This window comes from Diadema antillarum, unplaced genomic scaffold, assembly GCF_040938485.1.
Source record: "Diadema antillarum isolate AM-2024a unplaced genomic scaffold, OU_Dant_1.0 seq00000708_RagTag, whole genome shotgun sequence".
In the NCBI taxonomy this organism is placed as follows: Eukaryota; Metazoa; Echinodermata; class Echinoidea; order Diadematoida; family Diadematidae; genus Diadema; species Diadema antillarum.
The window spans coordinates 1,109,491-1,181,579 of record NW_027271612.1 but is presented as its reverse complement, the minus strand read 5'-3'; the positions used below and the strand labels follow the sequence as shown (position 1 = coordinate 1,181,579).

The following is a 72,089-nucleotide window of genomic DNA, read 5'->3' as shown; positions in this document are numbered from 1 at the left end:
TATATTAATTTTGAATTCATCTATATATGTACCACTGTACATTCAGTCATTTATATTATGATGCTGATAATATAAACATCATGTAAACATTTAACTTACCATGATTTTAGAATGCATACATGTGAAATACATAAGTACATCAGAACATAGCAATGATATGGCACAGAAACAATATGATTTACAAACAGCAAGATTATCAATGGCGATACATTTGGATGACTGGTCTACACCTGAGCCGATTACGACAACTTATACATGTATGGGCACGGCGAGGTAGGAATGGAATAAAAAATGTAAATATGGATGTGGACATATTAAAACAATCTGAAATATGATCATTCCTTAAATGTTACTCCCATATTGTTAAGGGATAGATTTAAATTGGAAGAAAGGTAGACTGAAAAAAAAATCGTAGAATGTAATCATATTAATAGCATTTTACTGATTAAATGAAACTTTGAAATGAAAATGAAATCATAATAATCCGATATATCGCAGTGAAAGAAAGGACCAACAGAAACGGGTAGACACTTGGTTGTTTGTTTGTTTGCTTTTTTTTCCCTTTGATTGAATTTGAACGTTTGAATTTCGAAGTAGTGTTCCTATAAATGAAATTGAATGGAACTTGAGATGGAACTTAACGTCCATCCAGCTTGCGCGAAATTGACTGATGCCAACTTTAAGTAGTTAAACTGAAAGAATTTCTCTTTAAATAATTGAATGAAATAGACGATACAAGGAATGACATAAAACGAAATTAAATGCTCAAAGAATCAAAATGAACCATGGGAGTATAGGTCAGTGACCACAATCACTTGAATTTGAACGCCTTTGCATTGATGAGATTGAAAATCTGATGGAATTGGACGGGAACCCTATATTATCCATTTAGCATGACAATCATTGATCACTTGAAAGAAAACTTTTACCGCAATGCTGACATAGTACTGTTTTAGATTGCGCTGATTGAAGACCCCCCCCCCCCCCTTTTCCCCCCCCCCCCCCCGCTTTTTTTTTTTTTTTTTTTTTTTGGTCTTATTTTGCTCGTCAGTCGATGAAACAAGGAAGTGGTAGGAGAAACGACAAAAATGCACAGGAGCCCCCCCCCCCCCCTTTTTTTTTTTGTACCGGAATTATTTTTTGCGCCCATCTCGCGTTTACGGAATTCCTGGAAATGGAAATGGAAATGGGGCAAAAAAACAAAAAACAACAACAACAAAGAAAAAACAAACAAACAAACAAACAAACAAAAAAAAAATGTTCAAATTTATGGTGTTAAGGGTCTTTTGGCATAAGACCGACGTTTTGCTTGGGGGGGGGGGGGGGGGGGGGGTCTAAAACTCTTTTGCTCCAATATTGTCCAATACAAAGGTGTGACAATATTAAAGGCATTAGGAAAAGATTTCACATTCGTGATTATCCGACCTTTTTATATCCACCATCATTAATAGGGAAATTTAAATAACCTTTTGGATGATTACATGTCTTGTTACATTATAGCAAGAATTATTTTGAGAACTTTTGTTGCATTTACTTTAGCATATCTGCGCATGTCGGTTGTCTCGTCACAATAACAGCGATTCATTTGTACTGTCTTGTGAGCTGCTTCGGGTTTGCAAGAAAATGTCTGTATAGAACCTGTATTCCTGAATAGTTATGCATGCAATGAATGGTACGAACTGTAATCGTGAACTCTTCTCATTGTGCGATGTGTGCGATCTCATACAATGTGAATGAATCGTCGCCGTTAGCATTACCTATCAGCCTATGACATAATATATTACCCATGCATTACTGACACCAACTCACTTTATTACAGGTAGAATATAAATGCTAATTAATATATGTTGGTATGACATGCGCCTTTGAATGTTTCTACAACAGATATAATCTATGGCGCCATATACAAATGCTGTGATCATCATCATCATCATCATGACATTATGAAAACCATAATCGATGTAAATAGCATGTAATTTAAGTTTTGGTTGCGGGGATGGAGAAGATAGATAAGCACCCTTCCCCCGCCTTGACATTTTTGGCGATTATTGTAAAATGCAGTTTTATTTTTCTTTTCTTTTTAAAGTTGAATTCATTAATGACTTTTTCCTTTACATCATGTTGCGCGCACTTTTAGATCCTTGTATATTCGAGAAAATCAGGGGTGTAGACTTGCCAAAATAATATAGCACAATTCCGTAACCAATGTCACCGAAAATGGTAGTTTCCATTGACTTTTGTATGTACAAATGTAGGTTTTACAAGAAATATCATCACACGACTTCCCCTATTTTCTTCTCAAATAATAAGCTAAGGAATCCTAACGAGTACCCTATCCCCCATTCCCGCGCATTATTCCATGCATACGATTCCAAAATTCTCCATTGTACATGGGGTTACAATGATTATTTTGTCTGTGTTCTTCACCTCTACAGAGCAAAATATCGCCTATTTTCACATAATGCAAATATGTAGAGTCTGTGTGGAGTGCAGAAAGCTATCTCACCACTCTCAAACTCTTGTAGATAATGTCCGAATCCAACTTCTGGCTTTTCTATCGGTACTTTGAAGTCAGTAATGAGATTTTGCATGTGCTCCAAATCACTAGTGTATCGATCGATACTGACGAGTCCCTTGGTGTAACTCACCCAGGCTATGATGACCGAATCATCTCTACAAATGGCCGGACGGGAATTACGGGAATTAACAAAGTCAATCTCTAAGACGTTCTCCTTTTTCCCCCTGCTATCAATGCACAATACAGCACGTACATCTTTCACCATCAATTTCTCCGTTTTGTGAAAGGAGAATATCTCCTGAGGTCTATATCGGTCACACATTATTTCCCTGACTGGCTTACCACCCTGTTGGGTATATACATGGATGATCTTGGGTCTCCTATAACCCACGTAGATATTATCATCTCTATCAACATTGAGACCTCCAAGTCCTTTTGGAAGGAGTTGCATCATCTCGAATGTGACGTCAAGCTTTTCCCATTGCGGACTGCATACTGACAAGTTATTTTTGACATCGCGCACAACACTTCGACTATCAGTCAGGAATCCAATTCTGACTATAGCGTCATCCTTCAGCACAGTCTGCTGTAACTCGCCATCGGGGGAGTAGAGAAGAATTCCGCCCTGTTTTGATGATGCCACCGCCATCTTACCATCTGGTGCAGGAATCATACAGGACACCTTTGCTGCACCTTTCCACGGGAACTCCACTTCTGCTCTGACGTCACACGAGTAACATTCCAGCTCGCCAAGGCGGAGTTCACTGACCTTCACGTACTTACGGATGAATTGAATCTGAGCCCTCTCTGCCATAACGCTCGGACACCGTGACTGGTCGTTCATCTGACGGATTGTTCGCCGATTCTTTTCACCCACGTCATATGATTCCTTCTCGAATTTTTCAGACCGCCGTACTTGACGTTTCAGCGCTATTTTTCTGTCTTACAGTAGTTGGATGACTTTATCGTATGTCTTGTCGATTTCACTATTGGTGTCTCTCAACATGTTTGTTCTCTCAAATTGTGTTGAATCTCTATGGACTCAAATTGGTTTTCAACTGCTGTTTTCATCGATTTTACTATCGCTTGTAAAGTGCTGATGTCTTTCCGATGACCCTCATGGGTATCTGTATTTGTTAGTGGTTAGAGAGAATAATACATTTGATATCAGTTGAAACGGCTATCATATTCTATGAATCCATCATTCAAAGTAGTTTCGATTATTGTGATGTTATATATTAATCAGAGCTCTATTCTGCGTCTTCAAATTCTTCAGAATCATTCTTTAAAAGCATTGTTGCAGATAAATTTGAGATGCCTCACAAATTAATGTTGATACACTTGAGATGAGAAGAAATAAATATATATTGTGAACAATGTATAAAGTTATTTACAATTCAACCTCTAAATATATAAGTAAAATGTTTGAGTTGAAAATCTTTGATTATGACTTAAGGAATACAACCGTGATATTCAAGTTATCATATATCAAAACGTGCTTTAGGCAAAGGAGTTTCAGTTATCAAGGCCCAACATTATGAAATACATTGCCAACATGCGAAAAACAGCAAACAATTTTTAGCGGTTATGGACGGAGTTTAAATTTGTATCTTACACCACAAAGATATTGTACCCCTTCCCCATTTTTTTTTTTTTTTTGGTCAATTAAACCGAGCACGTATTATTTTCTTTTCTGTAAATATTTCTTTGTCTTTCTTTCTTTTCTTTTTTTTTGTTACTTTTGCTTTAATTTGTTTAATCTAATTGTGTTTTATATAATATATGTCATGTACATTGTGAATATGTTTCGAAGAAAAAAAAGTATGTAATATTTACCTTGTGACACAGGAAGAACAGCCGTCTGGCTGAATCATGTGCCGTGCTGAAATAAATAAATGAAATAAAATGAAATGAAATGAAAACACGTACTCCTGACATCCGGTACAATAACAGTCCGTACACTTTCGTTGCCTCGCAAGTTAGCCGAACTTTTCCCGAGAGCACCTCGGTCATGGGGACAACTTTGTGGTTGGACAGCAAACTCCTGTGTCGACTGGCATGTCACACATGACTTAAACATAATAATCACTATTTCCCACAGTTCTGAAAGTGGAACGTAGCTTCCAACTGTTCGTCCATCAGGCAAACTTTACATGTTAGAATATTAGTTTTTCCTTCCGCCACGAGAGAACTCAGTGGCACGTTTGTTTGCAATTTACCTATACTTCCTCTGGGTAAGGATGTTCCTTTCCTGCACACCGAAACAGGGCATGTTAGAATTTATTGGTCTGTTGATTTTTGAAGATACGTTGCAAACAATCTTCGCAGAAGGAGTGTGAACATGCCAAGGAGTTAGGGTGGTTTAAAAAGACGGACCAACCGAAAACTTTACAGATTCTAGCTGATGACGTCATGAAACGTTGCCATGGTGTTTACCTGTCCAACAATTAAAGAAAGAGAGCCACAAGACTTCATTGGCATCTACTGAATTTTATCTATATCGATTGCGTAATGTGAAGTTGGAAATCAACGATTTCAATGATTGCTACGCATGTATACGGCCGGCCGTTTGCTTTGTTACCACATTGCACAACACTCTCAGGCCAGGTTCATCGGTTTGATAGCCACGTGACTCTCTCAATGTTATGTAAACACAAAGCAAATTTGTAGTACATAGATTGGTTTTACACATGTACACACACGCCATTTCGCCAAATCAACAATTAAAAGAGGACATTATTTTGGGTGCTACAACACAGCTAATATTGGACGTTTTCCGAAGGTTCTTGAAACATTCCGAGTTCGTAATTGGACGTTTTGTCAAAATGTTTTCATAACACCTTTTTTGTGGAAGTTTTTTAAAGTATTTGAAACGTTTCAAACAGACGTCAAAAGGTGTTTTTTTTTTTTGTAACATCAAAAACAATAAAGAACTTTCAAAATATTGTGGGACCTGCTTAAAACCTTTTTGGCCGTTTTAGACATCAGAAAAATTTTAAAAACCGTCTAGAACGTTCGACAAAAAATGTTTTAAGAATGTCTCAAAACATGTCTTATAACCCTTTCCAGAATGCTTAGAGAACCGCTAGTATCGATATGGAACGTCCAGAAATCTCTTTCAGAACGTCTAATGTGTATTCCTTATTGGGCATCAAAAAATTACAGTAATGAGATTATACCGACACAGTCTGGGATTGATGTACCCTAATCCTACTTTTATAATAATCCTATATATCCTAACCTGTTCTACCTATATAAGGCTACGTACTATATCCTTCTGCTATTCCTAGCTGATGTGTCTGTATCAAATTATTTTACCAGCCAAAATGTTATAATACGTCCAGACAATCCCCATGGTAACTAAAACTGAATCAAATATGCCTTAATTAGGGCAAATATATTAAAATACGTCTTCACTCCATAATTTGAAATTTTGAATAATGTAAGTGCAATTTTTAACACAGTTATAAAGTTTGGACCCAGCGTAAATACTTTAGATTTCAATGTCTATGTGGTTTTCAAACTTTAGATTTTCTGTCTTAAATATTCATAATATGCGTAAATATTCATTCGTTACAAACGTTTTGCAAAGGACGTGATTCATTTTGTAACGCCCATGGACGTTTTAAAATGTTTTACAGAAACCTTGGCATTGCGATAAATGCGAAGTCAAAATGCTGATCGTATATACACGTTAAAAAAAATGTCCGTTTTAGACGAAGACGTACCTAACTTCTACACACAAACAAAAAAGGAAAAAAGTTGAGGAAACGTTCTGTGTTTGCTGGGAAGGGCCTTTTGGATGAAGCAAGGTCTGTGCAAATTCCATGAAGCTGACGGTGCAAGACTGAACTTTATTAGATATTGCTCTTATGTAGGGCAATCCTTCTTTAGTACAGGTAATACAGTCATGCATGATGATGAACCTCAAATAGGTACAGACATTGAACGATTTCACTAAGACAAGTGGCTACTGAAGCTCAAATTTTTAGTTGATCAAAATGTTCTTTCTTAATTTATCCGGAAATGTTTCTATAGTAACAGATTTTATAGAGCAATAAGTTGAATTGATCGATTGAAGAATTTAATTTCCATTGTGTTGTCAGTGGTGATGGTTTTCAAACATAATAAAATAACTTAGTCTTGAATGGAAACAGAGAACTGTGTGAAATGAACACCCCTAATAGCCAGGAATTAGCTCACGATGGATTTAAGCCGTTTGCAAACAACACATTAATTTGGCCTATGAGTACTCATGGCGTAACCTGCGGTGACTAAATTCAAGACAGGTTGTAGGGTTTTACTGTCCCGGAACTAGGAAAATAACTATAATTATTAGTATAAGACTAATTTAATGTATTATATATTATACAGAAAAAAAAATGAATTACATTCTACGCATGTTTTATACAGTGATTCGTTGCACTGCCCATATAGTGTGAAACCGCTTGTATGAATTAACATGCATGTGAAAATGACGAGCAATATGCTTACCAAGACGGTATGCTTTACTTCCGGGTTCAAATTAGTGGATTTTTGTTGCAGATGTCTGGCTCCGAAGCGCGTCATGAATGAGATCGCAAGTTGAATGCCCTGTTTGTAGGAAAGTGCGCCCACGAGTTACATTGAATGTCGTCTTTCGAGAAAGATCAAAGCAGAAAACTGATGGCAGGTTAAAACATGGCAGCACTCACAAAATGACGAGCCATGTCCTCGATTGGACATAATTACCTCAATGACGTTATTAGGCTATAATACTGTACATACACGAATATAGGTACTACAATGTATAATGATTACTCGCTATTAAAGCCTTGTTCATTGATGCACGCACTGTGAGTGCGCGGAGGGAGATTTTATGAAACCTCTTTGCGCTGATCATCCCCTATCGCTCATGACAGACGACACTGCTCGATCCTTGCTAACCACCATGAACCACTGAACTTTGCAAACACTAACAGCGGCTGCCAGGGAGCAGCCAAAATCTCTTTGTAGCAGACAAATCAAGCAATGTAGACTCGTACTTAATAATCTCAAAGTTTAATCGTGAATCTATAATCTCAGAGTGCACATAGAGCACACGCGTCGTAAGGTTACCAAAGGGATCTATAGACATATTATGTTTACCTTTATACTTTATTGGTTATATAAGCTATTTTGCCATTACTAGGTCGGGCAATATATCGTGCTAGTGTAGTGATCACAGATGTATTCCGGGATGATCCCTCCATATTCATTGAATGCTAAACCTCCTTGACTTTAAATAATGATTATCGTAACCTTTTCAACGCGAAAGCTTTATTTGTCGATTTATACGTACAAACAAAATAATCTAGTTAGAGACACATACTTTATGTTTTAAATGCGTTAATTAATAATGTCTCGTAGTGTTAAAGGGATGGTTTAGATTTGGTTGAGATGAGATTCAGATTTTTACCGTTGAGAGAAGAGCATTAGATATTACTTGTATAAAAAAGAAGAGAAATTCAATTTTTATTTGATGAAACTCGGTTTTGGAAATGGCTGGGATATCCAAAAAGAAATAGAGAAAAAACCCAACATTTCATAACAGATTTTAGCTGAATTGCGATATTGTGTATACATAGTAAAATGACATAAAAATAACATAATTTCATCAATTAAAACACAACATATAAAACATAGATTACTAGTATACTTTTCAATTACTTTGTTTTAGATATTAAATCTAATGAATTCATACACTTATTGCAAGCCCTAAACCTGTAATTTTAAATGATATGAGTGCGTCACGAAATTAAAACTGAATTAACTCAGCAATAAAAAATGCTATTTGATAATGCAACATTAAGCAACATAAAATATTCCTCATACAGTGTATCCAATCACCTATCTAAAATGTTCAAAATATAATCTGCAGAGAAATGCTGAAATAATTTTTGCGTTGAAAAAAAAAAACGAACGTGCAGAGAGACCAAAGTACCTAACCGCCACAAATTTTGCTTTAAAATATCTTCACAATTTTACGGAGCAGACCTTTAATCGCGAATATCTCCATTTGGCAAATATGGACTTATCGGTTTTTGCGAACAAACTCTTCATATATTTGTTGCATATCATTTTTATTATTGTTTCTGGTATTCTGACAAAAAAAGGGAAAAGTATGCTTTTTTTTAATTCATCTGCATTCAAGTTTAACTGCAACTTTCTGAAGTAAATAAAATTGGCCACTTAGCGCATGTACATTAAAGTACGGACACACACACACACACACATACAGGCACAGGCACATAAACACTCAACACGTCGCCCACTGATACTGACAGACACACATTTGTAATGATTTTTTTTCTTCCAATTTCGTTCAATATCACCATTGTTTTCATGATGAAAAAAAAATAATTCGAGCAATCAATGATTTCTTGTAGATTCATACACACATGCAAAAAGACAAACACAAATCTACAAATATGAGTTATAAAACACTGTAATAATATAAAATTAGATATAAATCATACATTAAGCAAAAACATTTTGATCAACGAGGTCAAACAACAACGACAAAAAGAATCTACTTAATCGTACAAAATGACTAATGAAAGGACAGCATTTCATTTCATTTATTTATTTATTTCCATATCCAAAATAATACAAAATGATTGCAAAACAGCAGCATAATCGATTTGTACAAACACGTGACTAAATGAAATGTCATGAATAACTGATACAAATCCAAAGAATATATAAAAAAAGGATGGTACATTTACAGATGCACCAAAAACACATTATATAGACAGATATATATATTTATTTACATAAGGGCTTTTTACACTTTTACATTTAAATTTTTGCTTAAGGGGGGGGGGGGGGAGGCTTAGCCCCACCGTTGGTACGGGACTGTCCTTAGCCCACTTTCTGTTTACACTCGTTTTTGCCAAAGTGGGCTAGTGGGATAGTCCGGTACTATCTGGCCCTGCAAAATAGCAGGGTTAGCACCGCAATTGCGGTGCCAAGCAAGTGAGTGTAAACAGAACGAAAAAAATAATCCTGGGCTAAGCGACGGAGACGAAGTCCGACCCTCACTGACCAATCAGAAACGAGGTAATCAATTGCTGGCCGTGCGTGTACGTGTACAGTACACAGGTAATCATGAATATTCATGTGGTTTGGAAAGTACCGGACTAAGAAATACGAGTGTAAAAAGGTCAGTTTTCTCCTTAGCCCCGGACAAGAGATAGTACGGGACTAATTGGCCAGTGATAAAAGCTGAAAAGAAAAATTGGTACGGGACTAACGATAGTCCTGGGTCATAGAAAGTCCGGGGTTAAGAAACACAAGTGTAAAAAGGGCTATAGTTGGTCATCATGAATTCACTTTGATTTCCTCGCTAGTAAGGAATATGGGGGATATATGGAGGAAAATTGCAATACCAAGTCACCTGAGCAAAAAGTGAAACAAAAATGATAAGTCTTTGCATACGTGTGTATTATGATTTACATAACGATTCAGAAAGGATAAGAGAAACCGGTAGAAGTAAGGCAATGGGATAATGTCAGAAACATACATTCAAAAAAAGAAAGAAAACACACTCAAACAGAAAATCCATGCAAACCCCAGCAAAAAAAGAAACGAAAAACAAAGCCAAAAAGCTTGACATGAAAGCCAGCAGTAAAACATAGAATCTCATGAAACATAATTCAATTGATCGAACGAATTCCGCAGTTAGTTTTTTTTTAACGTCTTGCCAAAGGTCACAATTCTTTACCCATTCATACCAATTTCATTTGCAAAAACACACAAAAAATAGTAACCTTACACTGTAACTGGATTTCGCAAACAAACTACAGTTGTATTCATGTCCCTAATTTCACCCTTACCACCATTCCCCCACTCCCATCCCTCCCCTAAGCAATTCGCCCAGATGACCGAAACAAACGGAACTCGAGCACCATACCAATCATACCAGAATAAGGAATGTATTAAAAAAATGATAAAATACACTTGAATAGAGAGAAAATTCACGAATTGAATTGCGTCAGATCTATATTTCCAATTTTCGTAAATGCATGTATCTTACCTACTTTTGATGTGAGATTTTTTTTTCTTTCTCTCTTCTCTATTTGTGCAAAAAAAAAAAAAAAAATCTTTTTAACAACTTTGACATACCAAGCTGGTATAAATCACTATTTAAAAAATCCCTCTCATACTTATTCTTCTGATTGTATGATGTTATGATTTATTGCTTCTCTGTCTACAATTTTTCTACACTAATTTTCTATATCCTGTCAAGCCTGCAATTTCCATATAAACTGATGGAGCCTTCACTGTCAAAATTACATCAAAGAAAAATCTCCTTCTGACTGATCCAAAGCAATAATTGAAATACAATTTCTATGCAACATTCCTTTCTCCGTACAATAAACGATTTCCCAACATTATACATTGCGCCTTTATAACTAAAAGCCTAAATGCTGTCCCCTGAATTCATAATCCTTATACTTTATTTTTCTCTTTATTTAGTCTTTTCCGTACCATTAACATTCCAAGATTATTTAATTTGTTCTGCTTCAAAAAATTAACCCTGTGTAACTAATATATGATATGAAACTTATTTAAACATCAACATAATATTTCTAACTTGTTCACGTTATTCTTGTGATTGGAAGTATTCTTGACCCAGAGAGCACTGCTAAACATGGGCCAGGATTATCCTGGTTGTAAAGATTCTCACAATTATTATTATCGCTGCCAATTACATTATCATAAATCCACAATAACTATAAGGATAGTTAAAAATGATCGCATTACTTATATCTGTTACCGTTATCATTACATACATTCATAAATTCCATCGGTAATTTGCTTGAAAAAAAAATGTATATGGATACAATATCGGGGCTTGTATAAGATACAAGCTCCAGTATCATATTGAAAGACATACGTTTCTATAATTAAAAAACTAAGTGTACACATTGTCATTCAGCTGTACTAAAAACGAAAAAAAAAAAGAAGAAAGAAAGAGAGAGAGAAAATCTTCAGGCTCATCATGGGTAGACATAATCACTATTCGGTGTGCCACTACTTTTTCTGCGTCGATTTCATGAGATTTCAGCCAGCTGCTTAAAGGCATTATTTACCATTAACTTTGTGGAAGAAAAAACATAGCGCTTCCAAATAGTTCTAAAATGTGAGTTAGGGATAGAAACAACCAATGTTAAAATTTTAATCGGTATAATCAGTGTTAGGTAAAAAAAAAAAGATTCTAGATTTAACCGTCTACAGTTATGGTTTATTGAGAAAAATAGTGGTATCTCGTTATATTTCAGGCTTAAAGGAAACCAAAACCCCAAAACAAAATATGGATTGAGTGAAAGAAGTAACGTTAGTAGAACACATCAGTTTAAGTTTGAGGAAAATCGGACAATCGATACAAAAGTTATAAATCTTTAAAGTTTTGGTGTTGAAACCACTGGTTGAGGAGACTAAAGTAATTAAAGAGGTTATGACGTCGTGTGTGGACAACAATATAAAGAAAATGTAAGAGAAATTCCACAAAAAAGTCACCAAAATGAAAGAGCACTTGACTAACCGCTTTCAGAAAGCAGGGTGCTACCCTTAACATATGTCAGTATCACGTTTATGGAGTGTGTGATTTTCAAGAATTTTTTTTTTTGAATTCCATTTATATTTTTATGTTGTTGTCCACACATAAAGAGAAACCAGACGAACTTCAATAAAAACAAGCAAGAATTGACAAATAACTGTGAACTCACAAATAGTGCACTCTGTAAAAAGGTTTAGTGAATAGTTTCGATATGAGCTTCGACATTTTCTTTTTAAAGAAGATAAACCTTTTTCCATTAAGAATTGACAAATAACATTCATCCATAGCAGAATATTTTTTAAATAAATCTATACAGAATGATATATTTTCTACATTATTAAGTACATCCGCATACATAGACCCTACATACATACATAAACATGCACTCGCCCATGCCTATACGCAAATATACTTCCATCTACTTCAACCATACAGTTGTTTACATAATTATCTCAGTTCCTATTGGCTCAATGAAACATACCTAAATGACTATTTGAATGTGTTACAGTAGGCGGTGGTTGGTAAGAGGATGGGTAATGTGGTTCTATGTTCATTACGTTTTGGTTGAGGTTTTCTAGTTTTGCCTATCCAGAAATATTCTCTCCTTAGTGTTCAAAGATTGTGTTATGTACTTTTTATTGTCGATTGTTTCAATGGCTTTCGTATATATAGTGTGACTTAGGAGTCAATCAATTCCAGTGGGGTTAATCACATCATGCATTAGCTTGATTCAACTTTTATCTATATATCTATTCATTCATTCATTCATTTACTTAGCTATTCGTAATATTCATTTTGCCCTTTTATACTCATGTTATATTATCTGGCTTCGTTGCTGATGGGCTTGATGGAAGATTGAAGTGTTTAGTGTGTTGGAGTGTCTTATGATGTGGGGTATTTTTTTTTTTTTTTTGGCGCATATTTTTGATCTTGTGTTAATTCTTGTGTACAGTGTTGTTTCTGTTTTCCCGACATACTGTTTGTGACACTGTGAGCATGCCCGGAGATGACGGATGGGGATTTGCACTTGATTTGTGAGGAGATCGTGTATTGCCAACCCGTGGTTGTGCTTTCGAATGTTGTACGTCGTAGTTCATAGTTCATAGTAGGTCATAGTCCAAAACTTCATGCCAAAAAAATCTTGTATTTCTGGCTAGTAAAGTACAACAATTTCTGGTGCTATTGCTACAGAAAAGTGGTAATTAACTTTCAAGCACATGAAACATTAATTTCATCAATGTTAATTTCATTTTTTTTCTCCAATTTTCCCTTCAAAACAAAAGCATGGATTACATCTGCTAAGCTCAACGGCTGCATTTTCCTTTCATAGTTTTGTGGCATGGTGCTCTGAAATGAAACATAACTTTACAAAAATGGTTACCTCAATAAATGCCAACAGCGTTAAACCATGGCTCACTTCTCCTCTAACTGTATGGCTCAACTCTTATCAAGGCGACCATTTTTTAATTTTCCTTCACATATCAAAATCAGCAAATTAGACATTATCAATATTACCAAAATGAAAGACTATAACAGGAACTAGATTACACATACATCAATGACTAACCAATTGTTGTCATGACGTCAGTAATAGAAGGGATAATACTCTATGGCACTCAGAAGTTGACTTCTGTTGTCTCTTGATGTTTTATGTAACCTGTGCCTTTGTCGTGCTTTACCACCTTTGCTGCAGCTGCTTGCTTGTGATAGAGTTCATTCATTCATTCATTCATTCATTCATTCATTCATTCATTCATTCATTCAAGCGTCTGGAACAGTATGCCTGTTTGATACCCTATGCTGACTCTAACCCGATACTCTTAGATGTGAAGATTGATTTTCAGACTTTTACATATGAACAACTCTAAATTGGTTATACCGAGTGCCGATTCAGAATTTATTTGCAGTGATTTGGATGAAGAATTGGAGCGTTCAAAATTTATAACGAATCACAATGAACAAGAATTATGACATGGCAGCCTCAATACAAGAACGCATGCTCACGGAAGCAGAACAAAAGATAGGCATGCATGAATTCTACACAGGTGGTATTGTAATTGTAAAGCTACGTTTCTGAAATATGTGAGGATCCTATGTCATCATATTTGTTCAGTGTAATTTGTTTAAGGTTTTTCAGAGAATCGATTTCTCTGTTCAAGGACCACAATTAATTCTAGAAATCTATACACGGAGCTGTTGACTTATGTACTACAGGACGTTAAACTACGAAAATTGTTTGGAATGTCCCTTTAAGGCTCACGCCACAAGGCCCAGCCTGTGGTAAAAGTGACAGTGGTGTCAAACACTACCAACAGAGGGCACTAGTGCTTGCACCTGTGAACTCTAAATACACATTTGAGAGGTTGACTGAACTCTCCATATGGCTCAACTCTCCTACGTCTCCCCTACTCTTTGATGCATAGTCTTGAATAATTATTCAGTGACCAAACGTAAGTTAATCTGCTATGCCTGAGGAACCAAACATACTATCAATCCAAGTTATCTCTATGGGGGAACAAGTGGGTTACAATATCTGTTTACTGTCATGTACTTCGCCAGCTTGTCCCAGAAGCAGGCCTGTCCTTCAGGGTCTTGTGGCCACATAAGGTAAGCGCGGTTATCACTGAGGAATAGACGGATGAGAAATGGCAGGTTGGCGTCTGGTATGTCTTCCAGAAACACAAGCACGATCTTTTCCATCTGGACCTCGTTGACGTGATCCAGGGCGAGTCGGAATTTGAGAAGGAACATGTGGTTCTTTAGAGCATCTGCGCTGATGAGAAAGATCACCTTGAAACTCGTTTCCACAAGACGACTGACTGAATCCAAGTAGTACATCTCAAGTCGTAGGGCCTCGTCTCCAATGGCAACTCGGCCATATTCAGGCAGATTCTCCTCTAGACCACGTCGAAAGACGTCATTCGCCCACTCTTCGTCCTCATCGTAGATAATAACGCACATGTCATACTGATAATCTTCCCGTTGCTGTTGGGGGATGATTTCCCTGTAACCAATGAAGTGGATTTTGCAAAGAAAGAGCCCGTACCTGATTTTCCAGCGATTGTAGTAGATGAGGATCAGAGCAAGTGTAGCACATACAAGACTGGCAGCCACTGAAAGGTAGAGTACATACTGCGGACCACACTCTTTAACTGGATCAAAGTCAATCAAAGGCTCTCCTGCAGCGGTCTTGAATGAGCCTTCGTATGAACACTGGGTTTCGCCACTGTTTTCAAGTGTGATAGACCTCTTAGCGATCCATTTGGGTAACCATTGAAGGGAACAATTGCAAGCCCACTGATTTTGTCTCAAACCAAGTACTGAGAGAGTTTGTAATATAGGCTTAAATGTTGTGAATTGTAGTATGACCAGCCTATTGGATGAAAGATCTAATCGGGTAAGGTTCACAACATTTAGAAATAGATTCTCATGCAAGAAAGTTAGATCATTGTAAGCAAATGATAGTTCTCGAAGTTGAATCGTATCACTTAGGAAATTTGTGGGAATGCGGCGTATCTTGTTCTTTTCTAGATTGAGGTTTTGTAGATTGTTAAGCCCTTTAGTTAGCGGAGGAATTGTACTCCATGACTCTGCAAAATTGTTTTCAGATAAATCTAAAACCTCCAAACCATTCAGGCCGTAAAATTCAGTTTCCCCCATTAGCGAAAATGCATTCCTGCTGAGTATGAGTGTGGTTAGATGTATATTCCACACATCGCTCTCAAAATTCATAATAAGTATCTCGTTATGTCTTAAAGACAACACTCGCAGATGGGACATACCCGAGAAGTGTCTAGGACCAATCATATGCAGCTCATTGTGGTTAAGTCGCAGTTCAGTGACGTCTGTCAAATTTTCGAATCCTCCTGGAATTAGATATTGAATTCTATTGCCGGAAAGATCTAGCACACGGAGTTGTTTCCCATGCAATGCATCGAATTGTCCAGGGCATAAAGGAGAAAGGCCGTCATCTCGAATGTACAGGGATGTTATTGTTGACGAAGACCTTACGCCCTCCATGAGGTGCTGTAGATCTTTGTCTGTGAACAGGTTACTGTCCATATAAAGGTTTCGGACCATGAGGGATGAAATAGTGGCTGGGTTAACGGGTTCTATTAAATTGTTATTTAGATAGAGAGTGTCTACGTTGCATTTCATCACAAAGGACTCTTCTGAAAGCTCCTCGATTTTGTTGTACGCAAGTGATATGGAGAGAAATACTACGTCGTAGCAATTCGTCCAATTCACGTTCTGCAAATAATTACCATATGCATTAAATGTTGAGGGTGAAGTCATGGCCATGAAAAGATCATCAGTAATATATGTGAGACCACTGTAATTGACATCAATATTCGTTAGATTTCTGCTGGCAAACATGGGGCCTCGGAGTGTTGGGAGATATTTGTTGAATGACAGATCCAAACTCTGTAAAAATGGCAAGCCCAAGAACGTTCCGCCATCTATGAATGAAATATTGTTAGACTCAATGACAAGAATTTGCAATCGTCTGTACACATTGAATGATGTATTGACCAAGGCGGTGATTTCATTGCTACTCAAATCGAGAATCTCAGTGTTGCCAGGTAGATTCCTAGGTACTGAATGCAATCCCAGCTGGGTGCAGTCCGCGGCACGTTTGGCCTGGTTGAACGAACAGGGTGAGTCGGCTGCGGACACTGTCTTAATTGTAGCAAGAGATGTGAGGCCGTGCATTAGGATCAACAGGACGAAAGGGGCGCTGCCCTTACGATGCATGGCTACTTCTGTTTTAGCTGAATTCTGTAAGAAAAAAAGAAATGAAATGATCTCTAATGATCTCAACAAAAATGAGTTTGTGAGTGTTTTTAGTTCCAACTATTGTTATACTAATTATTCAAACTTCCAGCTTTAATTACAGGAGGTGTTTGTGACCCGCTACAACAAGGGTCCTAAAGTTGATGGAGGTCCATTTTCTGAAAATGATATGGCAATATTCCCTTATTCTTTTGCTTCAGTTTCATAATAGCCCTACTATTAATGTAGTTATTAATAGTTTAAAAGATATTGATTGATTTTTTGTATACAACAATACCGATCTTGATTTGTGTTATTATTATTTTATGAAAATTATAACTTCTAAAATTGATGAACATATTCCGTTTTGTACAATGAAAAGTTCTTACAAAAGAACTCCAAGACTCCCGTCGATAACCCAATCACTTCTAAGATCGATTAATAGAAAAAAAATAATTTGTTTTATAAATACAGGAGTAACCCTACGGATAAAAATAGACAAAAATATGTAACTTATAAAAACACGCTTATCAATTTATTGCGTTTACAAAAGAGAAAATTTTATGTTAACCAGATAATGAAATATAAAAATGATATTAAGAATATTTGGAAAACAATAAAAGATGTTATGAATACATCTAATGATGTATCTAGTATATCAGAAGTACGATGGGGTAATACCTCAAGAAATGTACCTGCTGGCATGGCCGAAATTTTTAATGATTTTTTTGCATCGATTGGGAAAAAATTATCACAAAGTATCCCTTCATCTAATAAAGTGTTTTATGAGTTTTTAGATATACCTAATCCTAAAACTATATTTTTGGACCCTACGTATAATTAATAAGTTATTGATATTATTTATAATCTGAAAGAAGGGAAAAGCCCAGGTTGTGATGGAATCGATAATTATTTGTTGAAAAATATAATTCTTCAAATAATAGATCCTTTGAGTATATATTATTAATTTATCACTTATTACTGGGCTTGTACCAAGTCAGATGAAGACTGCTAAAGTTATACCTATATAAATTATAAGAAAGGGGAGAAGAATGATGTCAATAATTACAGACCAATATCGTTATTAACTTCAATTTCTAAAATTTTGGAAAGAATAGTATATATCCGAACTGTAAATTTTTTTAATATGAGTAATATATTTACGAATTTTCAATTTGGATTCAGAGAAAATCATAACACCACCCACGCTTTACTTACCTTTGTGGAAAAGAATACACATGCACTTGATACATTTTCGCATACAATAGGCATCTTCCTGGACTTTTCCAAGGGTTTTGATACGATTAATCACGGTATACTTCTTTCTAAGTTATTCCATTATGGTATTCGCGGAAAAGCCTTGCAATGGTTTACGAGTTATTTATCTGACAGATTGCAATATGTACATGTGAACAGTTTTGATTCTTCTATGAAGAAAATAGAATGTGATGTTCCGCAAGGAAGTTTGTTAGGCCCACTGTTATTTAAAGTTTACATTAATGATTTTTATAGATCTTCAGATAAACTCTCTTTCATATTATTATTATTTTATGTTATAAGTGCTGTCTGGGGCAAATTATTTGTATAGGGCCCCATTTCTCTCTCTCTCTCTTCTTTCGTTCTTTAAAACAACAACAGCAAAGAGTCAAGGCTCGATTCCTGGCCCTTGTAATTAGGTGCGGTCAGACTGACAATCGATTGAAAAGTTTAAGATATAGCGATCTTTAAGATCTAGAAGTTTTGCCAGTGCGACCGCAAACTTCCCGCAAAACTTCCCTTTCAAACTGGAAATATATCTCCTCCACCCCCACCAAACTTTTCGATCTTTTTGCCAGTGTGACCGCTAGAAACTGAATTTTTTGCGTCGCGATCTTTGTCACTTGGTCAGTCCACCGCCTGTTTTTGAGCTATGCGTCAGAAGCGCACGCTTGTTGTAATGTACAGGTGTCCGTCAGAGGGCACGCTCTTTCTTCTTCCTTGCGCACTCCCAGTAAATAACTGATGAAAACTTCTTCTTTTTTTAAGCAGTTTGCCTGCTAGTGGAGTGTAGGGCAATTACCCCTGGGCAATAAGCCAGTGCACATTGGTACAAATGACCTTTCTTTTTCTCGCAGTTGGTTAGGTACTTCACTCGTTTTCAAAGCGGCAAAATACATAAGCTTGCCCGACGTTTATGGAATTCTTGTTCAAACAAAGAATGAACTTGCGTCAAGATCAGGTGATCAGAATATACTCCATCATCAGTTGACAATTTAGCAGGCATCAATTTCATTGTTTTGTTTTGAATGCAATAACAGCCTATTTCCTTTTATATTGCGAAATACCATTCTTGCTGTCAGGTGGATGTGCTGGCAAGCACCATTTAGATAAGGATCCTAGAAAATCACTCTAGAAGATCCTAGAAGAGCGTAGACCTCCGCCAAACAGTTACATTCCACCGATGAACTTGCTCATTTCCACCCACTGTAAATCGCCCGATTTCCCAATATAGAAGCCTTTGTTACGTCATAAACCCTCAGATGAGCGGCGCGCCTCGCCCCAGCATAAGCAGAAATTATGTACCTCATACACTGTAAAAACATCGGTGTTAGATTTCACACCACGGGTGTTAAATAAAGGACCACACCCACAGGTGTTAAAAATGCACTGTGATGGTGTTGAAAAGTGTTCACCTGACACTTCGTGGTGTTAATTTGACACTGTACCTGGTGTTATTTTGACACTGTACTGGTGTTAATCAAAAAATGACACCACATGATGTTGATTTGATGTTTATTGGTGTTGATATCAATGGTTTAACACCCGTCCAGCTTCAATAAGAGACCACACCAGCTGGTGTTACTTTGGTGTAAATTTATTTTCACATTTTTTCAAAAATCTAGTATTTTAATGTAAAATTCTTGATCGTCTTGTTTAAATTAAAAATCAACAAGAAGTGCAGTTACTAAGAAACTCTTCAAAAAAAGTTTAAAATTTGGAAATGACATCCGGAGGTGTTGATTTAACACCATAAATGAGCACCGAAAATTTAACACCAGCTCGGTGTTCACTATTTAACACCGGACTTTCTGCAGTGTATATAGATTCCTCTCATCTGATTGGTTAAAAGTAGAGTCATGAAATTAGCTGTGCCCCATTTTTTATCAAAATGACATCATGATTTACTGTGCCCGGGGCATAGAATCAACTGTGCCCTGTAAATAGGTTTGGAGACAGTCGCAACCCCGTACACATAGATCGCTCATTATGCACGCACCAATGATTCGACCGCCGCGCTGTCGATCAGTGTTGATTACGAGTGCTGTAAAAGAGACTAGAATCTTTATTCTCGGTATCTATATTTAGGAATCTATGTTTTCGGTATATAAAACAAATAATGACAGCTTGATATTCGGGGCACGGTTAAAATTATGTAGGCCCCCGGTGATGTGAAAACCATAACTATGCCCTCAGCTTCGCGTCGGGCATAGTTATGGTTTTCACATCACCGAGGGCCCATAATTCTAACTGTGCCCCTCATAGCAGTCATGAGAGCACGCACTTTAGTGCGCTCATGAAAACTTCAAAAATGCGCAGCTTGAACTAACAACTTCATTGACAATCGAAAATCCTTCATAATCCCTGGAAAAATTCCCGGATCACTACCAAAATTTAATCATTTGTTTCTTCTGTCATTTTCAACATTTACTGCAAGTTTCATCTAAATCCGTGGAAAACATTTTGAGTTATTTTGCACACGGACAAACAAACAAACTACACTTAAACAAACAAACTAACGGTAATGAAAACATAATCTCCTCCCTTGGCAGAGGTAATCATCGCATCACAGATGCTTATTCATTAGTGAATTTACAAACTAAAATGCCTGTTAGTCCAAATGACCTTTTTTTCTGCTCATGCGCAAAGTGGAATTACGAACTGATCTATTACCCCGGGCCCTTCCCATTCCCCGTCCCCTAACCCTAATCTTTATCATAACCCTAGCCCAAACTCTATACCCTAAACCTAACCCTAACTCTAATCTTTACTATAACTTTATCACTAATCAGTATTCAGCCGGGGGTAATTGCCCTGATCACGCTGCCATTGTGACCGGACAACAAAAGATCTTAAATCACGCGATCTTAAACTTCTAGCTCAATCTTTTGCCAGTCTGACAGCGCCTAAGGAAGACAAAATCAAGTGCATAGCTCGACGTACCAACACAGATCCCCATATGCCATATCCAAGGTACGAGAGCGACGACTTGGTGATTATTTGAGCGATGGCCACCATGATGGACCCAATGCCGCAGCACAGCTGAATCCATCCCGTGGACGATCCCGCCGACCCGTTAAAGCTCGAGCACAGCTGCCTCAGCTGCTGCGGCTGTTGCTGGACGGTGACATACTGAACGCCCCGCTGCTGCTGCTGCTCCTGCTGCTGCTGTTGATGTTGTAATACAACCGTCTGAATCGGGTAGTGGGTTGTCGTGTGCATTGTCGCCATATTGTCGATGTAAACTAAGTGTAGAAAACCACGTGTCTCAATAAAGCATTGTGTAAGCGTGGAAATTTGCGCGCATTTCGTGCAACCATAAACTACTCAAAAATAAAAGCAGCGAATATTTCTGTTTGCCATAATGTATGTTCCAGTAGGCCTATGATGTGTTGATTCCGCGGCATTTAAAAACACACGAAACTCTTCTTACCTGGCCGAGAGGGAAAATTAGTCGCGCGAAAATATCCACTTTTACAGTATTGTGCTCAAAATAACTGTACATCATACAACTTGGATCATTGGAGAACATTTTTGTATCCTTCCCCGATTTCTCATTCCAAGAAAGAATAAAGGAAGAAATAAAAATGTCACAAACTAGAAATTGGCTAATACTGACTTTTCCCATTCTAGTCAACGATTCAACACATCATGGCCACTATACTTTCACAGTTATGCTTACCATTTCAGTTTTGTGCGCGCGTGTGTTTGTGCGTGCCTTATGCCTTATACATCTATTGAAAAAAAAAAGATGGTTAAAACCAAGAAATCAAATTAAATCAAATGAAACAATACTGATTAAATCATCCAAGTTGTCTCCAATTATCAATTTTTTTTTTTTACGTTGATTGACAATTTGCAAACATTCCACTCTGAAGTGTAGATCAGATCGTTGCATTTTAGTTCTAAGAATTCAAACGATTCCTCGTGTGGATAGGGAAAAATAGCTCACCCCCCCCCCCCCCTCCCCCCCCCCCCAAAAAAAAAGTGGTGCGCTCCCTCGTTTGCGTATTATATTGAATGCACTCTGGGCACTTAGGAGAATATCAGTATTTAAGGCCGTGGAAAGGTACCCAGCTATTTCTCATTAATTTCTTGAGGTCATCCAGCCTAGCAATACATAAATCCACTGTGCATCATTCTTCTCAAAGAAAGAATGAAGTTAATGAGCCAACAATGATCTCGGTTAGGTATCATTCTGCTGACACCTGCATCCAAGCGTTAAAATGACAACACAATCGTTTGCATTATACTTTAACCGATAACGTACACTGACATATTAACCACGTGTAGGCCCAAGTATATTGCCGCTATGTTATAGTGTAGCAGCATTCTATTTTCATTAATTTTTTAGACATTATTTCGTTTCCCAACAAAATGATGAATTGAAATGGATCGTGTTTATACATTGAATTTCGTTGACAAACTGGAAATCAAGGTAACAAATATTGTCTCCATGTAAACCATAGTAATCATCCTATACTACCATCAAACGCTCCCACAAATGCCCACGGCATCACAGTCTCATCAGTCGTGCGTGTATTTGAAGATTTTAACACTTTCGTGAATGTACACCTATCGTCTGTGTGTATGGTATCTTTGCTATCCGCCTGATGGGATACCAATCAGAGACCAGCTCGGAAAGCTCACCCGTGTATGGCAACACTGTAGGCTTTATCTCTTCAGTTGTCAGTACAGTCCGTGAAGTACCTAAGCTATCAGGGTTATAACAATTGTCATGAAATGGAATGAATACTTGAAATAATCAGTCGAAATAATACATAGCATATTCCAATTCATTGATACAATAATGCGTCATTTGTGTGGCAGTTTATTATATTATTCGATTTATTTGTTTATTTATTTATTCATTTATTTATTCACGTTTTCTTAAAAAATACAGGGTAAGTCTCGTTCAAGCCAGATGCCTCATTTTCAATAGAGCCCTGTAATTGTAAAGATACATTTTGCATATTATGATAAAATTATACAATTGCTGTGAGTTTCTTCTTTCATTCAGACAGAAATGCTTACGAAAAAAAAACCTGTATGTCCTGCATGCGTTCGTTGCTGAGAACTAACCAAGGAAGCTCCTTAGAAGTGCGGAGTAATACAGGGAGGAACACGGAAATAATGTACAAAACTAGCACCACAATGTAATTAGTACCAGACCACAATACATCGAAAGTCGAATAAACAGGACAGTGGCTGTGCCTATAGAAGGGATAAATACGATATGAAAGTAATAAAAAACACTTTTAAGCCTGACGGTACTTATCAGTCTTTTGTCATGCCTGTTTTTCTTCTCTTCTTTTTATAAATGAGAAGACAGTCGTGAGAATATTTTGGGAAAGGACAGTCAAAGCAAACGCTAACTTCTGTTGTCGATCAGATTGTCGACTTTATTTGTTGACCGCATGTGGCCCTTTATCGAAACAAGGAAGACATTTCTGAATAGGCGATACATGAGGCTAGAGTAAATGTGACATGTAGAAAAGGGGAAAAAAAAAGAGGTAACGAAATGGACGGGTTTTGGAATGCATTCTTGTTTGATTGGAAGAAGAAACTCACAACATATCGAAGAATATAATAATCTGCCCCACAAACGACGCATTATTGTATCAATGAGTTTATGCTATATATAATTTCAACTGATTATTTCAAGCATTCATTCCAATACATGGCAATTGTTTAACCTGGTAATAGCTTAGGTAATTCACCCACTGTACTGGCAAGTGAAGAGATGAAGCCTACAATGTTGCCGTATACGAGTAAGCTTCCCTAGACTGCAGGCTTGGCTCTGGCCTCTGATTGGTATCCCATCAGGCGGATATCAAAGGTACCCTTGTATGCAACACACAGACGTCAGGTGTACATTCGCGAAAGTGTTCAAATTTTCAAACGCATGCTCGACAGATTAGACTGTGATGCCGTGGGAGCCTTTGATGGTAGTATAGGATGATTATAATATGGTTTCCATGGAGATAATATTTGCCACCTTGTGAAATACATTGTCTTCATTGGTTGAACGCATTGAGCAGTCAATTTATTATCTTATTATGTTTGCCAATTGTTTGCTCATCTCTGAAAAACCATATAATGGTCAAACCTGCCTTGGCAGCCACCTGTCGTATAAACGGCCTCGGAAAAAAATTCTCCACCCCCCCCCCCCCCACGAAAGAAAAGCTATGTTTAAACAAAGACCCTCTCTATAGCGCCCACCTGTCAATAACGGCCACTTTTTAGTCTCCCTTGGGTGGTCCCTATAGATGGATTTGACTATATTTCTCTTTTTATTCTTTCATTTTTTTCCCATATCCAACAAATATACGGGATATAATAAATGATATAACATTCCATACGACATAATATCACGTAAACACTACGTCCTGATTCATACAATACTGAAAATTAAAATGGAGGCGCTGCCAGAAAAAAGAAGAAGATAAGAACGAAGATGGCTATGCACAGAAGACCGTTATAGAGATTGTTGTCTGCATTTAGATCATTTTTTTAATGATCCTGTTATCTCAGCTCATTACATCTATAGTTAATCATAGGAGGATAAAAACTATTACATCCTTGGTTTCATGTTGAAACCAAATTAGATTCAAAACACTGAATGGTGTTAAGTGTTGTACAAACAAAACGTTGAATGAACAACTAGAATCGACTGAATAAGCATGTCATGTGATATTGTGCATAATGTCAGTGTATTATGTAAAACCACTCGCAAGTCCCAAGTAGCATGTGTGTGAATAACATTTAGTATACTTACCAAGTTTGCTGTTCTTCCTCGTTGCTTTTTTATCGCTTAATGTCTGCCTCCGAAGGACATTGATGCACGGATTTAAAAGATATTCATGCTAAGCCAGTGGAAAGGTGCGAAATTAAATCAGTTATTGAAGGTCGTCATACTTTCAAGACCAAAACAGAGTATTGAGAGTAGGCCAAATGAAACACGAGATGCATTTCGAAGCACTCATCAATGGTCGAGTGATCCACTCCCTCGAGCAGGGGTGAACAGGAATCGTGACTACTTTTCTAAACCGCCTAACCTTTTCAAAGAGACTAGTTTTATTACAGAAGCGGTTTAGAGAGAAACCTTTAACTTCGTTGGTATGTAGAGGGCGTCGACTGCATACGCCGCGCGTGCCGTAGCCTATCCGGGAGGCGTTTTTTTTAAGACGGCACAGATTGAGGCATGGCGCGTGTTAAACCTATGGGAAAAACGTTGGGTAGGGTTTTTGGTTATGGTTATGGTTAGGGTTAGGGTTAGGGTTGGGGTTAGGGTTAGGGTTAGGGTTTGATGGTTAGGGTTAGGATTAGGATTAGGGTTAGGTTTAGGGATAGGGTCCCCGATAGATTTTTAGTTTCCCCAATCTGTGCCGTCTAAAAAAAACACGCATCCGGGAGTCCGTCTCCATATATAACGATCAGTCTAGTATCGATACAGCCCGACGCCTATCGGATAGTGAAGCCCTCGCATGTCCGTCTCCATATAGCGATCAGTCTAATATCGATACAGCCCGACGCCTATCGGATAGGCTACGCGACACAGTGCCGATGTATGGTTATGTGCGAATTATTGTGATCTGTCATATTGGCATCCTTTCCTACTATAGCGATATGTAGTGACTGTCGTACAGTGTACTTGACCGTTTGATACGTACTTGATACGTTTCTACTTGATCGCATGTTTTGGTGTGAAAATCGGAGAAACGACAAAACTTATGGGATCATATTCTGATGGCAATGAATGTAGGCCTATGATTAAACCTTTAACCCTCCTAATGTCATATTGATTTCCTCTCTGTAGATTTCTGTGTGAAATTTGTGCACAATCGATTTCATGACACGGAAAGGGTTAATGGGATCGGGAAAGGCAATATTGGTATGCCTTAAGAACTTACGTACCTTACCCTGCCTTTAGGGAAGCTGGTCGAAAACTTGGAGGCCTGGCAAAGTTTTCGACATGCTCAACATTTCCAAACTTATGCATGACATTGAGTTATCAAAGAAAGGTACATGTACAAAATCTTAAAAAGGAATGACTTCAAGGAACTGTTTGCGACATCACCAGCGCTTAAATGCTTATAAGCCTTGCACTCGCAAATCAATGCAAATGGATTTAGATTTGTGTATCTCAATTCAATTCAATTCAATTCAACTTTATTTTCACCTCCATCAAAATGAACAAAGAGATTATGTACATTGCATATGCACGGGATATTTGTGATACAGAACAAAATTTGAAAAGGTACATGAGAAAATTATGAAAATGAGAAGTAGATGCGGTTACATCTTTGTTAAATACATAAAGCGTATAATACAAGTCAACTAAGGATGAGGATGGAAGTGGAGGGTCCCACTAAGAAGCAAAGCTTGTACGATATGGGACCCTCAGAAAATACACAAAACATCAATATAAAACACAATAAACGAACCGATGTCAACTGACATCAAGATGATTGGGAAGAGGAAAAGAGAGAAAAGGAAAGGAAAAAAAAAAGAGGAAAAAAAAGAGAGAAAAAAAAAGGGAGAAAAAAGAGGGAACTACAGCATGGGCCATCGTGGACGCAAGCAATCTATATTTCATAATGTAAAATAAGTGATAAAATACAAGCTGGATTGAATTTAATGCAAAACATTTTTTATACGTAGTTATGTTGGTAAGAATGCAGGAGAAAAAAAAAAACACATCGTTATATTATTTAGAACACAGACAGAGACATACTTAGGAGGACTTATGTAAAAAAGAATGATGACTTGACTGAGATGATAAAGGGAAACTAACTCTGTTGGATGTTGTAAAGTTTCAATAAAAATGATTTTTATTTATTCTTGAAGGAATTCAGAGATTGAGCTGTTGTAATGTTACTGGGAAGTGAATTCCAGTACTTTGGCCCATCGTAAATGAATGTGTTTTGAGCCAACAAAGTTCTCAGAAATGGCAAATGGAAATCATTGATCGCCGTGTTGGATAATTGTGAACAGATTGATTTCTTTGAAACATTGTTTCAAATATATTTGGGAGATTATTTTTATTATAATTATACATAAATTGTCCTAGATTAAACAAATACAAATCATTTTCAATATTTTATGCTCATAAAATAGTGGGTCAGTATAGGACAAAAATGCAGTATGACATATAACACGGAGTGATTTCTTTTGCAATAAAAGTAATTTATCTAAGAATGTTTTATATGTATTTCCCCACGCGAGAATACCGTAACTTAAATATGGCAATATTAAGGATGAATATAATACGAGCAGGGACGACAAAGGAAAACAAAACTTAAGCTTATTAATTATACCAATATTACGTGAAATAATTTTACATATACTGTCAATATGAAATTTCCAGGACAGCTTATTGTCAACTGTTACTCCAAGAAATTTTATATGGGAAACATTTTCGAGTGGAGTACCATCTAAAACAATATCAACAGATAATGCATCAGTAGAATTACTAAAGAGCATATATTTTGTTTTTTGAAGATTAAGAGATAGCTTATTTGCTTTTATCCACTGGGCAACATTTTCTAATTCTAAATTTATTGTATTAACAAGGGTAAGAAGATTATTGTGTGAAAAAAATAGATTTGAGTCGTCTGCAAAAAGAATAAAAGAAAGAACATCTGATGATCTACAAAAATCATTTATGTAAACAGTAAACAACAGTGGACCTAATAAACTTCCCTGTGGCACCCCACATTCAATATTTAATATTTGTGAATTACAACCATTTAAAGAGACATATTGTTTCCTGTTCATGAGGTAGCTCCTGAACCACTCCAAGGCCTTCCAACGCACTCCATAATGATGTAATTTGTTAAGTAAAATATCATGATTGATGTTGTCGAAGGCCTTGGAGAAGTCCAGGAACAAACCTATCAGATGAGAAGATTTATCGATAGCATGTGCCACTTTTTCTATAAAACTCAATAATGCATGTGTGGTGCTATGTTTCTCCCTAAATCCAAACTGAGAATTCGTAAATATATTATTGAATTTAAAGAAATTAATAGTTCTTTTATAAATAATTTTTCAAGAATTTTTGACGATGCACTTAACGAAGAAATTGGTCGGTAATTATTTACGTCTAATTTGTCACCTTTTTTAAACAAGGGGATGACTTTTGCTGTTTTCATACTTTCGGGGAAGGTGCCATTAAAAAGGGATAGATTAAATATATGAGCTAAAGGATCCGCAATTGACGATATTACCCCCATTAAAAGAAAATTGCTGATGTCATCGTGTCCAGCACTTTTTTTGGAACTAAAATCAGAGACAATATCAATTATCTCCTGAGTGTATGTTGGATTAAAAAATATTGAACTAGAATTTGGGGGACCCAAAAATTCGGAAAATGTTTTGTGGAGGGAGGAGTATTACTCGCCAGGCTTTCCCCAATTGAAGAAAAATGGTTATTCAAAATATCACAAATTTGTTGAGAATCTTCAAACATTTCACCATCAAATCTAATTTTTGTAATATTTGACTTAACATTTGATATATTCATGGCTTGCTTTAAAACTTTCCATGTATTTTGCATATCATGCCTGTAAAATTGTAACTGACTAGTATAATATTTTTTCTTTTCTATTCCTATAATTTTCGTCAAAGTATTTTTGTAACTAGTGTATTTCAACTTTGATTGCTCAGTACGTTTCATTTTAGATCTGTAATATAAATTATTCTTTCTATTTATTGAACGCAGAAGCGATTTTGAAATCCATGGGAGCCTGGGTATTTTCTTTTTTGTAATTAGCTGATTTTTCTCTACGTTTTGGAATACAAATGTCCAAATGTTGGATAAAAATCTTCATAAAATATTCATGAGACAAATTAACATCATCTGTATCAAAGATACAGGACCAGTCTGCGGTGTCTAAGCTAGCACCTAGCCTAGCTATACTTTCATGAGTAATTCTTCGTTTGAATATATTGTTGTTTTTATTATTAGCTGTCTCATTTAAAGAAAAACCAGTCGAGATGGGGAAATGATCGGTGATATCTGAGAGTACTACAAAAGAATCGGGAGGAGGAAGAATGTTACAAAAAGTGTTATCAATTAAAGAAACAGATTCATTAACTATGTGGGTTTAGATATTAAGGGTAAAAAAGAAGCAGACAAAAATATTTCCAAAAAAATATTGTGACATATTATTCTGTTTTAGTAAATCCATATTGAAATCACCCATTATAAAACAATTTTTATTGATAAAAAGTGGGTTTTTAACCAGATCCGAAAAATAATCTAAAAATAATTTAGTATTCGCGTTTGGGGGTCTAAATACTACACCTATGATTATATTTTTGCTGCCTGGAACTGTGATTTCAATAAATAAAGACTAAAAAAAATCAGTCATACGGGTGAACTCATCGCGGACTACATATTAATCATAATTTTGTTTAACATATATGGCAACGCCTCCACCTACCCTATTTTGTCTGTTATTAACCACTAAATCGTACCCGTCGAGAGCGAAGGGAAGACTGGAGTCATGAGAGAGCCAGGTTTCGGTTAAACCTACCGCCGAGATATTATGCATGATGGGACTATTTAAACATGACCTCAATTCTTCAAAATGCGTATTGATACTTCTAATATTAAAATGTAAAAGAGAAAAAATAGTACTATCATATTCCTTGACAACATTGGTAAATTGGGTTTGAGTAAGATATTCAGAAGACGGACTTTGCAATTGGTTCTCGGTGTCAAAATCATAATCTAATTCTTGCGGCGATGAATTAAAACTGTCAGAAACATAATTATCAAAAAAATTGTCATTTTGATTGATAGTTGATTCGTTTTGTTCAAAAGAAGGTCCTGCCAAATCAAAAAAGTCATCATCATTAATTGAATTGAATGCTGTGTCTATTGAATTGCGTATTAAAGGGTGAGCGTGTTGTCCGTTGCTTGAGTCCACGAGGGCACCTGTAGAGGGCAATAGAGAACAATTTGACTGTGGAGATTGTTACAATATTGCAGTTACACATTTTATCGTTGTCTCTTAATATAACGTTATCTACAAAAGAAAATAGGATCGTCCTATACATAACATTAATACAATCTATTAAAGTAGGCACAAACATAAAGAGAACTGTTTGTCATAAGCATGTATACTAATATACAAAATAAGTTATAATAAAACTCCGGTAATTGATCTTTAGCCATTCAATAGAAGGAACACATGTATGTAATACGTATTGTGTTATGACCGAAGAGAAGACATCTCAAGTCTCAAGTCTCAAGTCTCAAGTCTGAAGTCTCAAGGATCAACAAGACGAGAAAAACTCACAGCATCGCCATCTTATAATACGACCACAAATTTGACCTTATGTCATTTCGAAAGTTAGTCTTTCTAAAAGCCCTCTTTCTGTCTTTGCCACTGACAATACGTTATCACGTGGAAAGAGAACGAAAGGTGAAGAGAGTAGCCTTTGGACAAGGCTTCTGCTCCATTGAATGTAATTTAAATTGTGCCCATCTGAGATGGCGTTTGCAACAGTGAACTGACGTGATCGTTGTTGTATCGCGATTAGTCTCGATTCAGACACAAAGGAGATACACACCCAGACAGCGTTGGCTAAAGGGTGAAGAGAGTGAACGGTGACGAGTGCATCAGGGCGATGCCTCTCCCTGGTGGCACTGAGTCTTGCTTGGAAACCTTCTGCTCACTTTGCTTGCAAAAACGAAACAGCAAGAAAGCCTTTGACAAAGACTAGGTGACAATCAAATATATCAAGGAAGAAATAAATGCTCTGTTTGCCAATACTTTGTCTTTGACCTAATCCATTCGATTTTATTTATTTTCCACAGTAATCATGCAAATGATAAAACGATACAAACATATCAAAAAGATATGATCAACACTCATTCAAACGGCTCTTCAAAAAGTGGCAAAATACAGTACATTGTTATACAGCTTCAATATACGATAGTTTATAAACATTCCAAACAGAGAAGAAAACAACAAGAAAAAAGCACACACAATAGCCAGGGGTAAGGAAAATCATGAACTCAATAAAATATTTTTTTTTCTTAAGCGTTAACTGTATACACCACTCTACAAACACTAAATAAAATGTATTTTAGCCTAAGACTGCTACAGCATGCAACAATACGATAATTATTTCATGTAGTTAGATATATTGGTTAGACTGTATGGAGTATAGTGAATTATAACGAGCTTTAAAGACTGACATGTAATACAATTACAGAACTATCTATTTACCTACCCAATAATCCAAACCTACCTTGTTTCAAATTGCTATATAAGGATAAAGTAATGTTTGATCTTATTATCTCAAACAATATAATTTGGTCATAAACATGAAATACAAATACATTTGATTCATCAGTAAATAATGTAACAGACAGTAAATTCGCCGAATATTGAAGATCAATCAACCTTCGGAAAAAAAAAATCAATTTGATAGAATCAGATAGGTACGAACGGGGGTTCCCATGCACCCTCCGATCACATTTTTTTTCCAACCTACTTGTTTTTGTCACTCCGGCCTAAGAGTGTTGATTATCTTTTCTTTTGTTTTTTTTTTGCAAGTAAAAATCGAGTCCCATGGGGGTCATTGGCGGCTATCTTGTTGGCTTGGATTTTCAATGAAATCACTAATTTCCATAACTTTTGAACGAACTACACAACACACATGGACAAATAAAACATCTCTTCAGGGTGAATGCGGCATGAGGAATCGAATGAGAAAGTCATTTACAGTATCAAAGTAAGTTTGACATAAGAAAATTCAAAAATTAAAAAAAAAATTGTGTCATATACACTGGAAAGTACCCAAAGAGTCCTATACTTATAATATACACACACATCTCAAAAGTGACTAACCACTCTGTCTTCAGATCATAGTTCAAATATATACATGTATGGTGTGTTGTACCGAAAGACATAAAACAAAGTTTGAAGAAAAATTAATTTCAGCATGCTGACATCTCACTCGATGAAATGAATGAAGAAGGTGAGCACGATTGTAATTTATATGCAAATACCCCCAAAATAAAAGGTCAAAAGAGGTAAAAAATGATATTAACGTAATTTCGATCACTACATTTGAAAGTGACTAATGAACAAAAACGTTCTCAAATTTTACATTTCTCGGCAAAACTGAACATTTTGACATTTCCCGGCGAGACGTTTTTACATTTCTCGGTGGTCTTACAAATCTCGGCATTTTTACAAATGAAGAGTTTATTTGCAAAAGGGGCTAGATCCACTTTTGGTACTTTGGAGAAAAACTTGCTTGTTTGTGAGAATTTATACACAAGTGTATGGAAAATCTAAACCTAGTTTTGCGATAATTTCTATTTAAACGATTGCCTGGAGTTGAAATTTTCAGTGTAACTAACGCAAATAGAATTCTGTGCGGTGATGCTAATAACTAAATTTTCATCAACATTGGATCTAGCCCCTTTTGCAACTAAGCTCTTCAAATACAGCCCTAGTATATGCCTCACGAAAACTCACAGTAGATCAATATTGTACAACCGATACACAGGCACATGCATATGCATATGCAACCAGAAAGGTTAAAGTATGTACACGCCGTAGCAGCTGCAAGTATACGACAGATTGATTTTGTCAAAACACTTATACTAGTCTATATAATACAGTATCCAAGTTAGCAGATTGAGGTCAAAAGACGATTTAATTTGGTCCTAACTGGTCAACCTGGTCGCATGTCTTATAATGACCAGAAAATGATTTAACGTCTTTTTGAAACGTATTCATTATGTCGGGTTAGGGACCTCCTTATGACGCAAACTTTAGGTAAGTTTTCCGACGTATTTATTACCTTATATTCGTGACGTATTAATGACTTAAAATTTACCTCAATTTTGCGAGGTATTTCTTCACGAGATATCAACGACGTATTAATGTCGTAAATTCTATGTTGCCATGTAACGTAATCACGTCATATCAAGACGTATTAATGACGTCAAATTTACTTTGCTTTGTGACGAATTCACGACGTTACATTAGCGAGGTAAAAAGACGTAAAATGTAAGTCAGTTTTGCGACGTATAATTATGTCATATTCACGACGCACTACTGACGTAAAATTTTGCAACGTTTGCTTTGCAACGTATTTATCACGTCATATTACCGGCGTAATGATAACGTGAATATAGTAAATTACGTGGTTTTGCGACGTATTTATGACGTCATATTAGCGACTGATTTATAACGTAAAGGTTATGTCATTTTTGCGACGTAGGCTACTGATGACTTCATAATAATGATTACCGCATTATAGAATTAAAATTCAAGTCAGTTTGCAACATATTTATGACGTTGAATAACAGCGTATAAATGACTTCAAATTTACGTTCCTTTTGACGTGTTTATCACGTCATATTAGCGTCGTATTCCCTGATACTAGGTACACATCAGAATGACATAAATTTCACTTCATCCCTGTCATCAGAAAGACGTCATAAAATATCTGCAACTTCTTGTATTTTTGCTTCCCCGAAATGGAAGACGTAAAAACAACGTTGTACTTATAACACCACAAACACCAGGGCCTCTTTATATGCCGTATTTATTACGCAATTAAGCACGGAAAATAAACACCATGTAGACGTCTGTAATTGACGTCGAAATTTCGTATTTTTACTGAAATGGAAGACATCTACAGTCATATTTGTAAAGTATTTCCTGACGTCTGGGTGGTTATACAAAGACGTCATAAAGACGTGTAGCCTACCTTACAATGTTAGAGAGGAAATCTCACGTCAAAAAAAGTCTTTGGTATCACTATCTACATGCGACTTTCATCTGAAGAACAAAATATCATCCACGCAATTTCTTCACATTACAAGTTATACGATCTCACACGATGTAAATGAATGCTCACCGCTGACATTGTGTATCACCCTGCAGGGGCGGATCCAGGAATTCCGTAAAGTGAGGGGGGGGGGGGGGGGTGGGAGACGCAAACAATATTTCTGGTGCTACTTCCGGGTTCCATCTCATTTTTTTATTTCTTTTGTTTTAACAACAAAATAAAGAAGAACGCGCGCCCTCTGGATCCGCCATTGCCCTGTGATAACACGGGTGTTATTGTCGGTGTCAATCTATAATTATGGGGATATTTCTTCGTAACTAAATGATATGTAGAGCCTAAACGACTATTATTGGTATAATCTATAGTTGTTTCTCGGGTGATAAGAATCTAGCAAGCATATTACAGGTGGCTATTTCTTATGTTCTGATGTATCTTATTTGCTTCTCTCGCTCTTTTTGCTCTCTTCCTTTATATCCCTTTCCTTCCTTTCATAGTTTTCGGTACTAGGTTGTTTGTAAACAAGACCAACATATTTCATCAAGGGACCTATTCAAGCTGTGCTTTTCTAGGTCCCCCGTATTTCATGTCTTATATTCAATCGATTGTAAAATGTTATTTGTGTCTGAGATGTAGAACAATAAAATTAAATCAAAAATCTAATCAAAAGACATGTGAACTTTTTTTTTTATCCGACAGCCCACTCCTCGCAGGAACGATTTTCACCATAATGCCGAAGGAAATATGTATAATCTATCTGAAGTGCAAAATGCTATCTCACCACTCTCAAACTCTTGCAGACAGCAATATCTATATCCAGACGTCCAACCATCTCCGTGGAAATATGTGTTCTCAAATATGTAATCAGTAATGACATTGTGCAAGTACTCCAAATCATTCGTGTATCGATCGATACTGACGAGACCCACTTCCTCCTTCACCCAGGCTACAATGACCGAATCATCTCGACACACAGCTGGGTAGGCTTTCATACCATCCTTCATAATGTTTTTCCCCTCATCTACCTCAGGGTCAAACTTATATACGAACGATCGCCTCCCTGACAGTAACATGCTGCACGATGATTGAAAGGAGTGCAACTCCAAGGGTTCGCTTTGACGAGTAATTTTTATGTACCTGGTTGATGCACGACCTCGTGGCACAAACTGCAGTACATGGCCTGCATGGTCTGTATAGTCATGCGTATCATAACCCACGTAGACATTGTCATCTCTATCCACAGCGAGGCCACCGAGCTTACCTCTACCATCATCATAAAACGCCGTCCAGAACGTGACGTCGAGCTCCTCCCAATGTGGAGTGTAGAGTGATATATCGCCACTTGTATGACGTACTACACTTCGACCATCAGACAGGAATCCAATGTTATGGACATTGACATCCTTCAGCACGGTCTGCTGTAACTTGCCATCAGAAGAGTAGAGATGGATTCCACCATGTGACGATCCCACCGCCATCATACCGCCTGGTGCACGAGTCATACAATAATCATGATGATAGTCTCTTTTGCTGTACCAAGGGAGCTGTACGTCTGCTTTGAAATCCCACGTGTGACCTAGCAGCTTGCCAAAACGAATTTCACTGCCCTTCACGTCGTGTTCGTAGAAAATAATACCCTTAGCTCGGTCTGTCACACCTCTCAGTGATTGGTCGTCAAGATCATGTCGTCCCAGAATGCTCTCCAAGTTCTCGCACAGCGTGTCGTGTGCTAACAAAGCGTCTTTCTCGAGCGGTACCTTCATCCCGTTAGTGACTACTTCTTCCATTGCGTTCATGTGATGGATTGTTCGTCGACTCTCTTCATCCATGTCATTTAATTCCTTTTCGAGTTTTTCAGACCATCGTTTCACTTGACATTTTAGCGCTTCTTTTCTGAGTGACAATAGTTGCATCCATTTGTAGTAGGTCCTGTTGATTCTATCATTGGTGAATCGCAAAGTCTTTGTTATTCTATTCCTTTGTGTCTCTATGAACTCAAGGTGGTTTTCCAGAGTTGTTTTCTTTGATTTCACTCTTTCTCTCAACTCCTGGATATTTCTGAGAATGTTCTCCTCATGGACGGCTGCATCTTCCAGCTGATGACCAGCTTGCAAATGGTCCAACACTCCACACGTACAACAAATGTACTCCCGACATCCGGTACAGAAACAGTCTTCATCATATTTAGCGTGTTTCTTACACTTTCGTCGTCTCTTCAGCGGAACTTTTCCCGAGAGCACATCCCTCATGGGCACCACTTCGTGGTTTGAGACCGGTTTCCAGAGAGAGTGGCCTTTCTCACAAGATTCACACATGTATTTGCCGCAGTCCTGACAGTAGGACACAGCTGGCGGCTTTTCGTCCATCTCACAGACAGTGCATGTTGGATTCTTGGTTTTCACTTTATCCACAAGAGAACTCAGCGGTATGTTTGTTTGTAACTTACTCGCACCTCCACTGGGTAAGAGCGTTTCTTTCCTGCATACAGGGCATGTCAGGTTTCGTTGGTCGAGCTGAGTTTCAAAGATACGTTCCAAACAGTCTTTACAGAAGGTGTGTGAACATGTCAGTGATGTAGGTTGGTTGAAAAGTGACAGACAAATAGGACACTCCAGATTCTGGCTGCTGATTTCATGAAACGTTGCCATGATGTCTGTCTGTCGAACAAAGAAAGGGAAGAAAAAGGCGACATTCTTAGTGGTAAATCTGTATTGGCAGAATTTCATCAAACAAGAAATACATAATAAGAGGTAAATGTATCAACAAATATTACCAGGTTTATGACACAAGAAAATGAAAATTAATCACATATTGAGGCACAAGGTAATACTCATACAATGTATGTAAGTGAATACCGTTTATGATGTTTACTAGTACTGTTTTATTTCCATGTACAACATCGCCAACTTCCTATGTGAACGAGATCGCAAAATGTCTGTGGAGCCTACAGGCTGATGAACAAACTATAGTTGCTTGAATATCGTGTTGCTGAGACCGAGAAGTGAATTTGACAGCGATAAACGGAGGCATCATGAAGTAAACTTGTAAATGGTCGGACGACTAAAAAAGCTCCTGCAGTTGTGCCCCCTTTCACCGTGACATTTTCATCTATAGGCCCTTAGTAGGCCCTATAGACTGGTTTTCATATAGGGCATGACTTTAACTGTTTAATGAGGATTCCTTGTGACGTTGACAGAATTTGATACTTACAAGGATCACATCAAGCCATTGTTGCTGTTGAAAATAATGATTATTTGTCGTTAAGATATTCATTTTTTTTTTTCGGGGGAGGTGAGGGGGAGGGGAGGTGAATATACTCTGATACCAAACGAAGAGGTATCAAAAGGGAAGGTAGTGCAGAAAATGTGCTAATATTGATAGTGGTGTGATGAATGCAAAGAAAAAATAAATTGCCTGTATATAAATGAAAATCTCTTTAAACACTTGTGTCTAGTGAGACTCTTGAATGATCCTATTGTTTGATGGAAATACATAATTTCATCATTATGATCTTTTCCTCTTCTATATAGACGCTGTCGTTAAATTGAACATAATTTGAAAATCAAATCCCACTTTGCGTAAACTCTTCTCTCTGTGCAACGATATATTCAAGTGTTAGTAGCGTGGCGAGAACATGTTGGTCCGATTAAATAGATTTCCATTCGCCGCCCATCGGCAGTGGGTATGTGCGAAACCCGAGACATCAAGCGCAGGCCTGCTGCACACCAAACGTTTTCTAATCATCGGTAACCATCGACTCTGATTGTCGGCTGCGTGCGTGTTTTGCAAAGCTGTGCATAATTTGCTAGGAAGATTCCCGAATATATTCGAGTCGGGTCAACCTTCGCAACACACACTCTTATAGGACGCAAACTATCGGTACTGAGATACGCCTTATGTTACAAATACAGTCAGTCAAGCATGTGTGTTAAACGAAGCGTATAGTTTTGGTTGAGACCTAACTTCAGGTTTCTAATATTTTTGGTAAGATAGTGAGAAACCTCTAATGAAATATGAAAGAGCTTGTAATTCCGAGAGCGATTCAATGTTTATTTTATGAAAATCAGTTTTACAATGGCAGAGATATCCAAAACAGAGCATTCCTAATAAAAGGTGGGACCCACCTTTTATTACCATTGCTTTGTTTAGTTTTGTTTTTGGATGTCTCAGCGATTTCAAGGCAGATTTTTTATCTAATAAACTTTGAATTCCTCTTAAAGGGGAAGGCTAGTAACTGATCAGTGGGAATCAGTGGAAATGCTGGGAGATTATTGTTCCAATCGTTATGGGATTCATTCAAGAGTTCATTGTATATCTATTGTTGTGTGAAAATGATTTGCTTCAGAATGGTCTCATATTCAAGTAATGTGCAGTTTAATGCTTCCAGGTTAGCGTCCCTGGTCAGTGACGGAGCATTAATCTGCACATTACTTGAATATGAGACCGTTCTGAAGCAAATCATTTTCACACAACAATAGATATACAATGAACTCTTGAATGAATCCCATAAGGATTGGAACAATCATCTCCCAGCATTTCCACTGATTCCCACTGATCAGTTACTAGACTTCCCCTTTAAACTGGTACGCTCTGTACTACTTCATACGTGGTTTCTTGGTATCTCGCAAAAAGTTAAAAGCCCCATTCTTACCTCCACCAATACCGTAACAATCCCTTTGAGCTATACGGTCACAAAGGTTCGTACGAATGCCACTGTTCGTACGGCCGCCTTACGAAGAGAGGGTTTCAAACGAGGTTAAAAACAAGACCAAAAAAAAAAAAAAAAAATCTTGGACAAGACCATCGACCAGGCTACGAACGCTGGTTTCGTACGGCCTTCTTAAGAAGATCTTATGATATTGTCTAAAAATCGTTCGTAAGGCGTTTGCAGCAGTTCTTAATGGTATTTGTGCCCGAGCATTTACTACGACTCGTTCTTAACTTTTCAAGCGCATTTGCTAGACAATAAGTTTGCACAACAAGTACACATTATACAGTAACTTTGGTGTAACTAATATTGTTTGAAGCAGACTGCTGCTTACAGAGTGGATTAAAGTGTGCATCATTTCACTTTTGCTCACAATGTCATCTGGAAAATTGTTTGTATCTGACATCGTGACATAAGTGTTTTGAGTTCTGTGAGAAAATGAAAAGGAAAGATGAAATAAAAGATATGAAAGTAATGTTAATTAGATTTCATTTGTTGGGGCCACTATCCTGGGCTCCACTGTTAATGGTGGTCTACTATATTGCTTTCTATTTCTCTTGCTTATCGTCATATATACTTATGCAATATCGACAGTTTGTATCTGCTATTCCCTTTAATGGACAGCTTTACTCTATACAGAATCGACATTTCCTTTCTTGACTTTTGTTTCCCAATTTGTTTCCCCATTTTTGCTATCTGCCTCCGGGTACTGCCTTTTATGGCTTGAAGAACCTGTCATAACATCAGCTCATGAGATCTTACAATCAACTACTTCAGGAATATAACAATTATTTGCAGTATTAAATCATCTTGTTTAATACGGGCGACGACTAGCTTCAAGATATGTGGTGGAGTTTGATTTCTATAAAAACAGAATGTTACTCCAACAATTTCTAATCATGCTTAGTGATCATTTATTGAATTGTAGATCTATGTGACAGGTGAATCATATCATGCGTGTATAAATAACATTTCATGTGCTTACCAAGTACGCCGTACTTCCGGGTTGAAATTTGTTGATTTATGTCTGGCTCCGAAGTACATTGATGCATTCGATCCCAAACTTCTGCATGTTCAGATTGTAGGAAGGTACTGACGCAGATTATTGAATGTGGTCTTACTCTTTAAACTCAAACCGATAATTGGTAGTTAGTCAAACGAAAGAGAGCTGTAATACGAAACACTCACAAAATGGCGGGACGATTTATCAGAGGAAGTCTCTACTCACCGTGACCTTTCCCTGTGACCCTCTGATGTATTCATAGTAGTGGGTTTTCCCACAGCTAAAATACTACCTCCCTCTAAATGAAAGTAACAGCGCATGATATTTGAATGTTACTTTGTGTAGCAGGATGTTCTTGCGTGATTGAGCTTAGACGAGGACATGCTTAAAAGAAAAACATTTTTAAAAAAGTAGTGATATAAAATGAGCAGTTAACTCAATAATACTGTACCTATAAACATTATGATTAGGAGTAAATAAAAAAGAATGAAAGCACTTCCTCTTCAGAAGAAAGAGAATTTGGGTGCCTCATGAATGTCTGATTTATGTGCGGAGATTACATTATTTTTCACGTATAGTCAAAAACAATATAATACAAACAGCTGTAGACACAATCTAATACTGAACCAGAGACAATCATTGGTAGGACAAACATGTTCCGGCGCAGCACAAAGTTGGAAACACACAAAACCATCACAATGTTGTCTGAACATGTAGGTCTATGCATTAATTTGATAATGCGACTGAAATGAATAGTGATGGAAATGAATAAACTATAGAATTGATTAAATTGAATAATAAGTAGAGAAATCAGGAGTTGATGTTGGGTAAAAACATTCAACGAAGCCAGCATAATATAATATGAGTATAAAAAGGCAAAATGAATAAAGGAATAGATCAATGAATGAATGAATGAATAGATATATAAATAAAAGTTGAATCAAGCTAACGCATGATGTGCTTCTCCCACTGGAACTGATTGACTCGTCATAAGTCACATTATACGTACGAAAGAGGGTGCATCGTTTTCTCTTCCTTAGCATTACTAATTATACTTCCGGGAACAATGTAACTGGTTTATGGCAATTCAATTATAAAGAGGAGATTGTCTGCTGTTGTCTGTTGAGTCTGTCAATGGTGAGGTTGCAATAAGATTGAATGTCGTGTGACCTTTGATCCTAAGCGATGAATCTTGAGAATGAGCCACCAATAAAGAGGTATACATTACAAAGCACTCGATGGTCGGGCCATTACATGCATACGGTTTTTTTTTTTGTTTGTTTGTTTTTTGTCTGTGTGTATGCATGTTTACACGTGTGTATATCAATAAGAACATGTATATGCAAAATTAATCTAAACAGAACCACATGGGTATACCGTTAAATCATTTGATGATGTACTTTATGATAACAGCGATATATAGAGCATACCGTAGACGTTACTTGTTTTGAAGTACAATATCATAATTATTATACATAGTGAATACTATAATGTGCAGAATTCGACATTAGAGCTAATATTTGAAATCAATTCTCATGGTATTATTCCTTTTAATTTCAGGCCACCGAAACATGAAATCCAAACATTTGGATAAACATTAATTATGAGAGGCCTATGAGATATCAAGTATATTGTACCGAATTATTCATAATTTATATATTTTGACTATATTATGTTCTAATTAAACAGGGGTACACGGAGTTCTTTGACTATATGAAAGAGTGACTTGCCAAAAAAATAAAAGGTCGTTTAAAATGTATTGTTTTGAATTCATGCTCCAAGATTATCTTCAGGCTAAAATATAAGAGGTAACAGAAAAGGGAGCATTTATATTTAATAGAAATAATGAATAAAATGTTCAAGTATGAGAAAGAAAGAAAGAAACAAAAAGTAATGACATGCGGGAACTGGTAACAGCAGCCAGTTATGACGTAACGCCACAAACCAGTATCAAGAGAAGAAGGGAGAAGAAGAAGGAGAAAAATAGAAGAAATTAATATTAGAACGATATCGGGACCAGAGTGTCATGTATAGAGACGGCCAAAACAGTTATGTTGAATCAAGTGATGTTGAAATAAATAATGAAGGGGTCGGTGAATTATAGTGTTAACCCACACTTTGGTGAAAAATGAGTTATATGCATTTACACCATCCTGAATCACTGCTCTATAATCCCTAAAAATGTCATCTTGAAATTTAAGCAATAAATGGGTTTTTAATGCAGGCATATTTTTGCCCCGAAAATTGATCACATCTCATAGGCAGGAATATAATGCTAAGCCACACTTTTCAAGATGGCGACCTCCATGGTAGCAGACAGAAGGGTGTCATAAAAATATCTAAATATGAACAGTGAGGAAACTTTTTCATCTACAAAAATGAGTGATTCTGATTCATAACATAACTTGTACTCTTCTGCCAGTTATGAAAATGGAGATGAGATAAACATTAATGAAATTTTAAGGATTTAATGAGTTTACTTTTTGTTAATTTTTGTACTGTTGGGGTTAGCACTATTTTCATGCTAATTCTACTGATCATGACATTTTTTCGCCATTTTTTTTATATTTTTTGAACTTATCAGGAAAATACCACAATCACTGGTTTTAGGAGTATTTTAGCATTGTGCATTATGACCTATAAGAAAATTACTGGAGTAATCAACATTCATGGTCTGTCCCAGCACCTTAAAGTTTCATTAGTGGGTTAGCACTTTATTCACGCTGACATTTCGCTTCAAAAGGAAAGCTTCCTCAAAATTAATCAGTAGTTAAAGGGAAGCAGTCCTGAGATTTTCACTGTAATGATAATTAGGAAGAGTAAAAAACATAACCTTTCACCAGTTTATACGCGTGGAAATGAAAAACTGTCTCCGTACGCGATTTTTGAAAAAAATTCCTGCAAGCGATCGTGTAAGAGCCGGCAAAAAGATGGTACGTCATGCATGCCCTACTCACCAAGTTGACAGCCGTGCCTCTAAAAACCAATTTAAGTGTTGAAATGATTAGTTGAAATTTTATGTTATATAATGTGAAAGCTTGTGGTTTTATTATTTCAAACAAAATATTTCAAGCTTAGATATATATATTTCATGAAAAATTGATATTGTTAACATAAATTTATATGTATTTTTAAACCAAATATACCATGAACTTGACATCAAATAGGCACGGTCCTTTTCTAGCTTCCGTCCGTGTTGCATACTTCTTAGCGTAGAAACCACTCTCGCGCGCGAACTCTTACCATACTAATGTACATGCAGTACTCCGTCTAGCTGATTTTGGCGTTCAAACCGAAGATAACCTGTGCATGAGAGAGTCGAATTCTTCAAAGAAAATATTGGTTATAACTCAATATTTCTGTAAGTAGTCAGATATGGCCTTTCCTCGACAAAAAACTATGACGTGACTGGTGAGCCGGGAAGGGTAAACACAGGGGGTCGTAGGGATATGATTTCGCTCCACTTTGCCGTGCATGTCCAGTCGGCACTGGCAGCAGCTAGCTCAGTGGCACTGTACTGCAGTCCAACCCCGGCTGCAGCCCCACGGTAACTGAAACATAGCTAGTCACTTTCCTTACCTCTCTACGCTTTTTTCCCTCGGTTCTCTTCGAAGTCGATGCTCGAGGTGTTTCTGTTTTGTAACTCATGCGAGCAAATGGTCGGGATTGCATCTAGCTTCAGGAGTTTTCTCGGTTTATAACCGAGGGCCACAGCCTGCCGGTCCACGTAAAAACATCGCTTCTCAAAATGGTCCACGCACAGGTAGGTCACAACACGATATCGAGATTTTGTAGGCCCTAAGTTTCTTATGTTCGGCATCGTTATACCGAGATTTCCCAGCTATACAGCTCACCTTTCACGATACTTTTGTGGGTCTGGGACGGAAAAAAGGATTTTCCTGGGAAATTTTCTGCACGATTCGAGCAAAATTACTGATGTAAGATAGCCTGACCAGACGACGCTGAATGCGGTCGCCCCTATACTAGCAGGCCTGTAGCTGTGTAGAACCGTTTCTACCTACAATCCTTCATAGAACATGCATGAGCGGCGACAGGGCTGCAGCTGCGCTTGTGATAGACTGGAAAAGTGTGAAGGGCAAACCGCGTACGGGGTATCTACCATAGATCTAGTTGTACCGTCCACACTTGTACTACTGTGCGAATAATACACAATACACACACACACACACACACACACACACACACACCATGGGCGTCACCAGGGGGGGTGCGTTGGGTGCGAACGCACCCCCCTTCAGATCCTTAAAAAAAAAAAAAAAAAAAAAAAATCAGTCTGCGAGCGACCTCAACGTCGGACGCTAAATAATTATTTTTTTCTATTTTTTTTAATATATTTTGCACCAGGGACACACACACACACACACACACACACACACACACACACGCACAACTCGTTGGCAAAAACAATTCGCACCCCTGGTTCTGGCAGCACTGATTTTATACATATCTATTGGTATTCTACAGTGTTTACTATTTATCGACCGTACTGTACATCCGTACGATACGGAGCACTTATTCACGTTTGCATGTACGTGTGCTACTTACAAGTATGTAGGGTCTATGTACGTTACTTCTGACCAATCCATATTGCCAGCCCAAGAGCGAGCCTTAGCCTCATTAAAAAAAAAAAAATAAAAAAATGGAGGGGCAAGCATATTAATTGCCCCCCCCGTAATTAATAATTCCCGAAATGAGAAGATTTTCTTGCTTTTGAAAGAAAACAAAAATGTTGCCCCCATGAAAATATTGGAAGGCAAGCGCACCATTTGCCCCACCCCACATAATCATAATTCCCGCGATGAAAAGATTTTCTTGCTTTTTTGTTAGAATTCAAGAAATCTGTCCAATTATTTCACCCAAAAGCAATGGCGTAACTACGGAGAGGGGGGGGGGGGGGTGCGCCCCCTCCCAATCCGCTGGTTAAAAAAAAGAAGGATTTCCCGAAATAGTAGTTCAAGTGTTAGTAAACTGCTTTTGAATGAAAGGGTGATCCAGAAATAAGATATCTTTCTATGATTTCTTTTAACCATTATTAAATAGGTATATAGTGTGAAACATTGTTCAAAAAGCCCGGACCCGACAAAAGATTGTGATTCCTGGTTGGCATTCTGCATATAAGCAGGATGTGCGCAGTGTACCCAAAGCGAAAATATATACTTGTAGCTACAAACGGCAGTTTGGGGACTGTAAAATGTCAAAATTTTCAAGCTCGCTCGCTCTGTTCGCTCGCATTTAATCTTTATGCCATTCTTCTGATGTTGCTGCCAGTAATTGCCTGCAGTTGCGCCCGGTGCGCCCCCCCCCCCCCCCTTTAATTTCCAAAGCGAAAAAATATGGATAAGAACGGCAGTTTTTGGACTGTAAAATGTAAAATTTTCAAGCTCGCTCTCTTCACTCACTCGCATTTAATCTTTATGCCATTCTTCTGATGTTGCTGCCAGTAATTGCCGGCAGTTGCGCCTGGTGCGCCCCCCCCCCTTAATTTCCAAAGCGAAAAAATATAGCTACAAACGGCAGTTTGGGGACTGTAAAATGTCAATATTTTCAGGCTCGCTCGCTCCGTTCGCTCGCATTTAATCTTTATGTCATTCTTCTGATGTTGCTGCCAGTAATTGCCGGCAGTTGCGCCCAGTGCGCCCCCCCCCCCTTAATTTCCAAAGCGAAAATGGCTAAGAACGGCAGTTTTTGGACTGTAAAATGTACAATGTTCAAGCTCGCTCTCTTCGCTCGCTCGCATTTAATCTTTATGCCATTCTTCTAATGTTGCTGCGAAAAAATATAGCTACAAACGGCAGTTTTTGGACTGTAAAATGCAAAATTTTCAAGCTCGCTCATTCCGCTCGCTCGAATGTAATCATTATGCTCTCTTGATATTGCTGCCAGTATTTGCCAGCAATTGCGCCCGATGCGCCCCCTTAAATTCTAAAGCGAAGAAATATAGCTACAAACGGCAGTTTGTTTGTTTTTTACTGTAAAATGTCAACATTTTCAAGCTCGCTCGCTCGCTCGCTCGCATTATTTTAATTGTTACGCAATTCTCCTGATGTTGCTGCCAGTAATTGCCGGCAGTTGCGCCCGGTGCGCCCCCCCCCCCCCCCGAAAAAATATGGCTCCAAATGGCAGTTTTTGGACTGTAAAATGTCAAAATTTTCAAGCTCGCTCTCTTCGCTCGCTCGCATTTAATTGTTATGCCATTCACCTGATGTTGCTGCCAGTAAAATTGCCAGCAGTTCCGCCCGGTGCGCCCCCCCCCCCCTTAATTTCCAAAGCAAAAAAAAAAAAAAAAAAATGTGGCTACAAATGGCAGTTTTTGGACTGTAAAATGTCAAAATTTTCAAGCTCGCTCGCTCGCTCGCTCGCATTTAATTGTTATGCAATTCTCCTGATGTTGCTGCCAGTAATTACCGACAGTTGCGCCCCGTTACGCCCCACCCCTCCTTTATTTCCAAAGCGAAGAAATATGGCTCCAAATGGCAGTTTTTGGACTGTAAAAATAATGTCAAAAATATTCAAGCTCGCTCTCTTCGCTCGCTCGCATTTAATTGCTATGCCATTCACCTGATGTTGCTGCCAGTAATTGCCAGCAGTTGCGCCCGGTGCGCCCCCCCCCCCCCTTAATTTCCAAAGCAAATAGATATGGCTACAAACGGCAGTTTTTGGACTGTAAAATGTCAAAATTTTCAAGCTCGCTCGCTCGCTCGATCGCATTTAATTGTTATGCAATTCTCCTGATGTTGCTACCAGTAATTACCGGCAGTTGCGCCCGTTGCGCCCCCACGCCTCCTTTATTTCCAAAGCGAAAAAATATGGCTCCAAATGGCAGTTTTGGGACTGTAAAATGTCAAAATTTCCGAACTCGCTCTCTTTGCTCGCTCGCATTTAATTACTATGCAGTTCACCTGATGTTGCTGCCAGTAATTGCCAGCAGTTGCGCCCGGTGCGCCCCCCTTAATTTACAAAGCAAAAGAATATGGCTACAAACGGCAGTTCTTGGACTGTAAAATGTCAAAATTTTCAAGCTCGCTCGCTCCCCTCGCTTGCATGTAGTCGTTATGCCATTCTCCTGATATCGCTGCCAGTAATTTGTCGTTTCACACCGTCATTCCATAATCCATTTATAGGGGTATACAACCCCCTCCGGCACTTCCACACCCTCCCCCCACCCTTGCTCGCTCCTTCGCATACTAACCCCCCCCCCCCCCAAGATGAAATCCTAGCTACGCCGGTGCCCTTTCCCCGCTTGGTTTCCCTAAAAAAACAGTAAAAGTCTGGGGATTGAGAGCTTTCTATATTCCAAATGTCTGTCAAAAAAATCTCGTAAACATTTAGTGTCAAAACGCACCCCCCTTGAAAAAAAGCTGGTGACGCCCCTGCACACACAACGTAGAAACAATGTCAAATACTACTAGTAGTTAATGTAGCCACCGACGTCTTCATGCATCCGGGTAACTAGGGAGCGTACGGATAACGAGCAGAACACGGCTGGGAAGAGTTGTGCCTCGGTGACGTCTGACTTTCCGCCAGGACTTGCTCATTAGCATATTCACCATGCAGATTCACACTTTTTAAACCAAAATTTACGAGTTTATTTGGTGATTTGAAAGTTTGTTTCCGGTGAAAGTAGTTCATTGGAGGTACCAACAACAACATTTTTTTTTTTAATTTCGTGAGGACTGCTTCCTTTTAAATAACTGATGAAATATATTCAAAACATAAATCTTCATTTGTTATGTGTGTTTTTTCATCGAAATGGCTTATTGTAATAAGTGTATTGTCTCTAAATTTATGATTTTTTTTCCCGATGCAAGTGTGATCTGAAAACGTTCATATGGGTAAAAACAAAATGTACGGATAGCAGGATGTTTGGACATGTGCCTTATCTGTTAGTAATTCTTACAGAGTTAGATCACAAGTGAAACAACTTTTGAAATTGTCATTGATTAATTTGTAACTTCTTTTGAATAAAGTGCAATTTTGCTATGCTTTCACAGCCATATTTAGGAGGATTAGCTATAGACAGTAGAACATGGATGAAAACAAAATGCATTTTTAATATCGATTAAATTACCTCAAATTTTCCAAAATCCTGCCGCTGTCAATACAGCTGTGCTTCCCTGTAGTTTCTTACATAACCGAGACACGATACTTACATGTTTAACATCCTTTGAAAGGATGTTACATTTATGATATAAGTGCAAACATTACTTTTCAAATCTAACGCTGTCGTATAAAATTCACAGTTCCACGTTGTTGATACCTCTATACGGTTTCTCAATTTAAATCAATGAACGTTGAAAGCAATCAAAGCGGAATTTAAAGCATCAATGCTGAGATAGTATAGTGTTTTTTTAACGTAATTTAATTGTGAGTCAATAGCTCCCTTTTTTCCACTACAATGTACTGAATTTACCCTTTAAACTCGGTATTTATCATGCACTTTTATGAAGAAGTCTCCATGTTGGAAAGAAAATGTATTTGCTGTATTCTGTTACAAATTTCAGAGTTATTTTTTTTTCACAGAGTTGTTTTCAAGATTAATTTACAAAAGAAGAAAGTTTCCTTCAAATTAATTTGGAGATTTGTGATTGATAAAACTATTGAAATCATATAGATTTTTCACTTTTTCGTGTATGTCTTTGTCACCGTAACAGCTTTGACATGAGAACATTTTTTTCTTGTTCCTAATTGATCTTCATGATCCAAATGTAGTCTGAAAACGTGCATATGGGGTAAAACGTATGTGCATAAACACACCAACTTGGTATAATACGTAGACTATTTTGGTCTTATTCGGCACATTGTATTTCAGCATGTATGGTCTGTCCGAATATGCGAAATCTATAAATGTTCAGTCTTCCAAAGAGATTTTTTCCCAATTTTTAAAAATGTTCTTTTCATAGATTTTTGGCCATTAAGAGTTAGTCATTCATTTTGTGATAAGAACTTTCCTGCATAATTTCACACAGCCTGCATTTACCAACGAACATGAGGAGGATTAATTGAGGCATGTACAGTCATGATTCTCATGCAACACTATTTTTTTTTTTGGTAAATTCGTTGTCATACAAAGAAGGATTTTAGAGTACTATTGGTGATTTTGATACCCTAAACAAGAAAACCAATATACCATAACAAGGCCTTAATGTCTACTTTATGGTACTTTATTCCCCTTAATAAAAGACATGATAATCTCTGGAATAATGTTGATATGTACCATTTTACTTTATTTTCTCTGATCTAGATACTCTAAATTTAAAATGCGTTATATGCATAATGCTGAAGAAGGGACTCTTTCCCTGCTTTTAGGTACACGGAAGTGGTAAAATCCTCAATGAGATATGACCCCTCCCCCCCCCCCCCCCCAACAAATCATATTATTATTTTGTATGACACTGAATGCTTTGTCTTTTAAAACTTGAATTGTTGAAATTTTTTAATATCCACATTTCAAGATGTCTTTATGCGTATTTTCGATATGATTGATTCTGTGCGCGTGTGTGCGTCTGAAATATATGCAAAGTTTGTCTTCATAATTCACACAGATTATACAATACAGACAATTAAAAACAAGTATATCTTATTTCAATTTCACGTCACAAAGGAGGGAAACTCCATTTTTAGCGAAGAGATATTGATATTTTGTGAGTTTTCAAAAAATAAAGAGTATTTGTATACACGACGGATTTGGCTGCAATAAAGTGCTAAGCCACAAATTCAAAATGTGACTTGAAAAATCCTCTTGAATCCACCAAAATATCAGTGTAGTAAATTTCTACAAGACACTATTCAATCTTGAGTATGTAAAGGTTCATATACGAAAAAATTGGCCTTCTCGAGTCATTAACCTGATTTATGGATTATTTCAAACTTTCAAAAGCGATTATCTCAAAATGAACATTGTGTGGGTTAGCACTATAATGCACCGACCCCTTTTATTAAATCATGGAATTTTTATGTCGGGACGTCACCATACTGGGTATGGTAAGTCTTAGGGAATTTCCCGCAGGCGCGAGCTGGTGTAGCCGGGCTGTTGTCGAGTCCTGGAGCTAGCACCCCCTCCGACAAACCAGGGAGGTGAGGTGCTCTCACCTCTCTGGTCAAAGCAGAACCCATCACTTGAACGGAATACCGAAGAGATGGCACCGATCACGCAGCCGCATCGGCACACAACGTATCAACGGCGTATATTAATTAAGTGGTCATGAGTACTCTAGACTTCCATGGTAAAGATACCGCCCTCTCTCGGCCATGGGATGCGCCAGCCCTGAGAAGATTTCTGGTGCATTAACCACGTTAACTGGGGGACTTTAATAAACAGAACTTTCACCCGGTTTGGATAGAGGATCATTCCACATGACCTATTCAACCGATGTAGTGATCAATGTAGCAGTGTTGTAACGCTTTTAATAGATGGTCGATATACTCTTGACACCCTCGTATTGCGCTACGCTTTAACTATAAAGTGATGGTATAGTTTTGGTTGTTTGGGATCCAGGATTTAACTTCTTATAAGATAATGAGAAACTATACTTATATTAGTATGAAAGAGCACACAATTCTGACAGGAATTCAAAGTTTATTTGACGAAAACTGGTTTTGAATTGGCTGAGATATTCAACAACAAAGCGGTCCCAGTAAAAGTTGTAAAAGTTGCAATGGGTCCTACCTTTGAATAGGACCAGTTTGTTTCACTTAGATACCTCCGCCATTTCAAAACCGATTTTCATCAAATAAACTTTTACCTGGGAAGAGGTATATCTTCAGGTTAGTCATGATGCGTGATAACGAATCTGTATTCCTCATCCACCGAGGAAGGGCATTCTAAAGCTTGGGTCGATGTAGTAGGTTCCGTCTCCTCAAGCTGTGCTGGTGAGAAACGTATCCAGAAGATGGACTTTGCAATTGGCTTTCTAAGGTCGTCGGTTGAGAATGATAAGGGCGTTAAGTGACCGCAAAACCCACAGTGTTCGAGAAGACTTAAAGCCCTTCTCATTCTCAACAGACGCGTCCAAGTCGTGTATACTCTAATTCTTTCGACGATAAATCAAATCTGTCTGAAACATAATTATCAATGACAATATCGTTTTGATTGGTACTGGACTTCTACCAAAGAAGGTCCTACCAAATCAAAAGAGATCAACATCATTAAATGAATTGAATGTTGTGTCTATTGAATTGTATATTAAAGAGTGAACGTGATGTCTATTGCTTAACACTTGAGTCCACGAAATCACATATAGAGGGAAACACAGAGCATTTCGACTGTGGATGAGAAAAACGTTCCATGGGGTGCTGTTCGTTATTCCGAAGGTTCGTTATTCCCAAGGTTCGTTATTTTGAAGGTTCGTTAATCCGAAACACACAAATTCCCTATACCTATCAAGAGGTTCGTCAATCCGAAAATGAAGAAGGGTTCGCTAATCCGAACATTAATGTCTGTGGCGTTATTCCGAAGGTTCGTTATTCCGAAGGTTCGTTAATCCGAAAATGAAATAGGGTTTGTTATTCCGAAGGTTTGTTGATCCGAAATGAAATAGGGTCCGTAACGAACCTTCGGAATAACGAGCTTTGTGTCATTTTCGGATCAACGAATTTTCGGAATAACGAACCTTATTTCATTTTCGGATTAATGAACCTTCGGAATCACAAACCTTCTCACATTTTGGGATGAACGAACCTTCGGAATAACGAACCTTCGGACTAAAGAACCTTTGGAATAACGAGCTGTAACCCGTTCCATGTAGCAGATGTTCAAACGAGAACCCGATTATGCATAATGGAATAAACGCGAACGTAGATTGGCATCGATTTCAAGACAACTGAAGAGACTTCGAAGAGGATTCGGGATTTGAAGCATTTACACATTCCTGGGTAACATCGATCAGAATTTTTCAATTCAATTCAATTCAATAACAATTAGTTTATTCCTCACAATTTCTGACGAAACAATACAACAGTATTGAATGTTACAATACAGAAAAAAAGCGATAATCAATCATTTACATTATAATCTGTGAAAATGAAAAGAGAAAGCTTGAATAAAGCCAAAATACATTGTAGAGTAAGTTCCCTTATGTATGAGTATGCACAAAATAATCTAATGTTAAAGCACACAAAGTGTAAACATGGACAGAAAACTAACAAGCACAACACAACTTAAAAAGACCCAACTTTTAATCATGTGACAGATTGACTATGTGTGATTGGTATTTTCATTTTTTTTTTTTTTAGATGAAGACAGGCTATTGAGTGAACAAATTTATAGGAATCGAATACCAGATTAACTGATAAATGGAAATTGGTGACGTATACGGAATTTGAAACCAGATTCTTTTTACTATACCCACATATGGAATCTTTTGCAATTTCGTGTGCTGTGTTTATGAATTTCATTATTGGTGCAAAACACGAAGATGAAATATTATGAGGCGACATATCTTTGAAATGATAAAATCCCAGGACAGCGGTATTTTAAGTATTCAAATAAAAAATATTCAAAGTATTAAATTTACGGAAAAGAGGAGCAGAATGAGCAGGCAATGACTACCAGGACATATACTTATTTTTTTCTACAATTTACGTAAAACTTCTAACTTTATTATCGTAATTATTCACCTCTTACAGTTACACAATAATTAAAATACGGAAGCATAATCAATGTATTATAAAGCACAAACAGTGCAAACTCCGGAAGAATATTTGTTTTTCAATCTATTTAACATGCCTACACATTTAGATACATCATTTGCTACAATCTTAATTTTGTTATATTTTACATCCCAATATATATTACTCTGAATATGAACACCAAGAAAATTAACCGAATCAACTTTCCTTAAAGAAACAGAATCCACAGAACATAACATATCGTCAAAAATGTATTAATCATCACAGAAATTACGGTAAAAATATAACATAATATTTCCTCACAAAATTAACAATCAATCATACGACATTCATTTTGTGTGCACGGAAAGCAGTTGAAGAAAGAACATTGAAAGACACAAAAAAACCCAACAACAACAAGACAAAACATGGTGATCCGATAAGTCGATCACTCCCGACCGCCTTCCATCGTTTATCTCCATATCGATATCGATCTGGTCAAGGGTGACAAGGTACACCTTTGGTTTCCAATCGCATCCGATAAGAGGTTCAAAGGTCACACACATTGTACTCTGTCGGCCTCAGGTTCCACACGCCAAGTTATCTCCTTGGAGGTTGATGAATAACAGCAACTCAACAGGTCCAATCACTCGACTGTCTATAATGAAGTGGACTTTATAGTCTGAGCACCGGAGATAAACTTGACAACGATAACTGGCAAGCAGAACATTGGCCATCTGACCTCGATATCTTGACAGATAAGCAGGTTAGAATGGTAGTGGTCAATATATAGAGCTACACGATATCTGCTGACAACTGTGCGACCGAAAAACATTAACAAAATACAACCCAATTGAAAACAGGGGAGTAAAGTCCACAATTTTCTATCTAGCAACGAAGAACTGCTAATGGCGGTGATGGAAACATCGAGCGCTGAAAGAGCAGTTTCAGGTGTACACACGGGTAGAGAAATCAGGTGAATAAGCATTTAAACAACTCATCAATGCTACACCTCCGTCTAAAAGGTATCAACATTCCCACCCAAAAGAAAAACAGAAGATTAAAAAGTACGAATCATATCAATCGTATTTTGTGAACTCTGACACGAGACGCCGCACGCAAACCTTGGAGTGCGCAACACAGGTTCCCCGATGAATGAAGTCGCAGTATAGTTGTATGTTTCACGTGTTGGTCATCAGTCATAATAGCGTAATACGTTTAGCGCAAGACTGTCCCAAGTTCGGATTGTTCCTGCAAAGACGTTGGATACCTTGTGGAAGATGGCGGAAAAACTAGATATCCAGGCGGTACAGGACCATTTCAAAGCGGCCAAGAAAGATGACGGAACTGTCGTCATTGAAGACCTGATGAAAGGCTACGGTGAGATCGCCAGGTAAGGCATTATAATATCAAAACGATTAACAAAATCAATGGGGTCATTCCCCAGGACTGACACCCACGAGTCACACAGCCCACAAGTTCGGCAGTGAAAAAAAAAAGTCCACGAGTCATACAGCCCACGAGTTATGACACCCCACCATTTGTACAGCTCATGAGTTCGACATCATAGGTAAATAAGGCCCAGAAGTTCGACACTACCGGTAAAAACAGCCTACACGAGTTCGACATTACAACATGAGAAATGTGTCGGTGTCGTCTGCCTTTTTTTTTTTGTTTGTTTATTGTCCAACTCATGGTCTGTGTGGCTCGTGGGCTGTATAACTCGATGGACTGTATGACTCATGGGCTGTGTGGCTCATGGGCTGTATTTATGGGTGTCGAACCCTTGACGCGCACCCAACAAATGCCTCTTTTTGTTTATTTTTGTTTATTTTTGTTCGGGTTTTTTTTCGTCAAAAAGGATTAACTTTGCATGGTAATGTCGAATCAGTGCAGTGTACAATATGTTGAGGTAGGCTATACTTGTACATGTCTGTATGATAAGTAATGTGTGTAGAAGCCTGCGTAATTAATGGATATGACCCAAATCCCTCGCCGGATGTCGTTCAAGCTTGCTATTGTCATTATTCTTATCCTGTCCCACGAAGGTGGGTCATAAGACCATGTACATTTGGAGATAAGATCGGCGATAAATATTGTGCATCATTCTAATTCTATACTATACCCTTCGATTTATTATGTTTTTTCATTCCCACTTCCATTCTCTTTATACCATATTTATATGTTCTCTCTTGCAATTCTCAGTCCATTTTTTCTTTTAAAATTTCCTTAATTGCCAAAGTCATATCATAATTTATGTTATGTTATGTTATGTTATGTTGAGTAAGTTTTCCACGTGTTGGTGTCATATATTATCATCAAAAATAAAACCGGCACACAGAAAATGTTCGAGCAATTTTTGAGTAACAGCGCACTGCTCGAAGATTTGTGTGCAGAAATAAACTTGATGAATATACAGCATGAACTTGGTTTCAGTTTATATATATGTCATCCGGGTCTCGGGTAAGTGGGATGATTTCACGATCCAATATCACTTTCGATCTGTAAGCAGAGAAAGATAACACACGTCCAGTCAAAATGGAATCCCATTTGCATGCCTTAAATGAAGAGTTGTATAAATGCAGTGGTATGTTGAAGAGAGTATCATTTTAGAAACTCCCATAAAGTATTGAAAGTGGAAGGTAACACTTAGTACATTTTTTTGACCGTTAGATTTTGAATTGAATTTTTTTCGGGGCTCACCGTAAATTCCAGTACATTACTAGGCTACCTTTGCAGACCCATGCACCGCATGTGTGTCCATCATGTATATTTTGTAAAGAAAGTTCATCAACACTTACAAACAGTTCTATATACATTCTTGCTACACATTCTATATGTTATTACATCAGCTCTTGTACTTTTAGATTTGTGTTTATAGATAACAAACACAGAAGACTGCAACAAAAAGGCTTAAGTGTGGCTGACACACAGAACTACTGAGTAGTTGAGTTTTGTGCATCATTCAAATTTTAGATAACTGTTGACTTCCAAATTTCTAAGCAGTGGCCTAAGCAAGTCCCCTGAGGTTCATATTTAATGTTTTGCTGCATTTTGGGAGGTCTGTAAAAGGTATCCCCTACCTTTAAAGGGACTGTTAGAATGACAGGAGGAAAGAAAATGTAGCATTAGAGGCAAGAAAATTGAGTGAGAGTATTCTTTCTGGAGTGTGTGTAGTCCTGAAAAGGACTGTGAACCGGAGAGGAATAGAAGAACTTGAATAGGAGAAGGACTCGACGTTTCGGACAGTTGACTGTCCGTCCTCAGGAGTGAGCAAGCATTATCACTCCTGAGGACTCCTTGGGATTGACGGTTGTCAGGTCTACATCTACTTCTTTCATTGATCCCTATACTGCGAAATTATAGTCTGAATTTAGCTTCAAGAGTATAATAATATTCAGTTCTCTTGTTCTTGTAATGAGGCAGCGATGTTTTCGGTGCACCAAGATAAAACGTGCAAAGTGCATGTGCAACTTTAATAGGCCTATGTTTACTTAACTGAATGAAGATACGTCCCTTTAAGCCTCCATTTTCGAACCAATGACCGTTACCCTTGATCATTCCTGATTATGTTCACCGATGACAAGAGTGCGAGGGCGCTTTAGTATCCGATCTAACTGGCCATCATTGCACTCGTGACCAAAATCTTGTTGCTGCTGCCTACAATCATAAGAGGAAAGTCCAGTCCAAATTTTAGTTAGTCTGATAAGAAAGAGTAAGATATTACGAGTTCAGCGGTAAAATTGTTATCGAAATCGGACGAAAAATAAGGAAGTTATGACATTTTGAAGTTTCGTTATTTTGGGGGCAAACAGTTCTTGAACAGTGAATGTGAATATGCAAATGCCAAAGTAAGCAGGTCATTCCCTTACAACTTATCATATTGTTTGTGCATACAATGTTGAAGTTTCCAGTTTTTCATTTAAACGCAATATGCCCGTGGCTCGAATCCTGATCCTATGCTTAAGCCCTTTTTACACTTGTGTTTCTTAACCCCGTACTTTCTCTGACCCAGGACTATCGTTAATCCCGTACCAATATTTTTCAGCTTTTTACTCTCGCCAATAAATCCCGTACGAGCTCTTGTCCGGGGCTAAAGAGAAAACTGACCTTTTTACACTTGTATTTCTTAGCCCCGGACTTTCCAAACGACATGAATATTCATAATTACGCTGTGTACTGTACACGTACACGCACGCACCGGCAGCACTTGATTACCTCGTTTCTGATTGGTCAGTGGGGTTCGGACTTCGTCTCCGTCGCTTCGCCCCGGATTATTTCTTCGTTCTGTTTTATACACTCGCTTGCTTGGCACCGCAATTGCGGTGCTAACCCTACTATTTTGCAGGGCCAGATAGTACGGGATTATCGGTGGGGCTAGCCCACTTTAGGGCTTTTTACACTTGTAAAATTTTGCTTAGCCCCGGACCAACGGTGGGGCTAAGGGGGGCCTTAGCCCCACCGTTGGTACGGGACTATCCTTAGCCCACTTTCTGTTTACACTCGTTTTTGCCAAAGTGGGCTAGCCCCACCGATAGTACGGTACTATCTGGCCCTGCAAAATAGTAGGGGTTAGCACCGCAATTGCGGTGCCAAGCAAGTGAGTGTAAACAGAACGAAAAAATAATCCTGGGCTAAGCGACGGAGACGAAGTCCGACCCTCACTGACCAATCAGAAACGAGGTAATCAAGTGCTGCCGGTGCGTGCGTGTACGTGTACAGTACACAGCGTAATTATGAATATTCATGTCGTTTGGAAAGTCCGGGGCTAAGAAATACGAGTGTAAAAAGGTCAGTTTTCTCCTTAGCCCCGGACAAGAGATAGTACGGGACTAATTGGCTAGTGTAAAAAGCTGAAAAAATTGGTACGGGACTAACGATAGTCCTGGGTCAGAGAAAGTCCGGGGTTAAGAAACACAAGTGTAAAAAGCCCTTTTGGCAAAAACAAGTGTAAACAGAAAGTGGGCTAAGGAAAGTCCGGTACCAACGGTGGGGCTAAATAAATAAACAAACAAATCAATCAATCAATCAATCAATCAATCAGTCAATCAATCAATCAATCAATCAATCAATCAGTCAATAAACAATTAGCTATTTGATATGTTTCCTGCTTGGTTCTCTTGTTTCTCATAAGGCTCTATGACATCATGGGATCCATGTTCGCCTTCGTAGCCAAAGACATGCGATATCGGCTCAAAGTCCTCACCACCCACCGATCCGACGTCAACGGCGACAAATACCAGACCGTCCAGTCAGCGCTCACCTTCGAGACCGAGAACGGCATCAAGAAGAAGACGAAGTCGGGCACGATGGCCGGAAATCGCGCCATGCTCGAGATGCACTTCGACATCGAGTTCTTCATCGTCATGTTCCAGAAGCTCGCCGAGGGCGAGGACGACAGCAAGTGTTCGGAGCTCGCTCGCGAGGCCTTCGACAAGACGCTTGGGGAGCACGTCAACTTCGCCGTGCGCCAGGCGGCCCGGCTGGCCATTCGCTGGCTGCCCACGAGAAAGGTGTTCGTCGATAGCTACATCAAGCAGGACACGGCCGAAGCTCTAAAAATGATTGGTCCGACAACGGAGGCGCTACAGGCAGTCTACGACATTATGGACGCCGAGTTTGCCAAACGAGACATCAAATGACTTGAACATTCATGGTGCAGTAGAATGAACTTAGATGACAAATTACATTCAGAATCAATGAATTATGATATCCCAATACACATAATCGTGTGCGTATGCACGAAAATGTGTACTATTCTAAATTGCAGCGTTACCTTTTAAACGGTGGTATAGACATGGCCAACTTTTAGAGCACTATGTAAACGTTTATTATGTTATGATGCTAACATCATGAAATCAAGTGACGAACATAAAAACACTGATAGTACCTCTTTCGTAATGTGTTCTTTTAAATTTGCAGGAGAGGGATGCGGAGAATTTTCGACGATTATGATACTATTTCATCTCTCAGAATTATTATTGCAGCTACCTCACGAGTATAATCGGTTGGGTCGTGAGTTGCGAACAGTGTTCTTCCCATTTCATTCCTCAGTGCAATGTTGAAATTTCGAAGACATTGAAATTTCTGCAAGAAGCGACTTATTGTTAGAAGTTTCTAAAACCCCGTGTCCATTAAAGTGTGCAAGTCTAGAAGGCAAAAAGGCATCTAATTGCTATCATGATAGCTAAACTCTATCAAAGTATTATAGCGGGCTAGGAAACTTTACTCGTTGAAGGTCTTGTTTACCTTTGGGAGCAGTGTTTAAAAAAAAGTGTCAAGATCCCACATTTGTTGCATGTAGGTACGTTCTATCAAAAAACACCCTACCGTATGAAATGTTCGCAATAAAGCCTAAAATAGAAGGAGATATCACTATTTTCTCAATAAACCATAACTGCAGACGATTTAGTCTGGAAACATTTCTATTATAACTATTGTTCACATTCTGTGTATATAATTGTACTTGACATCGATTATACGAATTCAGTTTTTACAGTGGTTGTTTCTATCCATAACTCGCATTTCAGAACTATTCTATTCTAAAGCACTAATGCTGGGTTTTTGTTTCATCTGCAAATGGTAAATATGCCTTTAAATCTCGCTATACGATGGGTGGCTGTTGAAAAGGACCTATGGGTTTCATGTCATTTTTTTACATGCTGATAATAGTGTAATAATATTTGCAATGTTAATATTATGAATGTGTATCGAAAGCGTCTTTTTCAAATTGCGTGACGTGGAGAACGTTTAGGACAAGACGGAATATGAGAATTCATGGTCCTATATACAGTACTGCTCGCTTTGGGCCTTTCTTTCTATGACCAGATAACCAGACATGTGGGGGCGCTGTGGCATAGTGGATAAGACTCTTGACTCCCGATCCATGGGCGTCACCAGGGGGGGTGCGTTGGGTGCGAACGCACCCCCCTTCAGATCCTTAAAAAAAAAAAAAAAAAAAAAAAAAAAAAAAAAAAAAAAAAAAATCAGTCTGCGAGCGACCTCAACGCCGGACGCTAAATAATTATTCTTTTCTATTTAAAAAAAATATATATTTTGCACCAGGGACACACACACACACACACACACACACACACACACACACACACAAAATCGTCGGCAAAAACAATTCGCACCCCTGGTTCTGGCAGCAAACTGATTTTATACAATATCTATTAGTATTCTACAGTGTTTACTATTTATCGACCGTACTGTACATCCGTACGATACGGAGCACTTATACACGTTTGCATGTACGTATGCTACTTACAAGTATGTAGGGTCTATGTACGTTACTTCTGACCAATCCATATTGCCAGCCCAAGAGCAAGCCTTAGCCTCATTAAAAAAAAGAAAAAAACATGGAGGGGCAAGCATATTTTAGTTCCCCCCCCCCCCATAATTGATAATTACCGAAATGAGAAGATTTTCTTGCTTTTGAAAGAAAACAAATGTTGCCCCCATAAAAATATTGGAAGGCAAGCGCACCATTTGCCCCACCCCACATAATCATAATTGCCGCGATGAAAAGATTTTCTTGCTTTTTGTTAGAATTCAAGAAATCTGTCCAATTATTTCACCCAAAAGCAGTGGCGTAACTACGGAGGGGGGGGGGGGGTGCGCCCCCTCCCAATCCGCTGGTAAAAAAAAAAGATTTACCGAAATAGTAGTTCAAATGTTAGTAAACTGCTTTTGAATGAAAGGGTGATCCAGAAATAAGATATTTTTCTATGATTTCTTTTAACCATAATTAAATAGGTATATAGTGTGAAACATTGTTCAAAAAGCCCGGACCCGACAAAAGATTGTGATTCCTGGTTGGCATTCTGCATAATATAAGCAGGATGTGCGCAGTGTACTCAGTACATCCGAACGAAGAGTCGCTACAATGTTGCGCAATGTGATGTAGAATGTACACCTTTGTACCTTACGCTTCGTTATATCAAAGCTAGATCATTGATTTTGCAGTGTTGCTTTACATACTAGTCTATATGAAAATGTCTTGCATTGCCAATAAAAAGACTTGACATGGGCTAATTCCTAACTTTTCCATGTATACAATACACACACACAAACAAACACGCACAATTAGTTTAGGGGATGCTCTAAAGTGCAGATTTTGGACATCCTTTCCCGCTTGGTCACTTCGACGCCACCTCGCTGGTCATACCTCCCCAGTCATGAACATAAACCCACACCCTTGACTACCAGTGGCGGATCCAGGGGGAGGGGCGCACCGGGCGTTCCCCCCCCCCCCCCCCTCTAATTTCCAAAGCGAAAAAAAAAAAATAATATAGCTGCAAACGGCAGTTTTTGGAAGGTAAAATGTCAAAATTTTCAAGCTCGCTCGCTCCTCTCGCTTGCATTTAGTCATAATGCCATTCTCCCTGAAGTTGCCGCCAGTAATTGCCGGCAGTTGCGCCTGCTGCGCCCCCCCCCCCTTAATTTCCAAAGCGAAAAAATATAGCTACAAACGGCAGTTTGGGGACTGTAAAATGTCAAAATTTTCAAGCTCGCTCGCTCCGTTCGCTCGCATTTAATCTTTATGCCATTCTTCTGATGTTGCTGCCAGTAATTGCCTGCAGTTGCGCCCGGTGCGCCCTCCCCCTCCCCCCCCCCCCCTTAATTTCCAAAGCGGAAAAATATGGCTAAGAACGGCAGTTTTTGGACTGTAAAATGTAAAATTTTCAAGCTCGCTCTCTTCGCTCGCTCGCATTTAATTGTTATGCAATTTCACCTGATGTTGCTGCCAGTAATTGCCAGCAGTTCCGCCCGGTGCCCCTCCCCCCTTAATTTCCAAAGCGAAAAAAATATGGCTAAGAACGGCAGTTTTTGGACTGTAAAATGTAAAATTTTCAAGCTCGCTCGTTCCGCTCGCTCGAATGTAATCATTATGCTCTCCTGATATTGCTGCCAGTATTTGCCAGCAGTTGCGCCCGATGCGCCCCCTTAAATTCTAAAGCGAAGAAATATAGCTACAAACGGCAGTTTGTTTGTTTTTTTACTGTAAAATGTCAAAATTTTCAAGTTCGCTCGTTCGCTCGCTCGCATTTAATTGTTACGCAATTCTCCTGATGTTGCTGCCAGTAATTGCCGGCAGTTGCGCCCGGTGCGCCCCCCCCCCCCCTCCTTTATTTCCAAAGCGAAAAAATATGGCTCCAAATGGCAGTTTCTGGACTGTAAAATGTCAAAATTTTCAAGCTTGCTCTCTTCGCTCGCTCGCATTTAATTGCTATGCCATTCACCTGATGTCGCTGCCAGTAATTGCCAGCAGTTGCGCCCGGTGCGCCCCCCCTTAATTTCCAAAGCAAATAAATATGGCTAAGAACGGCAGTTTTTGGACTGTAAAATGTAAAATTTTCAAGCTCGCTCGTTCCGCTCGCTCGAATGTAATCATTATGCTCTCCTGATATTGCTGCCAGTATTTGCCAGCAGTTGCGCCCGATGCGCCCCCTTAAATTCTAAAGCGAAGAAATATAGCTACAAACGGCAGTTTGTTTGTTTTTTACTGTAAAATGTCAAAATTTTCAAGCTCGCTCGCTCGCTCACTCGCATTTAATTGTTACGCAATTCTCCTGATGTTGCTGCCAGTAATTGCCGGCAGTTGCGCCCGGTGCGCCCCCCCCCCTCCTTTTTTTTCCAAAGCGAAAAAATATGGCTCCAAATGGCAGTTTCTGGACTGCAAAATGTCAAAATTTTCAAGCTCGCTCTCTTCGCTCGCTCGCATTTAATTGCTATGCCATTCACCTGATGTTGCTGCCAGTAATTGCCAGCAGTTGCGCCCGGTGCGCCCCCCCCCCTTAATTTCCAAAGCAAATAAATATGGCTTTAAACGGCAAGTTTTGGACTGTAAAATGTCAAAATTTTCAAGCTCGCTCGCTCGCTCGCTCGCATTTAATTGTTATGCAATTCTCCTGATGTTGCTGCCAGTAATTACCGGCAGTTGCGCCCGTTGCGCCCCCCCACCCCTCCTTAATTTCCAAAGCGAAAAAATATGGCTCCAAATGGCAGTTTTTGGACTTTAAAATGTCAAAATTTTCAAGCTGCCAGTAATTTGTCGTTTCACAAACCGTCATTCCATAATCCATTTATAGGGGGTACAACCCCCTCCGGCACTTCCACACCCTCCCCCCACCCTTGCTCGCTCCCTCGCATACTAACCCCCCCCCCCCCCCCCCCCCCCAAGATGAAATCCTAGCTACGCCGGTGCCCTTTCCCCGGTTGGTTTCCCTCAAAAAAACAGTAAAAGTCTGGGATTGAGAGCTTCCTATATTCCAAATGTCTGTCCAAAAAATCTCGTAAACATTTAGTGTCAAAACGCACCCCCCTTGAAAAAAAGCTGGTGACGCCCCTGCGATCGGAGGACCCGAGTTCGAATCCCGCCCAGTACGTCCTAGGACAAGATGCTGTTACCCACCATGTCCCTCTCGACCCAGGTGTATAAATGGGTAGGGCCTACCTGGTAATGCTAGGGTGACAATAATGGCAGGGCCCTCTGGTAGAGCAGTGGCAACACTGAAGAGGTCATCCTGGGTAAATAAGACCTTATCATTATCATATCATTATCATGACAACCTCTTAAGATTTGCCTGTATTCATAGCAGTATTAGGGCAAGTCACCGTGTTCAGGACAATGCGGCTATAGGGGGCACCAGTCATGTCCTATTGGGACATCATTTACAGGCCGCCTTTTCGTATTAGCTTGAAACGATTTCTTCAAGAGGAAAAGATAGACATATATTTTTTGTCTATAATACGTTTTTGATGCTTCACTAGTTGGACGGCACTTCAGCTTGTTGGGTGTTTATATGTTAGTTGTCTTTTGTTATTATCGTCTTCTCTCTTTTTTTATAGTTTTGCTATGACGTGTGAACACTATTATCCATTGACCGTGAAAGAACATTTTTCACTAAATAAATAAGATAGAAGCAACAGAACGATGGAACCATACACTCTCCTTTTATATTGTGTTTCAAACATTAACCCATACAATAATTGTATATATATATATATATATATATATATATATATATATATATATAAATTGAGGACTTGAATATAAGAACGACCCAAGTCCAATTTTTGGCCAAATTTAGTTTATGGGAAATTGTAGCTTATACATGGACTCATCTTGTGTATAAATGATAAATCCTAATTACCCCCGGAAGTGCCTGAAATAAATGAGTTAAATCTTATATGAATGTAAACATGAAGGACTTGGGTCGTTATTACATTCATATTATAGCACCCTCTCTCGTCCTTATCTCATCTCTATAGCAGAATATCATGTATATGAATCAAAGAACGACCCAAGTCCATCACACAAAATGGCCTCGCCACAATTAATGTAAATGTTAATTGTCATAATAATATATGTTCTAAATTGTATATACAATGTTGCTTTTCCCATCACAGTTAAATAGAATATTATTGGACAAATTAAAAAAAATATGAAGTTTTTTTTTTAAGTTTACTTGAAATGGTCATCCATGGACTTGGGTCGTTCTTATATTCATATACTGAAATATATATATATAATATGAAGAGTTTGTTCGCAAAAAACCGATAAGTCCATTTTTGAAGATTTTGAAGTACGGTCTCTGTCATAAAGTACAAAATAATACCTTTTAAATGATATATTGGTCACTACATTATAAAGGTACATTTTTGAAGTTATGGTCAAAAGTAGCAAACAAATTTCTTGTTATTCTCTTTATTTTTCCTGACCTTTAATCGCAAATATCTCCTTTTGGCAAATATGGACTTATCGGTTTTTGCGAACAAACTCTTCATGTACAGGCCTACTCATAGGTCTCTCATTATACGTCACATACAGATACAGATTTACCACAAAATCAATTCTGATCTTTGATGGTACACTGGAAACTATCTCAGTGAGGATATTCATATTGTCTTTGAATGCATTCAAATTGAGGGATAATTGTTTTTCAAAATACAAATGTGTAATATAATGCGACGGTTAAAGAGGAGTCAAATTATCATACATCGTATATATTGACTGAATGCAGCAAAATTAGTAAATATACTTCATTGAAAGTTTGAGGAAATTCGGACAATTCGTTCAAAAGTTATGATTTTTTTGAAGTTTTGGTGACGAGAACGTTTGGATCAAAACACTTCTACAGATCAAGCATGACATCACTATTATACATTATACGATATGAAGAAAATATGAAAATATTATCATAATACTATTCATTATCACTTTTCTAGCATAATGAAAGAGCACTATACTTAACTCTATGTCAGTAACTCCCTCTTCGGAATTCTTTTTTTCCCCTCAACTGAATGTAATTGAAAAGAATTTGAAAAAAAAAAAAAAAAACGTATCTTAGGCCTAACGGCATGAATACATTTTCCCCAATAGAGGGCGCTTTAACTGATAAAGACCAGTGTCGTATACAGCAGAGGTAATTTTATTTGACTTTTTAACATCATAAATGTGTTTTGATGATATTGGTCCCTGGGTTACATCACAATAATGGGAAATTGCACATTCAAGGGTTATAAAGCTTTTCAAAGAGACACTTCGGTAAATTATGCCCTTTGGAGTTTTTTTTTTTTTTGAAACTAAATTTTGCAGTTTTGATTAGTTTTTCATTCATAAGATGAATACATAGATGCAGGTAGTTATCCTTGATTAAGGGGATGCCATCATCACCTTATTGCCTACAAAGTCCTGTAAAACACTTTTATTTATCAAACAGATTAACTTGATGTATTTTGAGCTGTTTCAGTGGTAGCCCAAACAAAGAAATACATTAAAATGACACAATCATTCAAAGTTGTGTGATACTGATGACTAGTTTCTACCAAGATCTAGCACCACAAGAACATAAAGAAAACAAATTGTAGTTAAGCAAAGTTTGGGGGGGGGGGGGGTAAGGGGAGAGGGAGGGGTAGGGGAGGGGAGGGATGGATTTGACAGAAAAGATCAACTTAAACCAGCAGGGCTATATGTATGGGATAAATACTTCCCATTGACATGGTGTGCATTGCGTGCATTCTCTATAGGATTGACACGGGTAAATAATTCCCCATAGAGACGTGTGTTAAAATTCAAATAAAAAAAAAATGTAAAATAGCTGGGAGAAATAAGGTGTTTCATCTTCACTGACCTGGATTTAGTGAGCTATACCCTGTCATCCATCAAATTTACAAGGCAGGTTCTTCGGCTCAAACTCTGTCCAAGGGTCCGCAAAGCCAGGCTACGAGTTCTTTTCACTCAAAAATCACGTAATTTCCGTACACGCACCCAATGAAATAATTTATAGTCCCTTCAAATTCCATGAGAAAAGCTTTCATCTTCAAACCAAAATGGAGTTTGTAGAGGAATTCATACTCAATATCTGCAGCTATTCAGTTTTATGCCAAACTGCATTAATGATTTTTAATTAATTTTTTTTTCTTCATTTATTTTGGTATCTTTGGTACGAATTTGTGAAGGGGTCTGGGACATTCCATTTTAGTTACAGGTGTGAGCCTTAGGGCTCACACCTGTAAGATAAAATACAACTTATACACAGAGTCAATGATAATGCTATGACTGAGAGGAGAATCACTAGACAAAACAAACCCAAACAGACAAATGTTACGACATGTATTATGAGACTTAGAGAAGCCATGGCTCAGCATGCAATAATAGTATCATGCAGTCATACCTTTCTGACTAACAAAAAAAAAAATACCTAGACCCTATAAAGATATCAAAGAAAAGAAATGCTAAAGTTTGATGCTTCGCCTGGTTACGTGCTGCCATCCCTTGCAATGAAAATAATGCTGAAATAAAAATCGAGCTTTAAGATGTTTAATTATGTTTAAGATGTTCATTAATGTCTTGCTCTTTCAGGTACAAAGAAGGGAGAGTTATGAAAAAAAAAACCCAACACATCATCATATTGCCTACATTAGAGACCTTAAAAGTTATCCAAGTCAAGCACAATTATCATTATAAGAACACTTTACTCCGGTTCAAGTGCATGGTGTTTGCTCCTGCGACAATATTGCTCCCATTAAATAATCTGCATGCTAAACCAAACAAAAATTCTATTCACAAACATAACCCTAGATAACCGTATAAACTAAGCTATGACAATCAAACCTCTAACCCTAAGTCCTTGGAGAAAATACGACTGGAACAATCGCATCAGGAGCAAAATATTGTATTGTCATTGGCAATCCAGACCTGTATTCCTCATGATATGAAATCGTGTACATAGTCAGTTATATCAAGTTTTTTTTTTTTTGTTTTTTTTTTTTTTACTGAACTCTTGTTTATGATTATTTTGCAGTGAAAATTGTTCATACTTCTTTTAAGCGAGTCCTTTTATACAGCTAAGGGAGAAATAAGACAAACTGAAACCGGAGCTGATACGAAAAGGATTCCATAATGTCATAATTTAGAAATACACATTCTCTCGATTTTCACTGACATAACATCATAACAAAAGGTAACATTGTTTACTTCCTTCACGAAAGAGGTAATTCAAGTGCAGCTCTGTTATTATACGCTATAAGAGTGGATAAAATAATAACGATTATGTATTCTCTTTGTATCGTTCTTCGTGGGTGCGTTCGAGCGCAGAAAAGCGAACTGTCAAAGCGTACCGTACCGAACTGTGCCATGCAGATATGGAGCAGCCGCAGCGCTCCTCTGGCACGGGTGCGGTATGCACGATACGATTCGCTTTAGGAGAGCGCTCGCCCTTGTAATATTGACATCATAATTTTTTGCAGTCTTTTTTTATCAAGCGACGGTGACACAGAAACTTTATGACACTTGAAAATTTAAAAACTAATAACTTTTGATTGGATTATCAGTTTTTCCTCAAATTTTACGAATGTCATGTTTTAAAAAAAAATATTGTACAGTACTGGTTGAGGTGAGAATTCAGCTTGTAACGTTTTGCAAGATATTTAGAAACCACTCTCTGAAAATGTTCAAGGGCTTACACAGGTAATCAAAAGTTTATTTGATGAAAATCGGTTTTGGAATTGGCTGAGATATTTAAATACAAGTTAAAACGAAGAGATCCTAATAAAAGTCGTGGCATGTCAATTTTATTATAATCTTTTTTTATATATATCTCAACCATTTAAAGGCCAATTTTCATCAAATAAACGATGAATCCTTCTTGAAATAACGTGCTCTTTCATTTTTCATAAGATATTTCTCATTATCTCACCTGTTGTTGTTGTTATTTTAAAGATCGAAAGAAGAGAGAGAGAGGAGAGAAATGGGGCCCTATACAAATAATTTGCCCCAGACAGCACTTATAACATAAAACAAACAGTATAGATCTTAAAGAGATATCTCACCTAAAAAAAAAAATGTTATATACCTAAATACGAGTACTCACCTCAACCAGATACCTGGGGCCCGTTTCATAAAACTTGTTATCAGTGACAACTGCCACACATGATGCTATGACAAATTTTCTCTCAGCCTATCAGAATATGTTTACAAGTATTTCAGTAGCTTGTCACATCTATGACAACTGTAGAGTTTGTTCGCAAAAACCGATAAGTCAATTTTTGAAGATTTTGAAGTACTGTCTCTGTCATAAAGTACGAAATGATACCTTTTAAATTGGTCTATTATAAAGAAACATTTTTGAAGTTATGGTCAAAAGAAGCAAAAAAAATGTTCTTATTTATATTCTCTTTATTTTTCTTGACCTTTAATCGCAAATATCTCCATTTGGCAAATATGGACTTGTCGGTTTTCGCGAACAAACTCTTCAACTTGTCACTGATGACAAATTTTATGAAACGGGCCCCAGTTTAGTCCCTGTAATGATGGCTGTCATTCTCCTGTAACTTGCAGGACTGGTATTTGATGTGAAAAAATCTTTGGTAATACCGGAATACACTTTGAGTAATAGCGCCCTCTTTTGCTTGACAGTCAACACAACAGCTAGCTGCTCACCAGTAGTCCTCACCACGTAAGAGTTCTGCGGTCCTCACACGCACTACCACTACGTACATTCATACAGTACACAGTCACACTCAAATTAGAACCGTTGCGTTGCATTTCATGACGGGTCCCCGTGCACCGTGTATAAAGATTGGGCGCTAGATGCTGGCCCAGTAGGAGTGCAGTTGTTGTGTACGTAGTGTCACTTGTTGGAATATAACGGAATTGCAACGACGTCCTCCTGTAATTTACGTGAGTATCCGTGAATTTGGTATAATCTAAAATGAGACTTGATATCCCATGATGTGTATTCGATGTTATATTACTCATATTTGCAGTTTACATCACAGGAGAAGAGTGAACATGAAGCGCTCCTTCCCAATCAGTTGACGATTGTTTGCTCAGCGTATACCTGTCCGTCATGGGCATCGAAGCCATACACTCCCCGTTGAATTACCGTTGGTCGATGCCTACATGAAAGAGTGTTTAGGGGCTCGCTTGTCATTCGTTCTTGTCTGCTTCGAAACTGTTGGTAGAAATGCCTCTCAATGAAGTGGAACGGCGAATGCGAAGCTAGTAGAACATTTCGAGTCGTTCCGACCTCTCGTTCAAAATAGGTGCCTAATGTAAAATTACAGAGGTTTCACTTTCTACGATCTAGACAAGTTCTAACGTTAGTAGAACTAGACTCTTAATAATTTAGCCATTTTAGGAATATAATAGGACCTAGAAATTAGACGTCTAGGCGGCCTAACGTTACATAGAATTTAGAAATAGTGACTAACGTTAGAACGTAACGTTATAGTACGGGGGGGGGGGGGGGGGGCAACTAGCGCATGCCCCCCTTTATTTTTTGTTAAAAACAAAAGAAATAAAAAGAAAAAAAAAGGAAAAGAAATCCCGGAAGTGGCCCCAGAAATATTATTTGCGCCCCCTTTACAGAATTCCGGGATCCGCCCCTGCAAAGCGAACATGTCGATCACGTTGAGTTTTTTATACTTGACACCATTTTCTGTGGACCTCAAACATAGTACGGTACATTACATTGTACATTTGTAGAACCATACACATTGCACGCTGGTATAATTATGATGTGCTTTTTTTATATTGCATGCTCTTGTTCGGTTTTAGTGCGCTTTCAGCATAGCAATCACACTTTAACTGTTACAAGTAGTAGTGCGTGAACAATTTGATATGTTCATATTAAAACAATTCACACTTTACAAATTACCACAATGCTATTCTTTATGCTCCATAATATATTCAGTAGGTACCTATTCCCCATATTAAATGTAGGTTGTAGTTAATGTTGATGGGATGCATAAAATATACAACAAATTTTGTTGTCTTTTTTGAGAAATAATAGGAAATATTTTTTTATGACGATTGCATATCAACTACAGATTGTATTTTACAATTTGCACTTGCTGGATGAAACTGCCTTGCTGCAAACAGTTCTACCTTGACTTCTGTGTGGCCTGCAGGGAGTAAAACTGTGATGACATAAAAAGTGACATTTATGCCCAGGCCTGCTCCTCTCCGTCAAACTCTTGTCCCATCAAAACACTGTCCCTTCATAGGCACTGTCAGACTGACAAAAGATAGATAAGTTAATATTCGCGATCTTTTATCGTGCGGTCACACTGGCAGCCAAGCTTGGATCAAGAAGTTTGAGTCATTGGTACGCGCACGCATGAAAGAAGAAAGAGCGTGCCGTCCGATGGCTAGTGATTGTGACGTAACAATGTATTTATAAATGACAATGGCCTCGCACATCGGAGCCGCCCACAAACAGATCAAGAAGTTTGTCCGGGGTGAGGGAAATGTCCCTAGTTGGAGTGGGAAGTTTCAAAGCTACTGTAGTCTTGTCTCTCCTTCAAACATGATTCTCAATTCATGTGTACAAATCGTACAAGTAGGTATAGTTGTGTTCCAAATGTGATTTCCTGTGAAGATTTATACGATTCTGACGGTGGGTTTGCTATGTTTGGAGGGTCTGTCCTCCGAAGGTGATTGGGAAGCTCACACCAGTGTGACCATGACATTGTACATACACTGCATCCATAGTCTCTGCATAAGTGTACATTGTACTTTTGCATGACATTACGTACATTTTGCAAGGTACACTTCTGAATACGCATTGAGAGTTGTGTCGAGGAATGATGGTAGAACTACATGTTCTAAGTCTTTCTGAATACTACAATGTACAGGGGATTTTCTCAGAAATCTATGAAATGAACAAACAAAATAACTATTACTTCCAGGAATATCTCTGCAGGTCTATGATTCTATGATGAAGAAAATTGAATCAAACTTTCCCTGATTCTGACATCGTTCTGCTCTCAAACATTTGCTCCTGCGACAATCCTTCTGGTCTTTAGTGTTCTCCAAGGACTTTGGGTTCAGGTTGTGATCAAGGGTTTTTACTAGGTTTACATCTGTAGTTTGATTTGAGGATTAGGGGATTAGGGTTAGGGTTACATGTATGTTTGGGGATAGAGTTTAATTTTTGTGTACAACTGTGTAGCATGCAGATATTTCATGGGAGCAATGTCATAGAACCGTTGCTCAAAAAGATGGCTGCTCTGCGGAATCCCTCTGATTTTTTATTTGCTGAAATATGGCTGAATATTGATAGCTCCATGTTGTGCTGTAGGTACACTGTAGTAGTCTTACTAGTACTAAATTGAGGGGAAGTACATACGTAGCTTGCACTGCTGTACATGAAATGTGGTTTGCGAAATGCTTACGAAAGTGCAATGATTAGACTTATTTTTTTTTTAGTGTCTGAATACTCCATTGCGCTTTAATCCATTGAGGATGGACTGATTTTGCTACAACACGCATTTCCTATTGACACCTGTCCGAGTAGGTTCCTATACAGTTTGTACTCGGGACTGGTCATCAACGGGTTACATTGTAGGGCCTACGTCTATAGGGAGATTCAGAAATGAGATTTAGTGCTTGTCTTTACCTTTGCCATTTATGCAATATGAGTACTCAATAATCAGGGAGGTGGGCTTCCACCTCCCTGCAATAATGTACATTGTACATTATATCTACAGTGTGTACTATAATCTAGGCAGGGAGGAGGTGGGACCACCTCTCTGATCTACACACTGTAGAGTAAAATCTGAAAGCTCTCTCTGAGCTTCTTCCCATCACTTCCATCCAGTCTGAAACACCTTTGAGTGAATCTCACACTCTGCCAATATGAGGTGTTGTGGGTCCATTGTCTGCGCTCCCACGGGGAATGTATCATGTTACAGGGTCTCTCATGCCTCAGGAATGTATGCCGCTAGGCTTGGTTCAAGTCTCCCGCAGACTTTAGAAAGGCTTCCCGCAGTGCTTGAAATGGGCATACTGATGCTCTTTGTGCCCTGTGCTATTTTAGTCCAGACTTGAGGAGAGCTGTATACCTGTGGAACATTGTAGTATATGGGTGTGATGTTTTTCCACACACAACATGTGTGGAAGGGCACAGTTAATTAGTTAATTTAATAGTCATCCTCAAAATGGAAGAGTTCAAATTTTTGGATACTATTCAAGATGACTGATAAGTATTAAAGGACAAGTTCACCTTCATAAACATAAGGATTGAGAAAATGCAACAATATTAGTAGAACACATCAGTGAAAGTTTGAGGAAAATTGGACAATCGATGCAAAAGTTATGAATTTTTTAAATTTTTGTGTTGGAACCGCTGGATGAGGAGACTACTACAGCTTGTGAGTCATATGCGTACAACAGTATAAAGAAAATGTAAAAGAAAATTCAACATATTTTCACTTTTTTCGCATAATAATAGAGCACTTGACTTGCCTCTTTCTAAAAGCAGGGGGAATAATATTATCC

General features: G+C 38.0%; 2 protein-coding genes across 2 annotated transcripts; one reads left to right on the top strand and one right to left on the bottom strand.

Moving 5' to 3' along the window:
- Nucleotides 1–14,606: 14,606 nt before the first annotated feature.
- On the bottom strand, nucleotides 14,607–21,362 carry LOC139737827 (uncharacterized). Its single transcript, XM_071648500.1, has 3 exons — nucleotides 21,075–21,362; nucleotides 16,635–16,880; nucleotides 14,607–15,350 (listed from the first exon to the last, which is right to left on the bottom strand). Exons 1-3 carry the CDS (start codon nucleotides 21,360–21,362, stop codon nucleotides 14,607–14,609), a joined length of 1,278 nt encoding a protein of 425 aa, XP_071504601.1.
- A 32,154-nt stretch (nucleotides 21,363–53,516) lies between these two features.
- Nucleotides 53,517–57,939, top strand: LOC139737840 (ceramide-1-phosphate transfer protein-like). The gene is made up of 2 exons (XM_071648514.1): nucleotides 53,517–53,690; nucleotides 57,432–57,939. The coding sequence occupies exons 1-2, from the start codon at nucleotides 53,578–53,580 to the stop codon at nucleotides 57,937–57,939; spliced, it is 621 nt and encodes a 206-aa protein (XP_071504615.1). The 5' UTR covers nucleotides 53,517–53,577.
- Nucleotides 57,940–72,089: the final 14,150 nt, after the last annotated feature.

Coding starts and splice junctions, on each gene's coding strand:
- LOC139737827 (XM_071648500.1), bottom strand. CDS start 21,362: ATGGCGACAATGCACACGACAACCCACTACCCGATTCAGACGGTTGTA. Junction 16,881..21,074: donor GCATATGGGGATCTGTGTTG/GTACGTCGAGCT, acceptor TTTTTCTTACAG/AATTCAGCTAAAACAGAAGT. Junction 15,351..16,634: donor GCAATGAAATCACCGCCTTG/GTCAATACATCA, acceptor TGGATCGCTAAG/AGGTCTATCACACTTGAAAA.
- LOC139737840 (XM_071648514.1), top strand. CDS start 53,578: ATGGCGGAAAAACTAGATATCCAGGCGGTACAGGACCATTTCAAAGCG. Junction 53,691..57,431: donor GGCTACGGTGAGATCGCCAG/GTAAGGCATTAT, acceptor GTTTCTCATAAG/GCTCTATGACATCATGGGAT.